Source organism: Octopus bimaculoides, chromosome 10 (assembly GCF_046866305.1).
Source record: "Octopus bimaculoides isolate indiv1 chromosome 10, ASM4686630v1, whole genome shotgun sequence".
Taxonomy (NCBI): domain Eukaryota; kingdom Metazoa; phylum Mollusca; class Cephalopoda; order Octopoda; family Octopodidae; genus Octopus; species Octopus bimaculoides.
This window is the reverse complement of record NC_142937.1, coordinates 26,125,547-26,197,635: the sequence shown is the minus strand read 5'-3', so window position 1 is coordinate 26,197,635 and position 72,089 is coordinate 26,125,547. Positions and strand designations below refer to the sequence as shown.

The 72,089-nt window shown below is 37.0% G+C and overlaps 2 protein-coding genes and 1 long non-coding RNA gene across 6 annotated transcripts in view; 1 reads left to right on the top strand and 2 right to left on the bottom strand.

Moving 5' to 3' along the window:
- The window catches only part of LOC106880774 (eukaryotic translation initiation factor 2 subunit 1), a 40,587-nt gene extending 23,139 nt beyond the window's left edge, over positions 1–17,448 (top strand). For all 3 annotated transcript variants that reach the window (XM_014930892.3, XM_014930881.3, XM_014930873.3), the window contains exons 2-8: positions 6,553–6,802; positions 9,973–10,052; positions 10,928–11,076; positions 13,007–13,113; positions 13,686–13,783; positions 14,548–14,691; positions 17,127–17,448. In XM_014930892.3, coding sequence (XP_014786378.1) covers positions 6,565–6,802; positions 9,973–10,052; positions 10,928–11,076; positions 13,007–13,113; positions 13,686–13,783; positions 14,548–14,691; positions 17,127–17,267 — 957 coding nt within the window. In that variant the 5' untranslated portion in view covers positions 6,553–6,564 and the 3' untranslated portion in view covers positions 17,268–17,448. The remainder of the gene's footprint in view (positions 1–6,552; positions 6,803–9,972; positions 10,053–10,927; positions 11,077–13,006; positions 13,114–13,685; positions 13,784–14,547; positions 14,692–17,126) is intronic.
- Positions 17,449–19,055: 1,607 nt separating this feature from the next.
- On the bottom strand, positions 19,056–60,993 carry LOC106880753 (G protein-coupled receptor-associated protein LMBRD2). 2 transcript variants are annotated; one of them, XM_089358470.1, is made up of 13 exons: positions 60,213–60,993; positions 44,109–44,346; positions 41,403–41,662; positions 39,130–39,297; positions 33,904–34,114; positions 33,045–33,119; positions 32,484–32,775; positions 29,523–29,704; positions 25,384–25,517; positions 24,710–24,818; positions 22,521–22,722; positions 21,633–21,737; positions 19,056–20,327 (listed from the first exon to the last, which is right to left on the bottom strand). In XM_089358470.1, the coding sequence occupies exons 2-13, from the start codon at positions 44,280–44,282 to the stop codon at positions 20,095–20,097; spliced, it is 2,145 nt and encodes a 714-aa protein (XP_089214596.1). In that variant the 5' UTR covers positions 44,283–44,346; positions 60,213–60,993; the 3' UTR covers positions 19,056–20,094. The 2 variants fall into 2 exon arrangements, with proteins under 2 accessions (XP_089214596.1, XP_089214597.1); XM_089358471.1 differs by lacking the exon at positions 60,213–60,993 and adding an exon at positions 58,022–58,132.
- An 11,095-nt stretch (positions 60,994–72,088) lies between these two features.
- The window catches only part of LOC149133494 (uncharacterized), a 1,862-nt gene continuing 1,861 nt past the window's right edge, over position 72,089 (bottom strand). The window contains exon 2 of the long non-coding RNA XR_016243287.1: position 72,089. This exon is cut by the window's right edge and continues 344 nt beyond it. This is a non-coding gene — a long non-coding RNA (uncharacterized LOC149133494).

The following is a 72,089-nucleotide window of genomic DNA, read 5'->3' as shown; positions in this document are numbered from 1 at the left end:
GCAGAAGAAGATCATTTGACAGGGGTATGGCTGCATGTGCATTTCTGCCTCTTTGGGCCTTGTCAGCAGCATGCACCCATTAGAAACTGCATACTAAAACAGGATCTGTTATCACTGATATAAGAAAACAGTGATTGAAAAATCACTGATGTTGCAGTTAGCTGGTCTACTGAATAAAAATTTATGTGCAACAGAAGTAGTATTATTTCTCTCTGAAAAGATACAAAAGATATGCGGCCCATATTACATCAGGACAGTTTTCAAGAGTAATACAACACTTCGCAAATATCTCCTTCGAGTAAAACCATCAATAGAAGAGAATATGACCAAAAAACGCCTGTACTCCATCCCATGCAGCTGTGGTAGGTTATACAAAGGCGAAACATGCCACCCCCTCAAAATAAGGGTAGAGGAACATCACAAAGCTGTGACACGAGGAGATGGAAAAATGGAGGCCACCTCCGCCTGTGGGAGGAAGTTAAAATAATAGACAGAGAACACCACTGGAAAATACGAAAACTAAAAGAAGCAGCACATATGCTAGGACACAACCTCCTAAGCAGATCAAGTGCAGATATGAATAGCATATGGGAACAGGTATTAAGGAAGGATAGGAAAATATTAGATTTATAAGTCCTAAAATTCACTCCATAATTGCCCACAGGCATATGGCTTATTGGTTAAGAGTGCGGGCTGCTAACCCCAAGATTCCAAGTTCGATTCCAGGCAGTGACCTGAATAATAATAATGACATCGAAAAATACCTTAGGAATGAGAACCCAGGTTCGAAATTTCCCAAGACACTTGATGAAGGCTGGAGAGTATATCAGCCAAAACATGTTAACAACAAAGATGACAAATATCCATCAAATGTAAATAATTCCTCATCTCTTAAATATAGAACTGTAGATGTAGTATTAGTTTAAAATAGCCATCTGTGTATTATACTTAATGCAGATTTATCTTGGAAAGCCTAATTAACTGTGTTATTCATCCAGGGATAATATCGCTTATCAATGTACAGTGTTAAATAACACAAAGCTATATGAACAGCATTGCTGGTAGTACTAGTCCTGGCATTTGGTCCTCAAACTAGGAACCTTGTGTAGAGTGTGGTCGTCTCAAAAAGAAATTGGGTTTCAACCATACAGGATCTCCTTGATGGTGTCGAGGAAGATGAAAACTTTTTGAAAACATTCAGAACAGGCGATGACTCATGGGTCCATGACTATGACTCTGAAACCAAGGCAAAATTCAAATCCCACTTGAAAGGAACAACATTTCAAGACTTTGAGGAAATCCAAGAGAATCCAATGAGGCTGTTGCTTGCTTTTCTCAAAAAGGAGTCCCAGGAATGCTTTCCTCAGTGGAAACAATGCTGGATAAAGTGTGTGGCTTCAGAAGGGGACTTCTTCAAAGGAGGTTAAATGCCAAATTGACATGTGTTGCAGTTTTATTTTTAAAGCACCACTCCCGGTACTTTTTAATCAGACCTCGTATAGAAGTGTCTGTCTATTAAATGTAGTTGAGAAGGTCATCACATGCATTTTCATTTTTTAATTGGTCTGTTTGATGCAGAGGTGGAGGAGGAGGAGAAGAGAACATTGCTCTCTTTGGTAGAAATACAGAAACAACTTGATGGGGTTAATGAGTGCAATTATATATTCAGTTTAAATTACTGCTGATGAATAACTGGAGAAAATGAGGTGGCAAGCTGACCGAATCGTCAGCATACTGGGCATAATACTTCACGGCATTTCATCCATCTCTGCATTCTGAGTTCAAATTCTGGCGAGGTTGACTTTGCCGTTCGTCCTTTCAGGCTTGATAAAATAAGTACCAGTTGAGTGCTGGGGTCGATGTAATCAACTTCTCTCCTCTTGAAATTGCTGGCCTTGTACCAAAATTTCAAACCAATAATTGGAGATAATGGACAATAAAGGAGTTTCAGAAAAACACAGTGAGCTGGGTTGGACAGTGTTTTAGGGTTTAGTGTAAATGATGAAATACAGGGGAGAGGGACAAAAGGAGGAGGCAGCAAGGGTACAGGGGGGGTGTTGTTTAGCTCCAGGTCATCTTTAACCCTTTTACACGTAGATTACTCGGTCAAATGTAATGCTTATTTATTCAAATTGTTTTGAATTAATCCTGCATTATCTCATAGCTTGAGGTTATTTTTAAATGGCATTGTAGGATAGGTGTGAGAGGCCGGATCTGGCCAGTTTGAACATGAAATGCATAGTAGAATATTTGGGTCGGATGTGCTGGTTTAAATGCAGAAGGGTTAACAGATCAGGTTTTTGATTAAAGGTGTTGTGTTTCGCTGGGAGAGGTAGAGAGTCAGCAAATTTAGAAAATGGAGGAGAAACTGCAGCGGTGGTGGCGGACAGAGGGAGTATGAAGATAAATGGTCAACTAGTGATTATAGTGTTGTTGACAATATATTAAGCTATCAGTATTGTGTGTGTGTGTGGTAGGTGCTTTGTTCTGGTTATGTGAACTATTAATTAAATACAATCGCTTCAAAATCTTATAGCTTCTGAGACAGAGATGTTTTTGACCATCATGTTGTTTACTATCTATTTTTGGTAATTTACATAAGTCTCTACTTATGTTGCTCTTGACAAACGTCCACATAAACTGGCAACTTTGTCGCTTGTTCTTCATTTCAAGCTGTCCTCTTGACACTTCTAAACGCTCTATCTTCTCTCCCTCTCTCTCTCTCTCTCCCCCTCCCCCCACACACATCCTCAAGTTCATGCTGTTTATTTGCTGCTAATATGTGTATAATAAAAATGAATAATTAGTGTGCTAAATGCTCTTGTCATAGATTGAAAAGCACAGGCATGGCTGTGCGGTTAAGAAGTTTGCTTACCACTCTTGTGGCCTCAGGTTCAATCCTACTGCATTCCACCTTAGGCAAATGTCTACTATAGACACAAACATGGCTGTGATTAAGAAGTTCACTTCCCATGTAGTTTCAGGTTGAATATCACCCTGTGGCACTTTGAGCATGTCTTCTTTAACCCTGTGTTGATGAAAGCCTTGAGTGGATCCATTAAAAACTGAAAGAAACCTACACACACATATGCATGCTTGTGTGTGTGTGCACATGCATATGAGTGACCATGTGTGAGTTAGTATTTTCCTCCTCTTCGCGTGTGTTTGCTGGTTTTAAACAATGGCCTCACAAGCAGACATTGTTTGCTTGCAGTCCAGGCTTGTTTCTAGTCTGTTTCGTTTGGAAACAAGCAGGAGGTTGGCATTAGGAAAGACATATGGCCATAGAAAAACAATCCTGACTTATTCTCGTTTGACTCAAGCAAGCATGGAAAAATAGTCATTAAGATGATGATGATTGATTAAATTGTACTTCTTTCACAATTAGAGATTTTTCTGCCAATTTGCTCTCAGTTGTATTCTTTACTTTTTTCCCCATTTTATATTAACTCTTGACCCTTTTTCTTGTAAAATAAATACATGAGTAACAATTTATTTTGAAAGTAATAAAGAATTTATTAAAGTAGCTTTTTTGTTCTGGTTGTTTTGGACCAGAACTTCACAGAAAGTTCCTATATAAAATAATGATGTAATATTGGTATTAAATTTTGGCACAAGGCCAGCAAGTTCAGGGGAGGGGCTAAGTAGGTTATATCCACCCCAGTGCTTAACTGGTACTTATCTTATTGACCCCTGAAAGGATGAAAGGCAAAATTGACCTTGGCAGAATTTGAACTCAGAGGCGAATTTGAACAAAGGTGGTGAGCTGGCAGAAGCGTTAGCATGCTGGGCGAAATGTTTAGCGGTATTTTGTCTGCCGTTATGTTCTGAGTTCAAATTCCGCCTAGGTCGACTTTGCCTTTCATCCTTTTGGGGTCGATTAAATAAGTACCAGTTGCGCACTGGGGTCAATATAATTGACTTAATCCCTTTGTCTGTCCTTGTTTGTCGCCTCTATGTTTAGCCCCTTGTGGGCAATAAAGAAATAAGAATTTGAACTCAGAATATGTAGTCTGACGAAATGCTGCTCAGCATTTCAGCCGGTGTGGTAATGATTCTGCTAGCTTGCTGCCTTGAAAATAATGAAGTTAAATTATGAATTCTTTAATCTTTTTTTGATCCTGACCCTTGTTCTATGATAGCAATTCTTTGTTTTAAAGTGTTTTAAATTAAAAACCTCTCACTAAAATTTCATGCTAATTTACTTTCCAAACACCAGCTTAATAATGACAAAATTATGTTACTAACCTCTTCATTATTTTCAAAATTAATTGAAACAAAGACAGTATATTCCAACAGAAATAGGGCAGTGAAAGGAATTAAAACGAGAGGTTTTGTAATTTAGACATAGCAGTGGCCTCAGGTGTGTTGGTACGAAAAGCATCGTTCAAATTACCTTTTCTTTGTTCCTTACTGGAATGTAAATTTCTGTGGCAAGACAAGTGATGTATGATAGCAGAGGTGAAGCTGGTAGCATGTTATTTGAGGGAAGATTACCAACCGTTGTGTTTACTGTTGGGTTGTTTCTTTGGGATAACACTGAGGATAGCTTAAACATTCTCCATATTATATTCTTTCTTCTCTTTGAATTTACAATAATGTTGTGTCTGCATAAAGAAATCAATATTTTAGTGAAAACAAGGCAGCGAGCTGACTGTAATGTTAGCATGCCAGGTGAAATGCTTAGTGGTATTTCGTCTGTCTCTACATTCTGAGTTCATATTCCACTGAGGTCGACTTTGCCTTTAATCCTTTCGGGGGTCGATAAATTAAATACCAGTTGTGTACTGGGATCAGTCTAATCAACTTGCCTGCCCCTCCCCCAAAATTTCAGACCTTGTTCCTAGAGTAGAAAAGAAGTGTTAGCATGTCAAGGCAGCGAGCTGGCAGAAATGTTAGCATGCCAGGCGAAATGCCTAGTATTTCGTCTGTCTTTACATCATCATCAAGATCTGTTTTCCATGCTGGCATGGGTTGGACAGTTTGACAGGACCTAGCAAGGCTGGAAGCTGCTCCAAGTTCCATTGTTTTGGTCGAGTTTCTACAGCTGGATGCCCCTCCTAATGCCAACCACTTTACAGAATGTATTGTTTTTTTTTTATGTGGCACCAGTACCAGACACACAAATGGCAATTCTAAACATCTCATGCTTTTTTCGCTTCCTCTCCAGATTTCCACAAAAACCTTGTAAATGTATAATTTTCTACTTTAAATCCATTTTTCCATGGTAACACAAAGTACTATTGATATTTAACTGCTAGTTCTCAGTGGCATACAGCATGGAAAGTGTCTTTGTCAAAGAGCAGGAGCTTCCATACACCATGCATCTTATGAACTGCAACATCATTTGGTAGATTCCCAATGGACCAATTCCCGCGTCACTGTGTTTTTTATAGTAAGAGTGACTAGGGAATGTTATTGCCACTTGGACAGATTAAATACCACAAGGTATTTTTTGCTCAACATACTGGTTTTCCCACTGATGTTTATAATCTTCAGCCAGTATGTCTAATATATATGTGCGCGCTTGTGTGTGTGTACACATTAAATGTATATATAAACATTTGTTTTATATATATATATATATATATATATATATATCACTATATTTTGGTCTTTAAAATAGATATACAAGGAACTAAAAAGAGTTAGTATCATGGAGGATATCTAAGCTGTAAAACATTTAAACATCACCCCCAACCCATTCCTGTCTAACCCATGCCAGCAAGGAAAAGTGATCATAAAAATGATACAAATGCACAAATGAGAGGCTTTCGCACAGTTTCCACTTGCCAAATTTCTTTGTTTGTGAATAGGTCAGCCTTAGACTTATACAACATCTGTTCAGTTTTATTATTTACATTTGACGGATATTTGTCCTCATTTTGTTTGTTTTTAACACAATGGTTCGGCTGATATACCCTCCAGCCTTCATCAGGTGGCTTGGGGAAATTTTGAACCTGGGTTCTCATTCCTAAGGTATTTTTCGATAAGACATTGAGCTGGCAGAATTATTACTGTGCTGGACAAAATACTTAGTGACATTTCATCCAGCTTTATGTCCTGAGTTCAAATTCCACCAAGGTCGACTTTGCCATTCATCCCTTCAGAGGTTGATGAAAATAAGTACCAGTTACACACTGGTGTCGATGTAATCGATTAGTCCCCTCCACCAAAATTCCAGGCTTTGTGCCTATAGTAGAAAGGATTATTATTATTAAAAGTGTTGAACTGATATCATTATGATATTCTTTATTATCCTTTTATGTTTTGAGTTTAGGTAACAAGAAATGTGTTTCTGCAACTACAATTCTCTGTAAAATACACATAAACTACACTCTATTGCTATTCAGCCGTTGTAGTATGAAAGATGTCTTTATATATAAAGACAATTCCTAGCACACACACATGCACCACATGAAGATTTTTTTCATTTTCAATCACCATATTCTTGAGATGCATAGTTTTCTTTCTTTTCTATATTCTCCGATTCACCATTGTTAATAATCCTTTTTTTTCTTTTTTTTTTTTCCTTTTACTTCTTGTTTCTAGTTAATTAGCAAAATGGGATTGCTGTGCCGGTATTATAAGCAAAAATATCCTGAAGTGGATGATGTGGTAATGGTGAACGTGCGTTCCATTGCTGAAATGGGGGCCTATGTACATCTATTAGAATATAATGACATTGAAGGAATGATCCTGCTCAGTGAATTATCCCGACGACGTATCCGATCAATTAATAAACTTATCCGTGTTGGCCGAAGTGAATGTGTTGTTGTTATTCGAGTTGACAAAAACAAAGGTAAGTAATATACACCTTCCGCCTCGTTTTTATATCCACTTTTCCCTGTTTACATTGGTTGGATGGAATTCGTTGAGGTAGATTTTTCTACAGCTGGATGCCTTTCCTGTCATCAACCCTGACCTGTTTTCAAGCGAGGTAATATTTTCCCATACTCAGATACATTTTCACCGAATGTTGGAAACAAATAGCTCTGCTTGCATGATGATAGCACATTATAACTATCACACAATGTCGAGACAGTAAGACATACACTCACTCACTCACTCACATATACATCAGCATTTTAAAGTCCTCTTTTCTATGCTTGCATGGATCAGACGGAATTTGTCAAGGCAGATTTTCTATGGCTGGATGCACAACTTGTTCAGACATGTCACAAAGCCCAGATCTGCTTTCCTAGTTGACTGCAGGCATACAACAGCACTTGTGTTTGATAGTGAAACAGCTGTGTGTTTGTTTACTATCAACAAACAAATGCCAAGGAGAAATATGAAATCTCTCACATAAACAAACACACACACACACACACACACACACACATCATTCATCATCATCATCATTTAACATCTGTTTTCCATGCTGGCATGGGTTGGATGGTTTGACAGGAACTGGCAAAGCTGGGGGGGCCACACCAGGTTCCATTGTCTATTTTGGCACAGTTTCTACAGCTGGATGCTCTTCCTGATGCAAACTACTTTACAGAGTGTACTGGGTGATTTTTTTTATGTGGCATTAGCCCCAGTGTTTTTTATGTGACACTAGCACCAATGCTTTTAAACATGACACAAACACCAATATTTTTTTACATGGCACTGTCACCAGAGGTTTTTTTGTGGCACCATCACCAGTGCTTTTTATGTGGCATCGTTACCAGGCTTTGAAATTAAGATTATGATCTATTGACCTTTGTCTATATTAAGCAAGAAACATTAATCCTTTAGCATTCAGATTACTCTGTCAAATGCAATGCTTATTTATTCACATTGTTTTGAATTAATCCTGCATTATCTTGTTGCTTTGAAATTTTGATGAAGGGATTGTTATTTTTAGAATGACATTGTAGAGTCGGTGTGATAGTTCAGATGTATCCAGTTTGTACAAAATATTTAGGTCAGATATGGCTGGTTTAAATGCCAAAGGCTTAAGCACTGCTTGTTCCAGTCTATTTAAATGCTCTTCCAGCTGTAGAGATGTTTTTGTTTTTAACAAGAAGTCAGAAATTGTAGCTAGTTGTTAGACAGGACTTAAGGTAGGTTTGTTGTGTTTATGAAGATTATATTGAAAGTAATGTAGAGGTAGGCATAAGTTTATCAAACACAGGTCATTCATGTTGTACAAAATACAGACATAAAAGTCAGTGGTTGGTATAGTAACAAATAAAAACCTGTAATCTTAGTGGAACAAGGAAGTAAAAAACAAATAAACTAATTGTACTGTCAACACAAAAATCTATTATTGTGTATCGTTTGTTGTGTTGGAATGTCTTTCATATTAACTGTATTTACCAGGCAAACTTTGAAAATAGACTATTTTCTTTCACAGTAATAAAACTCCTCCCAGTTTAAAGCAACGAGCTAAATTATTTAACCATTTCATAACCATATTTCCATTGAAATACACTTCCTCTGTTTCAAAAATAATGAAGAATTTATTAAAAGGACTTATTATTAAGCTGGTGATTGGAATTGAAATTAACATGGAATTTTGATGGGAGGGTTTAACTTAGATCATTCTAAAACAAGGAGGTTGTAATCATAGATCCAAGGGTGATTTCAGATTGATTGGTTTCGAAAGGGTTTATTTTCTCAAATTACCAGTAATTACATTATCAATAGCAAAGTTAAAAGCAACCCCTTTTTTTAATGAAATACAAAGAATTGAAACTGAAGTGAAAAGGAAGATACAAATGAAAACAAAAGGAAGTACCCAGTAGAAGTCAGATGTGGTTCTGAGGTTAGGAAGTTTGCTTTGGAACCATGTGGTTAGGGTTTCAATCCTACTGTGTGAACATTGTTGGTTGACATTCTATTCTATGACCATGACAGAAATTGAAGTAACCTGTCGTGTGTGTGTTTCTCTCCTTTCACATGTGTTCACTGACCGTAAATAGCATGCTGTCGACACAGGTAATGTCCTATGCTTTTTGCCAACTGTAAAAGCACATCCTGGATTCTTAACATAGCCTGACATGTATTGTGAAAGCTTTGTAGACAAAAGGCTCATTCAAACTGTGTTGTCTTGGATGTGTTCACAGTAGAAGACTTACTTAGTGTGATGATGATGATGATGATGATGACGACAATGTCTTATTGATTCCATAGTTCATGAACTTTTCTGCGCCTTGTACATCCATCTCAAAGGTTGTTATTTGAGTTTAATCTCGTTGCCTTGGTATTGGTTCATTTATAAATTACCAACTGCTTCATGTGACTGCTCAGTTGGTGTTGTCTTTATTCTCTTAACACTGAGCATTTGTGGCTTTCATCCATATTTACTTAGGTCAGTTATCTTATTTTCTAAGCATGTTTCCAATGATTCCACTGCCTGAGTGTTTCAACTCATTTCATTTCAAAAGTAGTCAAGAATTTGGATGGATTTCGTAAAATTACTTTTGTCTTGCTGCTGTTTGGAACATTCTTAAAAATTTCTTCCATGAAATTATGATGGAAGGTTTTAATTGAAATATCAATCACTTTTGTGGATGTGGTTGTGTGGTTAAAAAATTTGCTTCCTAATTATATAGTCTCAGGTTCAGGTCCACTGAGTGGCACCTTGGGTCAAGTGTCTTCTATAGTTCTGAAGTGATCAAATCCTTATGGATGGATTTGGTAGACAGAAACTGAAAGAATCCTATCATGTGTATGAATTTATTGTCTTGTCATGCACCACATGTTGCATAGTATTGCCCCCCCTCTCCACTCAATTTACCATGAAAATAGATACCAATCCATTTGGAAAGTTAACTTAGGAGTGCTAGCAGATAACTTAAGTTATTTGCTAACACTCCTAAGTAGTATTTACTCTATCAATCCTGAAAATATTGGAGGAATGTTTTGCTAAATTTACCCCTGCTGTGTGTTTTTTTGTTCTACAGGCAGGAATAGCAACATTTTAAGTAATTTGAAAACATTGACTTTTGCTACTAAATGTTTTTACTTTAATTTCAGGTTACATTGATTTGTCCAAAAGAAGAGTTTCCCCTGAAGAAGTAGAAAAATGTGAAGAGAAATATGCTAAAGCTAAGACTGTAAGCATCACAGACTCATTTTTTTCCATCATCATCATTTAGCATCCGTTTTCCATTCTAGCATGGGTGGTTCGACTGGAGCTGGTAAGCCAGAGAGCTGTACCAGGCCCCAGTCTGTCTTGGCCTGGTTTCTACGGCTGGTGCCCTTCCTAATGCCAAACACTCTACAGTGTATACTGGGTGCTTTTTACATGACTTTGGCATGACTGCTTTCCATGTGTCACCAGCACTGGCCATGATTACAATTTTACTGAGTTTGACGTATCTTCTCAAGCACAGCAAATTGCCAAAAGTGTTGGTCACTTGTCATCATCTCCATGATACTCAACAACCAAAGATTATATTTCACCATTTCGTCCCAAGTCTTCCTCGGTTTGTCTCTTCTACAGGTTCTCTCCACAGTTAGAGTTCAGTACTTCTTTACGCAGCTGTTCTCGTCCATATGCATCACATACTAGCACAGTCATCTCTCTTGCACACTACATCTGATGCCTCTTATGCCCAATGTTTTTCTTAGGACACTTGCACTCTGTCTTACATTCCCATTAACATTGCACATTCAGCAGAGCATCAGGTGTCTTGGGGAAATTTCGAACCTGGGTTCTCATTCCTAAGGTATTTTTTGATATTATTATTCAGGTCACAGCCTGGAATCGAACTCAGAATCTTGGAGTTAGTAGCCCACGCTCTTAACCGCTACGCCATATGCCCGTTCCTCCATCAGAGGAGAAGGAAGTGATATGCAATGAGATAGGACAAAGTTTCTTCAAAGTATTCTGGGTCATCTTTTAATTCTGATCTGTTTTGAATAACAACAGCTTATTAGAGCAGTTGATATCAATCTTTGTTTAAGCCTATTGTTGCTCTGATTGTAGGTTAACAGTATTTTGAGACATGTTGGAGAAATTTTAGGCTACACAAATGATGAACAGTTAGTTGACCTCTACCAAAAGACTGCTTGGTACTTTGATGAAAAACTAAACAAGCCCGGAGCCTCATACGATGTTTTTAAGCATGCTGTCACGTAAGTTATGTTTTAAGTTATTTTACATTTTTGTCAACATTTCTTATAAAAAGATCATGGGATCTTGTTTGATAAACCCTCTCACACATCTTAACATCAGTCAACTGTTCTGACATCAACCTGCCTAAGTCTGCCTCTGGCCCTATGATACAAGCTTCTTGTTTTAAAGTGATTTAACCCTTTGGCATTCAGATTCTTATGTCAAATACAATGCTTCTTTATTCACATTGTTTTGAATTTGCACTATCTTATATCTTGGAGATTTCTATGATGAGATTGTTTATTTTTAGAATGACATTGTAAGGTAGGTGTGAGAGGCTGGATCTGGCTGGTTTGAACATAAAACAGATGGAATATTTAAGCTGAATATGGCTGGCTTAAATGCTAATGGATTAAATTAAAACTTCCCATTAAAATTTCATATTGATTTTTGTTCCAGACACCAGCTTAATAATGACCAAGTTATTTTACTAAGTTCTTCATTATTTTAAAAATTAATTGAAACAAATTCAGTGTATTTTAACAGATTCCTAATAACAAAAGACTTAAAATATTAAGTTTATATCATAGAACCAAACCAGTGTCCGGCAGATTGGTATCAAAAGGGTTAATCTGCTCGGTCATTTTTCATTTCCAGTCTATGTTAGGTTTCCTCCAGCCATTCAATGATGTCATCCTCTACTGCCACCAAAGACTATGCATTCTATATACACTGGTTTCCTTAGTGGAGGTGCATGGTTTAGTGGTTGGGGTATTTGGTCCACCGTTCACGAGTTCAATTTCCGGTGCTGCGTTGTGTCCTTGAGCGAGTCACTTTATTTCACACTGCTCCAGTCCACTCAGCTGGCAAAAATGAGTTGTGCCTAGATTTGAAAGGGACCAGCTTTGTCACATTCTGTGTCATGCTGAATGTCTCTGAGAAATATGTTAAGGGTACACATGTCTGTGGAGTGCTCAGCCACTTGCACATTAGTTTCACATTCAGGTTGTTCTGTTGATCAAATCATCTGCTTCTCTCTTCATTGTTACCAACCGAGTGCCAGGTTCCTCACACATACACACTCTCTCTCTCTCTCTCTCACATACTCCCTTTCTCTTACACACAGACTCTCTCCCTCTCTTACACACACACTCTTTCTCTCTCACATACACACTCCCTTTCTCTTACATACACTCTCTCTCTGTCTCTCTCTCACGTGCATATTCTTCCACTGTTTTCTTCTCAATCGTGATTTCTAGAATCACTAACATTCTTCGAATATACTTTTTCATTTCTTTTCTCTGTTGACACAATCATCCTCATCTAATATCTTCTGTCTTCCATGCTGGCATAGTTTGTGGTCTGAGAGTTGCATCCTGCTCCAGTGTCTGCTGTGGCATGGTTTCTATGGCTGGATACCCTTCTTAATACCAACCACTTTACAGAGTGTAACTAGCATAGGAGCCAAACGATTTGCTAGACAAAATTTTACAAAACCTATCAATAAATAAATAAATAAACAGAATGAAAATTGAAAACCAGAATGAGGAGAAATCACTTGGTTACTATTTCTAGCAGTTGAAGCATTCATGTAGAGGCTTCTTCTTTGATACATGTTGGTGGTGTTTGTCTGAAAGAGTAATGGATGATCAAAGCTACTGCCATACCATCTTTTTCTCTGATAATAGTTTTCGGACCGCGGTATTATTGCTCCATTTTGCCTATTTTGTTTTAAAAACAAATTTGAGGAAACTTGGAGGAAATGGTAATTGATGGTTCCATTCCTTTAGAAATGTTGGTCAGATCTGAATTCTTCTGTTATTCTATTATTTTCAGGGGTCCTTTACCCCCCCCCCCCCGCCCCACTCCATAGTTCTTACAAAATGTCTTAGCTTTTTCTGTTTCGAAAAACAAGTAAAAAGAGTGTATTTGAAACTTTTGTTGTTACAGAACCCCTAGTATTTTGGATGAATGTGACATTGAAGACGAAACCAAAAGAGTCCTTATTGAAAATATCCAGCGCCGGTTGACACCCCAAGCTGTGAAAATACGAGCTGGTAGTGTTTTACTTTGTTTTTTACATTATTTACATTTGACAGATATTTGTCCTCATCTTGTTTGTTGTTAACACAATGTTTCAGCTGATATACCCTCCAGCTTTCATCAGGTGTCTTGGGGAAATTTCGAACCTGGGTTCTCATTCCTAAGGTAGTTTTTGATATTGTTGTTGTTCAGATCACTGCCTGGAATTGAACTCGGAATCTTGGGGTTAGTAGCCTGCGCTCTTAACCACTACACCATATGCCCGTGGGCAGTTATGGAGTGAAATTTCCCCAAGACACCTGATGAAGGCTGGAGGGTATATCCACCGAAATGTTGTGTTAACAACAAACAAGATGAGGATAAATATCCATCAAATGTAAATAATGTACATAATTCCTCATCTCTTAAATATAAAACTGTACTTTGTTTCTGTTTTGTTTTTACTACTACTAGTTATATCAACTCCTAGCATTAAATAAACTGACAAGGCTCAACATGTCCTTGACACATCTTAATGCTGTTGTTTCTCTAAATTTTGGATGTGGTCCAATTTCCTGATTTATTTCTCTTCCAATATTTTATTTAGATATTGAAGTTGCCTGCTACAAATACGAAGGAGTTGATGCTGTAAAAGCAGCCCTTAATAAAGGCCTGGAACTATCAACAGAAGAAATGCCAATCAAAGTAAGCTATTTTCTTTCCCCCAGCTTCTCCCTGGTGGAATTGAGTTGAGGAAAGGTTTCAAGTTCTAATTCTTGCGACCAAACAGTTAAAACCTTGTGAAAGGATTTGGTAGATGGAAACTGAAAGAGGTTCTTTGTGTGTGTGTGTGTGTGTGTGTGTGTGCATACCTGTATATGCATGTTCCTTGCTTTGATGTTGCATAATAATTATAAAAAGGCTCCAAAATGCAAGCAATATCTTTCGTTTCCAATCTTCAGTGAAGACATGTCTGTTCCTGGGGAAATGAGGCTGTTTGATGAGAGGAGGAGTGAGGACTTGATGGAGATGCTGGGGCTGGAGGAATCAGTGGAGCGGCTGGCAAGGGTGAATGGATTGTGGTGGTATGGGCATGTGTTGAGGCGGGATGAGGAGCATGTTCTGAAGAGGGTGTTAGAGTTTGAGGTAAATGGACAGCGAAAGTGAAATAGAGCGAGGAAAGTGTGGAGAGGACAGCTGGAGGAGGAGATTGGGAGGGTTAGCTTGAGAAGGGAGGACGCTCAAAACTGGGCGAGATGGTGTGAAGGTGGTTGCTATGGCACTGAGGTAGATCCGGCCACCTCTGTTAACGGGGACAAAATCCAGATTCAAAATGATGGATGGTGGTGATGATATAAAAATTCAATGAACTTCTTAAATTTGATTTGATTTTTCAATTTTTGCTTTTTATTTCAAAATTATTTTGGTATAAGAAATTAATTTGTTTTTCTGACTTTCTTTCTTTTTAGATCAACTTAATTGCTCCTCCCCTCTATGTAATGACCACCCAGACTCTAGAGAAGGCTGATGGCCTGCGTGCTCTCACAAATGCTACCAATGTTGTGCAACAGGCCATCGAAAGCATGGGAGGGATGTTTAACATGCAAATGGCTGTAAGTTTGAAGTTTATATTGATTTAGATTTGCATAGAATTGGTGAGGTGAAGGTATTGTGTTTCTCGATCAGAAGTTACAACTGTTGGATGCTGTTCTCCAAAACATTCTACATCAGACTACATGGCTCACTTTGCTTATCGGTTAATATTTGGTGCCACTTTCATGCTCTGCTGGGACTGAAGGCAAGGCGTTGGCTCTGGGCTTGTGCACCTGCTGTCTGGTTCTGTTTTTATGAGGTGGTAAAAAACAACAGACATGATATTCTCATTGTTTTCCATCTGTAAGAAATGTTTAATTTCGTAAAATGTCTAATGTAGATTAGTTAATATATCTAAGGACTAGAAATTTTAAAGATCTTTGTAATGAGTAAGCAACGTAACTGGAAAACAAACAAAAAAGAAAACTAAATACGTATATTCAATGTCTCTTCATTGCTCTTTGATGTAAAAGTCCAATCGTTTTTCTTGCCATGATTAATCTAGAAATGATTATCTCCCTTACAATAACTAACCACCACCAGGGGGACACAACAGAATGATAATGGGAAATTTAACCCTTTGAATCTGAGAATATATTTTAACAGGAATGATTTCATTTGACTTATACACCTGGGAGACACAAACAACGGGCAGCAACATGGTTTTGTGTTTATACCTCCTTATTTTCAACTGTAAACACAATCCTCTGACCATTCTCTTTTGTGTCTAACAAAACCCTGCCTGCTAAAGCATACTTGTGGGCTCAAAGGCTTAAAGTTGTTCTTCATATAAAACAGATCCATTAAAATTAATGAGTTCTCTCTCCATTTATACTCTTGCTCCTTCCACCCAGCCATTCTGGCATTTCTGCTGTAATCACTTTCTCTCCTGGGAAGAGAAAGTGTAGACTTGTGAAGTTCATATCTTGTTGACGATTTACCCCTCTCTCTACTGTTGGTGCCGCATAAAAAAACACCTGGCACACTGTAAAGTGGTTTTGGTGTCAGAACAAGCATCCAACTTCAGAAACCAAGTTAAACGACATGTATGAGCACCAGTGGCTGTCAGTGAGATATAACTTGGTAATGGCTACTCAGCTAATGCATGCTGGCATAGCAGGTGTACACAGGTATATGTATGTATATCATTTAATATACTGGTGCAGGCGTGGCTGTGTGGTAAGAAGCTTGCTTCCCAACCACATGGTTCCAAGTTCAGTCCCACTGCATGGAACACTTGAGCAAGTGTACTCTACTATAGCTTTGTGCCAATCAAAAACCTTGTGAGTGGATTTGGTAGACAGAAACTGAAAGAAGCCTGTGTGTGTATGTATCTGTATGTATGCATGTCTTTGTGTTTGTACCATAACTTAGCGGTCTGGCAAAAGTGACTGATAGAATACATACCAGGCTTAAAAAAACAAAAAAAAACGTCAGGATTGATTTGTTCAGCTTAATACCCTTCAAGAGGGTATCCCAGCTTGGCCACAGTCAAATAACTGACAAGTAAAAAATAAGACAATATTTAAATAAGAACCAATAGTTTCATGCCATGGAATTGCAGTGATTTGGCAAAAACTTTATATGACATTCCTTGTGACTTGAAACACTCCTTCAGACTCAAATGCAAATGGTTCTGACCCTGAAGGATTGCTTGGAGACATAAGGCATGTTATATAAGTCTGTAGAATTATTGTGTTTTCATTGCATGAAACTATTAGTAGCTCATATTTAAATATTGTGTATATTAAATGATATTTATCTCTCATTGGATGGAGTGTTTTTTTGCTGACCTTACCTCTAATGGAACAGTAAACTCTATTATATACATACAGAAATATTTAGGGAGGAGCATGGTCGATGCCAGTGCCACCTGACTGGTCCCATGCCAGTGGCATGTAAAAAGTACGATTCGAGTATGATCGTTGCCAGTGCCACCTGACTGGCTCCCGTGCCGGTGACATGTAAAAAGCACCCACTACACTCTCAGAGTGGCTGGCATTAGGAAGGGCATCCAGCTTTAGAAACATTGCCAGATCGGATTGGAGCCTGGTGCAGCCTTCTGGCTTGCCAACCCATGCCAGCATGGAAAGCAGACGTTAAACAACGACGATGATGATGCGATATATGTATGTATGTAATAAAAGCGTTCTGTTTCCATAAGGCTCTGGTCGACCTGGGATTATGGTAGAAGATACTTGCCCAAGGTGCTGCATAGTAAGACTGACTTGGAAACCACATTGTTGGGAAGCAGATTGCTTAACCAGCTATGTCTGTGCCTATATAAATAATTTCAGAATATTCTCAATAATTAACTGAATTATGAGCATTTTCTGACTTAGTCTTTTTAACGATATCATGGGCCCTTGTTAGGAAGTGCCAGGATTTGAACATGCCTGTTGATACATTAGCTTGTATCTGTCTCAACCCTTAAGAACTTCTTTATTAATTGCAGCCTAAAGTTGTGTCCGATACTGATGAACTTGAGTTGGCCAAACATTTGGAACGCTTGGAAGAACAGAACCAAGATGTGTCTGGAGATGAGGATTCTGATGAATGTGGTGATGGCAGTGGAGATGAGATTACAAAAGAATAAACAACAAAACAGAAGACATAATAAAATAATTCATTGGACAAATAATTTGACATTTTGTTTTGCAATCATGGACATAAACTGCCTTGTAATATGCTCCAAGTCAAATAAAAGAGAAGCTGGGAATTTTTTCAAAACCTTTCATGATAAAAATTTGCAAAAGTTCTTTTTTTCTCTTTCCCTCCTCTTGTCTGGTTTTGCTGAATGAAAATTTTTAGATCCATTTTCTTTTTTATGGTATTTCTGGTTCTGTGACGGCTTTCAGGTATTTATATTTTGTTTCATAGCACACGTTCATACTAATCCATGTATTGAGTTTTGTTGAGTTCCCTCCTATTATGGAGTTGAATATCATTAGAAATTTATGCATAGAAGCAAGTTTCAATTGATGACAAATTTAATTTCCAACGTATTTTGTCTACAAGTGGCCATGGTAGAAGATATGTGCACTGAGATTGTATATGGAACAGCGTAGTTGGGGAGCAAACTTCATAATATAGCCAGGCCTTACTTTTATTTCAGACAAACCTTGCAGTTGCAAATATTGTAATTCAAAGTCATATATATGAACAACTATAATATGCATCCAACTATATTCTTTATTGAACCAGTCACTGCTGCAGCTTCGTCTTTCGTGGACCACATGCCTTTAACTGAAAGTAAGTACAATTTTTTATTTGGCTTGTTATACATTCCGGTAGCATGTAAAAACCACCATTCAGACATGATCGATGCCAGGCTTGCGTGACTGATTCCTGTGCCGGTGGCACGTACAAAGAACCCACTACACTCTTGGATTGGTTGGCGTTACAAAGGGCATCCAGCTGTAGAAACAGATCGGATTGGAGCCTGGTGCAGCCTTCTGGCTTACCACCCCTCAGTCAAACCGTCCAACCCATGCCAGCATGGAAAATGGACGTTAAATGATGAAAAGATGGTGGGTGGGGGGGAAATGTAAAACTTATCGAAACCTTTTGTTGCTATATTTCTGTTGACTGCTTTTGTTTTAATTTTGAAAATATTGAATTTATAAAATAATTTTGTCATTATCCATCATAAATGGTGGAATTCTGCTTTAAGCAAACCCCCCCCCCCCCATAACATTTTTGTTTTGGGGAATTTTCAGAAAATGTTTGCAAATTTGTATTATACACTTTTGGCTTAAATCCCCACATTAAATGTGTTTATTGGGAGATATTGAAAAACATCAATATGCCAGAGTGACAAAAGAAGAAAAAAAAAGGTATCAGATGATTGAGATGTGCTAAAAATAACAGCTAAATACTCCTTAAATCACATTTCTTTGACGGGGTGGGAGCTAATTTTATGAATTCCTATATGTAGAACACAAATTCACAAAGATTTTCTGAAAATTGCAAAAAATATAAAAAGTTATGATGGGGTGCTTAAAGCAGAATTCTGCACATAAATTAACCTGAAATTTTAATGGCAAATTCCTATTTAGATCACTTTGACAGGGACAGTCTCGTATTGGTTGGTATCAAAAGGGTTAAAAACAATGTTTCTTTGAAATATGGTAAGTACTCTTATAAGCAATGAATTTTATTTACTCATTAGTAGTGAAATGTAAATTTCTTCAAAAATATTTCAAAGTTTTCAAATTTGAGATTAATTTTTAGATCCAAACTAAAGAGTAAATGTTTTGAAATTCACCTGAGGCTATCTTTTGCATAAATTCTTTGTTAGAACCAGCATTAGTGTTTCTTTTCACAGTTAAATAGAATTTCTTCAGGTTGGGTCAAAGGAAAAGTAAAAACACCAAGTTCTTCATTAACGAAAAAAAATTTTTTAAATTTTTATTTCTATTAAAATATTAAATTATTACTAAATGGGAGAAAATAAATGAATTTAACAGTTTTGATGTCCACAGTTGCAGTGAGATTGAGCAATGAAATACCCTCCCACCCCATGTTGATGTGCCCACTTATTAATTCTTCCATATTACAAGACCTGGTTACTAGAAAGACTAATAAATACCCCTCTTTTATTTTATCACCAACCTTATTTCTGTTGGTAAGACAACAGACACCTGGCATTTGAAACTAAATTTTGTTCCAACAGTTTCATCGTTTTTTTTTTTTTTTCTTTTCCCCTACTCAAAATTCAAAAAGTTTATTCTTCTGTGAAATGTCATTGAACAACATTGGATAAAGGTAAATTAAATATTGCAGGTGAGTATTTTCAGAATGTAATTTTTTAAAATTCTTAAATCCAATCAAATTTGAAAGTTGAGTGAAGAAAGAGAAAGACATAACTAAATACTTAATCTAACAAATTCTTGGAATGTTTTATTTTCAAAAACAAGGACAAAACGTCCGTTTTTTTTTTTCTTTTCCTTTTTACTGGAATGTTTTTTTTTTTATCTTCATACGAAAAATCTAACAATTTTTATAAATCAGAAAACCTGATTAAAAAGTGTTAGGGTTGGATGCTAACCTGTAAAAGACTGAAATGATATGTACAGTTGACTACAGAAACTAATGGGGGGGGGGGGGGGGGGGGTTAATTTCAAGAGGAAACAAAAAAAAGGAAATGCCAGACACTGCAAAGCTTCATTCTATATACAATTGGTTCTGAAATTATTATTAATGGCTTAGTTAAATATATAATTCAAAATATTAGACCCTTTTTTTTTTTCTCTCTTGTTCCCACTTGAAACAGCCATATCAAGTCGTTTCACCCATTTTCTTTGACCCCCAGACAATACATTGTCATAATATCTTCAAGGAAAGAGATAGATAGATATATACATACATATATAAATACGTAAATACGAAAGCACATTAAAAAAGTAAAAGTCTGTTAACTCCTATACATCATCAAAGATTCCTCGGGGCGGTTTGTGGCCCGTTCTTGTTACTGAGCTATATCTAGGTGGAGGTTGTGACTGCTGGTAACCTGTGGCAGCAGTTGTGTTGTGATGGCTAATGTTGATATAATCTTCTAAATTGTCAGTAGTTGTATCTCCCGTATAATCGACTGGATCAGCTTGGCGCAGAAGTTCAGTTCGATCATTTTCATCTGGACTCCGAGGGATTTTACCTAAACAAAAATTGAAGAGGAAAAAAAAATCTATTAGTAACGGCTGATGTATGTGTTGGCTCATTGATTTCTTCAGCCACACTTTATTAATCTTTTTATTTTAAGAGAGTTAAGAGGTGTATGAGGTCTTACAACTTTCAGAAAAATGCACTTTAATGGAAATTTTTTTAGAGATAGGTTTGCATTGAAGTAGATTGTGAGGAATTTTTCCTAGTTTTAGTCACTGGACTCTGGCCATGCTGGAGTACTGTTTTCAAGGCCTTGATTCAACAAACCAACCACAGTGCTTATTTTTAAAGTCTGGGATTTATTCTGTTGATGTCAATAATCCACTATTTTACAGGTACATACCTATATAGATTTATAAAAGATGATTTAAAAAGTGAGTATACATAAATTCATTCGTATATGGGAAAAAAAACATGTGATTGAGGTATAGGTATCTACATCACTTGTCTAGTGTAATACATATGTACAGACACACACATAAGGTGTATAAATATCCTCTTGTCTAGGGTGAATCTGACTAAAAGGTCAATTATCCCTACTTTACTCCTAACAATGTCTCCTTCCTTAATCCTTTCAACCTGTAGCCAAGCTTTAGCTGGTGCACTTTTCTTTCAATATTTCTGGAAGATGCAAAAGTAGGAAGTCACATGACTTTTTTGTGCATGTGCCTCACTAATTGGCAGAAACATCAATATTTTCAGCTGTAAATACAAAACTATGTGGCTGTCCACATTTATTTGTCTTTTATAGTCAAATGAAATCACATCCACTAAACAGAATGGTCATGGGCCCAAAGGATTCAGTTTTACTTGATCTCTAGTTGTTTAACCCTGGGTCAGACTTGATGGTGCAAACTGATGATTAAAAACACTGCGACCATCCCACCTGTTTAGGGGTATTTAAGACAAAACTAAACAGTGTATCTATAAATCCTGAAGATTCGGGGATGTAATTTGAGGGGATTTGGCTGCTGCTATTTCTAACAAATTGAAGGACTTTTTTGTTGGCTCATCTGTACAGGAGCACAGTAAGTAACAATAGGTGTTTTATTAATGAGGAGTATGGCATTCAAATCCACAAAGGTGTCTAGCTTTGAAAGAATTGACCTGTTTTTGAAGACAAACCCTACAGTGGTGACCCCCTTAAAACCAGGTTGTGGGACTCCCAATCAACAAACATATAAGAAAACATGCTAAGATGCCCCCCCCCCCCCCCCCCCCCACCGGAAATCTAATTATTGTATTGTTCATAATTTCTGTTTTTCGGACAATAAACTTGTTTGGAAGAAATCCTTACCTCTGCGAGGACTTTCTGAAGATGATGGTTTAATGCCACCAAACTGGTCATTCCACATTTTCCGACGCGCTTCTCCATCAGCTTTTCTTTCTCGACGTCTCTTTTCTAAAAATGTATGACAAAATAAAAACAGGAACTTCTCAGTTAAATACTGACAAAATAATCAGATAACACGTAGCAAAGATTATTTGCCAACATTACATGGCAGTCCTGGTTTAGGACGAATGTTGCTGTAATTAAGCCCCAGGAGACATCGTCTCCAGCTGGCTATACAACATGATCTGTGTCCTTATATTTTTCGAACAAGGACGCAGATCAGGTTGTACAGCCAGTTGGAGATGATATCTCCTGGGGCTAAATTACAGCAACATTCGTCCTAAACCAGGACTGCCATGTTATGTTGGCAAATAATCTTTACTACAAAGTACTGTTGCTGAATATCTCATCTTGTGAGATCTAAAAATAGTAATTTTCTAAATCAGTTAACATATTACTTTTTAAAAACCATTTTTCTGTCAAGTTTTTCAATATATTTTCATATTACTACAGGTAAGAAATTCTACAAATTGATAGTTTCATATGAATTATTGAGGTCATTAACTCTCTCAGACCCTCTAAGAGGATGAAAAGCAGTTACACACCGGGGTTGATGTAATCGACATACGCCTTCCCCTACAATCACTAGCCTTGTGCCAAAATTTGAAACAATAATTATTATTTTAAATAATTATTGCTGGATACATGGAATTAAAGATGATGCCAGCTGTGGTGAAAGCACGAAAATTTTTAGTAGGAGAGGAATAGCTTGCACAAAGATTATTCCCTTATATTTTTTTGTTGTAAATCTCCAGTATTATAAGGGATATTTTTGCTAATCAACGAACTCACCTCTTCTAACGAGTTCCTTGCCTTCGTCAATGAGTTCCTGGGTCATGTCATCATCACCGACAAACTGCTGAAAGCCAAGGAAGTGAAGAATCCTACTGCCTAAACTGAAGTATGTACATATACAGAGCAGAACAATAGCAATGGGAAAATATATATTGAAACCGTCAGACACTATAGCAATCACATCCATATGACCCATAATCTGAAAGAAACCAAACACAGAAATATAGAATTAGCAATAAAAATATTCATTTGTAATCAGTGGGAGCATTATTACTGAGTGAGAGAGCAGCACACACACCAACAAAATCCCATTAGGACTACCTGCCTGATAAGGGTACAACCATATGTGCGCAACATGGTGATCTTACATCAAGATAAGCAGCATATGACCTTGTAGGTGGGGCCTAGTTAGGTCTCTGAATAAGGTTTGTTTAAAGATGATGAATGAAACATCCATGTTTCCAGAGGTGAATTATTAAAACCCCACCAAAATTCCTTTCAACACATGGCTTCGATGCTCCCCAATTACTTCTGCTCGTGATCAGAGATGCACATATTGTCAGCCACCAAAGGACATGCTCAACTGGTTATGGTCAAACAACTGACTGGTATTGAACAGAATATTTGCTGTAGCCCATCTTTTATACCAAGACAAAACAATGTACATGATATCAGAAGCCATGAGAGCCAATACTTGGTGCTGCATCAGGGCATTTATTCTCATTATTATAAAGGTGGTGAGCTGGCAGAATCATTAGCGTGCCAGATGAAATACTTAGCAGTATTTCGCCCATCGTTACATTCTGAGTTCAAATTCCACCAAGGCTGACTTTGCCTTTCATCCTTTCAGGGTCAATAAATTAAGTACCAGTTGAACACTGGGGTTGATGTAATCGACTAGTTCCCTCCCCCAATTTTCAGGCCTTGTGCCTGTAGTAGAAAGGATTATTATTATTATTATAATGGTGATGAATTTTGTAGAATTATTAGTGTTGGAATAAATGTCTCCCAGCATATTTGTTTTGGTTCTTTAGTTCTGAGTTCAAATCCCATTGAAGTCAACTTTGTATTTCATCCCTTCGGGGCCAATATATATATAAAGTATGAGTTAAGTACTGGAGTTTTTGATGCTATAAACTAACCTTTCCCCATCCCCCCAAGATTGCTGACCTTGTGCCTATTAAATAGCTAACAGCCTGGACATGTCTTATGTAGGGAAATGGAAACAACGTCATTTAAAGAACCTTTTGTTTCCAAAGGTTGCACAAAATGTCAGGATATGCCTAGAAACCTGGATATCCTTTCATTGTGGCCAGCGAGACAATGGCACCATCATAAAATCAGAAAGCGTAAGGCAAATACACACACATCATCATCATATGTCCGTTTTCCATGCTGGCATGGGTTGGACAGTTCGACTGGGGACTGGCAAGCCAGGAGGCTGCACCAGGCTCCAATCTGATCTGGCAAAGTTTATACAGCTGCATGCCCTTCTTAATGCCAACCACTCAGAGTGGTGGGTGCTTTTTACGTGCCACCAGCACATATGATATGCATACATGTTCTGAGGAGGGTGATTGCATTTGAGGTAAATGGAGCGTGAAAGCAAGATAGACTGAGGAAAAGGTGGAGGAAGAGATTGGGCAAGCTGGTTTGAAACAGGAGCATGCGCAAAACCGGGCATGATGGTGTGAGGGTGGTTGCTATGGCATTGAGGTAGATCTGGCCACCCCCCGTTAATGGAGACAAAACCCGGATTTAAAACACTGGATGATACTGATGATAATAATGACAAACACACAGAATGGGCTTCAGTTTCGGTCAAGGAGATATCACAAGGCTTTGGTCAGCCCAAGGTTATAGTAGAAGATACTTGTTCAAGGTTTCATGACTGGAATTGAACCTGAAACTACGTGGTTCAGAAGTAAACGTCTCAACCACATAGCCATGCCTGCACCCAGCTACTTTTCTAACAAATAGAACAGAGATTGATAAAGTTGTTCTCTGTTGTATGTGTCAGATTGTAAGAGAGAGCAGCAGCAGGTGGTGAGACATCTGTCTAACTCATACCAGCATGAAAATGTGGAAGTAAAATTAATGATGTTAAGTTCACAAAACTCTTTCTGTTCTAACAGCATGTGTGAAATATTTAGAAAAAATTAAATAAATAAAGCAGTGTTTCTTACAGTTGTGTAAGCTGTTTCCTCAAGATTATTGACGTGAGTTACATGGCTGTCCAAATGGATCAACCCAAGGAAATTGAGGCACAATGGAGGTGTTAATCGACATAGCATCCTGAAAACAGTGAGAGCAACAGTCAATAAAAATAATAAACAAGCAATTATGAAAATACATTAAGTGTTATAGAAGTACAAGGTTCTTTATTCTTTTACTTGTTTCAGTCATTTGACTGTGGCCATGCTGGAGCACCGCCTTTAGTTGAGCAAATTGACCCCAGGACTTATTCTTTGTAAGCCTAGTACTTATTCTATTGGTCTTTTTTGCCGAACCGCTAAGTTATGGGGACGTAAACATACCAGCATCGGTTGTCAAGTGATGTTGGGGTTACAAACACAGACACACAAACATACACACACATATATATATATATATATATATGTGCATATACGATGGGCTTCTTTCAGTTTCTGTCTACCAAATCCACTCACAAGGCTTTGGTCGGTCCGATAACACAAGAATACAGCAGATATTCAGTTTGTAACTGAATCAATATTTCTAGTATTCTAGAATATGTTTTGTGCTTATAAAAGCATTCATTGCTGGAAGAGACTTGTGTATAAGAACGATCTTTAGACTTTGAGAGGAGTTTTGTTTTTGTTAAAAATTTGAGAAGACTTACATTCCAGTAAAGATCAAACTGTACTCATTGGTTTGATGATGAGGAGCAATGTAATAATAGTTGAGGATACGGATTTGAAACACAGTGTAGTAAGCACAGAAACACAGGAAGCCAATAGTCAAGATGGAGGTTAGCTGAAAATTAAGAAGATGAACATAAACAAACATTGCAGAGAGAGAGCTGTGCATAACACAGACATGATGACAACATATTAACTGAGAAATTCAGAATAATTGATTTGTAATTATTTTCAGTTTGAAATAATATGATTATAATAGTAGGTGATGAAATAAGGTGTTTCATGAGAAGTGAGGAGTTGTACAGTTCTATATTCAAGAGATGAGGAATTATTTACAATTGATGGATATTTATCCTCATCTTGTTTGTTGTTAACACGTTTCAGCTGATATACCCTCCAGCCTTCATCAGGTGTCTTGGGGAAATTTCAAACCTGGGTTCTCATTCCTAAGGTATTTTTCGATGTTATTATTATTATTATTATTCAGGTCACTGCCTGGAATCAAACTCGGAATCTTGGGGTTAGTAGCCCGCGCTCTTAACCACTACACCATATGCCCATGAGGAGTTGTAATTTGAAAACCTTGCAACAAACATTACCTTATTACATGAATCATGGTGAATTGTGAAAGATTGAAATGAATCACTTGGCAGTAAAATTACTTTTATTGCACGAGAAGTAGCAGCCAGAGCTTCCTTAAATCCCATTCATTCAACGCAGACAGGTGAGTCTTGACCAGAAAGTTATACAAATAAAATGCTGTTTGGTCAAACAGGAAATATATCCAGTTGTTTAACATTAAATGTTTGATAGGTTAATTAGTTATGACGGTATATTTTCACTGACATGATCATAGAATTACCCTAAGGAGGCACTTGTAGATTATTCATGCATTGGCTAAGTATCTATCTATCATCATCGTTTAACGTCCGCTTTCCATGCTAGCATGTGTTGGACGATTTGACTGAGGACTGGCAAGCTTGAAGGTTGCACCAGGCTCCAATCTGATCTGGCAGGAGCCAGTCCAGCAGCACTGGCAACAACCTCGCTCGAATGATTTTCTAACATGCCACCAGCACAAGTGCTAGAAGGCAATGCTAATAACGATTATGCTCAAATGGTGCTATTTACAGGCCACTAGCATGGAAAAACCATTTAATCCATATTAGTATGGCAAAAAACTAAAATTATAAGATGCTCAGTGTATACAATTGAAACATTATTAAATTAAAATAGCTATCTATGTATCATACCTAATGTGTATACACCACTGAAAGACATGATGTTGTGGTTTTTGTCCAAGAGAAAATCTCTTCATGGACATGTGTTAAATACACTATGTATTTAGAGCAAGACAAACATTTCCTCAGCAGTCATTCATGAGGATGCTAGATGTGTTTTGGCCTCCTTGAGCCTTATCAATGATATGTATTCAGTTGTCATGTGCATGTACAGTGAGCAGAGAATAATACATCTACTGGTATTGCAGAAAGCTTGCTGAGCTGAATAAAACTCAGTATACAAAATTGAAACAGCCTTCTGAGTACCACACCTAAAATATATACCATTGAAATGTATGCTGCTGTGGCTTTTGAATGAGAGAAAATCTCTTCATAGACATGTTAAAAACACAAATATCAGAGTGAGAACAAAAACAATAAGCTATTGAAAGTCAGATTTTTGCTGAATATCCAAGAGAGACAATGAGAAAAAAAGCAAACACATTAAAACAATGGAAAATAAGACAGAAAAATATATATTGTTTCACAAAAATGGAAGGTCAAATTATGTGAGCAATCAATATATTAAGTCTGTTTCCATGGAGACTGAATTAACAAGAATAAACACAGAGTTTGATTCTATACAATTCCTGATTGTTTATAAAGCAAAATTAAATTATCAAGAAACAGACCTTTATTAACAAATTACTAAACTAAACGACAATAAAATAATTTAACCTTCTTTCCACAGGGTTGCTTTAGTTTATTTTTCTTCTGTATTAATATTAATACAAATCTAGGTCAGCTGTCTTTATGAATGGAATAAGACTTTAGAAAGACAAGAATAGACGGTTTTGTTCAGAATACTATAAAGATAATAATGAGCTCAGGGTACGACAACTTGTTCTAAAAGTATAAAAGAGGGGACAGAAAGCAGAGGTATAAGTAGGGAAAAACAGTAATGAAAGCTGAAGTATGCAGAATGAAAGAGATAAAGAGGAAAGAGTGCACAGACATGACGGGAGTAATGTTGGTGAATTTTGGGAAGTTTTATGGAATCTTTGAAGGATGTAGTGTCCTGGAAATTAACACCTGACGTGGGTAGTTTATTTCATGCTTCAACAATTCTGAGCATGAAAACAGGAGTAAAACAACAATAGAACATCATTACTCTTTTACTTGTTTCAGTCATTTGACTGCAGCCATGCTGGAGCACTACCCTTAGTCGAGCAAATTGACCCCAGGACTTCTTCTTTGTAAGCCTAGTACTTATTCTATCAGTCTCTTTTGCCGAACCGCTAAGTTACATGGACGTAAACACACCAGCATCGGTTGTCAAGCGATGTTGGGGGGACAAACACACACACACATATATATATACATATATACGACGGGCTTCATTCAGTTTCCGTCTACCAAATCCACTCAGAAGGCTTTGGTCAACCTGAGGCTATAGTAGAAGACACTTGCCCAAATTTACACGCAGTGGGACTGAACCCGGAACCATGTGGTTGGTAAGCAAGCTACTTACCACACAGCCACTCTTGCGCCTTAGAAAATTGTTTTTTAAAATAATAATGAATTGATTGTATATAGTGATCAGGTATATTACAACTCATTGGGAAAAGGTAAAAGAGGGGACAGGAAGACAGTAATGATAGGAAAATACATAGCGCACAGAATGAAACATGAAAAGAGAGAAAAGTGAAAATTCATAAAGAAAAGGTGCGTAAGTATCAGGAGTCTTGTTGGTAAATTATGGGAAATACAGGGTCCTGACAACTAATTATTGACACAGGTAATTTATCCCATGCTTTGATAATTCTAAGAAAAAAAAAAAAATGAATAAATAAAATGATTAAGTCAACACAAGAAATAATTAAGTTGAAGGCTTGTATTTTGTAAACAAGGAGGAGAATCATAAATTGAAACAGGTTAAACTTTCTGTTGTATATTTATTTAACAGCAGAAGAAAGAAGATAGGTAATGTAGACTTAGGGCTTTGACTTACAGCCAGAACAGGTTCCAATGAGCAATTAACCTGGCTTCCAAAGGTCAGTATGGATCTCTTGATTTTAATTCTTTGAAATATTAAGATAACTAATTGCCAAGTGTCATTAACTCTATTGATACCAACAGTCCAACGACTAACTCTAGTTCTATGATACAAATTTCCTCTTTTAAATTGATCTAAATTAAGACCTTTCATCACAATTTGGTGTCATTTTAAGTTACAGACACCAGCTTAATAATGACAAAGTTATTTCACTAAATTCTTCATTATCTTAAAAATTCTTTGAGACAAAGAAGGTGTATTTCAGTGAAATATGGTAACAAAGTAACAAAAGGGTTAAGCAGATCTTATGTTCAAAGACATCCCAGCCATAGCCATCCATTTTTTTTTTTATTTAATCCCAGTAAATCCCAGATTACATCATCCAATGATGGCAGTGTGTAATTTAACCCTTTTGATATCAGTCCACCTGACACCACCCCTGGTTCCATGATATAAAATTCCTGTTTTATTGTAATCTAAATTTAAAATTTTCCATCAAAATTTCACATTCATTTATGTTCTAAATACCAGCTTAATAATAACAAAATTAGTTTATTAAATTCTTCATTAACTTCACAATTAATTGCAAATATTTCAACAGAAATATGGTAACAAAAGGGTTAAGATTGAAATAAAATTTGATTGAGTCCAAAAATAATTAAGAATTAATAAAGCATCCTCACCTCAAAAGACAAAAACAAAGAACTTTAGAATTTTTACAAAGGGAAAGTAGGAAGAATTACTGAGTGAAAATTAATGCTAGTCATTTGAAAAGAAAATCAAGGGGGAGAGGAATGGCAAAGGAGACCCCCCCCCCAAAAAAAAACAATCAAAATGTACTGACCTCAATGTAGACATAATCATGATTTTGGTTGGCAAGATTTATGGAAACGGCAAACAACGACAAGACAGGTTTCTTTATAAAGAACAAACATTCTGACCAAACAACCATGAAAGACATTACTGCAAGACAGATGGCCACTATTTTCATCACCCACGGCTGGAACAGACATTTCCAGTACCATTCTAGAAGAGAAGAAATAACAAAAGACAAATTAATACTGTAATTAAAAAATGATACAACAAAATACTGCATATATATATATAGATACATATATATATATATAAACGTAAGATCCAGGGATCAAGGTGTAGGAAGAAAGTTAGCTTCAAGCAATCCATAGCAAATATAAAAAAAACGACTTTCTGGTACAAGAGTGGTTTATTGAGACGGAATATTGTGGATTGTTTTCATATCGAAGAATGATAAGCTGAAAAAAGTTCTTTTTATATTCCATGATAGGTTGCCAGGTGTGTGGATAAGAATACAAGAGTTCTGTAATCCTTGTGTGTATGTATACATATATATATATGTGTGTGTGTGTGTGTGTGTGTGTGTGTGTGTGTGTGTGTGTGTATATATATATATATATATATATATATATATATATATATATATATATATATATATATATATATATATATATATATATATATATATATATATATATATATATATATATATATATATATATATATATATATATATATATAGAATACAAATCCAGCCTGAAGATGTTGTTCAGATAAGGAATCTTGTCTTTTTTCAACTCAGTACATCACTTCTAATTCAGCACAGATTGCAATCCCCTCTTAGTTCTGTAAACATAGTTTTCGTCTTCCGTCTTAAAAACAAACTTAACTTCACACGAATACCCTTATCGTCACTCATTCATTCATCTGTTTACTTTTCTCACATCGTCAATTAGACATTTCTCTAATTTTGTCACAGATTGGCTGACCGAACATTCTAAGATTTTTAAATTCTATCCACTATTAATTTGCTATTCCTAACACTGGTATAGCTGTTTCGCAGTGTGAAAGCGGACAGTGAAGCATGGCATTCCTTCTGGGTCATTGGTTACTGTCTGACCATCCAACACATGCCAGCATGGAAAATGGACATTAATCAATGAACGATTTCATGTCTGTGTGTGTCCAGCTTTCCATGATGCTAGCAATTGCTATTTGGTTAGATGAATATATTATTAAGGGCTTGTTTTACTGCCAGATGTTCTTTCTGTTTTTCAGGTAAGGGACCCTTTATTTCAATGTTGAAGGTCCAAAGTGAGTGGATAATTTATTGAAAGAAGTGACAATAGCAAAGACAACAATATTTGTAGTGACCTTCTTAAACAGAAGATGTAAAGAAATACTCACACCTACAGACACAAACACCTATATATATATATATATATATATATATATATATATATACATACATGTGTGTGTGTATAGATATATTTTTATACACACATGCACTTAGTATACACTTAGAAATGTTTGTGTGAGTATATATGTGTGCACACAAACACATATATATGTATATAAAATACACATACATACATTATATATATATATAAAACGCACACACACATATATATATATAATTATATATATATATAATGTATCATCATCATCATCGTCGTTTAACGTCTGCTTTCCATGCTAGCATATATACATACACACACACACACACACACACACACGTGTCTATATCTCTTTATGTTTATGTATGTGTGTGGAGAGAGAGAGAGAGAGAGACAGAGAGAGAGAGAGAGAGAGAGAGAGAGAGAGAGTGAGAGTTGTAGTTGTTTGGCAAGTGACATGACATGAGAAAGTGTGTTGAAAGTGAAACAATTGAAATTGTGTTGGAACCATGGTAACCAGAATATTGCCAGTGAGCAGGGTTGGTGATGTAGCCGTGAAAGACTTTGATATTTAATACAACATTATGCAGTAATAAATTAAAACAAAATGAATATAATGGCCAATGTGTGTGTGTGTGTGTGTGATGCTTATAATAGCTATTGATACACACATATACATATGTATGTCTGAGTTCAATTAAAAATGCTTACCATTAAGTATGTTTATGTATGCGTATGTGTGTACACACATGTGGTTGTGCGCACACACACACACACACAAATGAAAGAAGAAATTAGAAGCACTCAGCACATTTAGAATGGTATTTAATAGCAGTCAACTGGTTGGCTGTGTGGTTGAGAAGTCTGCTTCCTAACCATGTGGTTTTGAGTTCAGTCTTACAGCAAAGCACATTCTGGGCAAGTGCTTTCTACCATAGCCCTGGGCCAACCAAAGCCCTGTGGATGGATGTGTGTGTGTGTGTGTGTGTGTGTGTGTGTGTGTGTGTGTGTGTGTGTGTGTGTGTGTGTGTGTGTGTGTGTGTGTGTGTGTGTGTGTGTGTGTGTGTGTGTGTGTGTGTGTGTGTGTGTGTGTGTGTGTGCGCATATATTTGTGTCTCCTTGTCATGACATTGCACAAGAGTTGTAAACCAGTGTCACTATCATCATACAAGCAAAGTTGCTCACTTCCAAACTTCTATGGAAAACATGTCTGGCCATGGGGAAATATTACTTTGCTTGGAAAAAGATGAGGGTTGGTGACAAGAAAAGTATCCAGTCATAGAAATGTGCCTCAAATTCCTTCTGACTGATGTGAGCAAGGAAAAGTGGATGCTAAAAATGAGTCAGTGTGTGTGTGTGTGTATGTGTGTGTGTGTGTGTGTGTGTATTGGTGATGATGCCATGTAAAAAGTGGTGATGGTACCACATAAAAAGCATCCAGTACACTCTGTAAAATGGTTGGCATTAGGGAGGGCATCCAGCTGTAGAAACAGGCTATTGGAACCTGGTGCAACCCATGCTAGCATGCAAAGCATACACACACATACACATATGCATACACACACTACACTTAAGTCAAAAACATTTTCACTCACCGACTTTAGGGTTATAGAAGTGTTTTGAGAGACCAGTTACAGAAACACTGGAGGAATAATGCTTGAAAATGCGTTCTGGGTTCGACTCATTATTTGCAACATCTTCCAAGGCAAAGACCTTCTCCATTAACATGTTCCATTGACACTGAGTTCGCTGATAGATTTGGGAAGCTCGGATGACCCTCTTGTGCAGCCGAACCAGAGTACGTTCCGTCGGAGAGTCCATAGGGCTGTCGTAGTCTTCATAATCATCAACATTGCGCTGGATGGATTTTCGGAAGTTTTCTGGACACTGGAAAGAGTTAGAAACATCATGGGCTGTGTTATTGGTGTTTTGGTAACTTTGTAGGGGATAATTGGGGGAACAGCAAAGGTGGGAAGAGGAAGTGGCGATGGTGAAGTGGGAGGCATAAAGGGGGAAAGAAGATAATAGACAGAAGGAAATAAAGGGATGGTGATTAGTGATGGAGGAGGGGATAAGAGGTGGGTTAAAGGGAGAGTGTCAATATGAGAGAGAGGGGCAAAAAATTAGTAGCATCCCTTAGTAAGAAATAAAATTACCTTCAAAAGAATTGTATCCACATGTCTTCTGAGATAATGGTTGTAACGTATCGACTCTGAAGCACGTTTGATTTCCTGCAAATTGAAACCAGAGAGATATTTACGACAAACACAACATTGTGATAACACAGTCATTTATATATATTTACAAGATATATATTTATGCATACACACACATCTTGATGATAGAGGATAGAGAATAGTTACGCCCACCCAGTCTTATATAATAAGGCTAGCCTTGTATTTCTACATAACCAGGCAGATTTTTTTTTATGGAAAACAGGAAATGAACATCATGCTCATTTACATCATGACATCATGTGATGTCAAGACAAGGGTCTCACACACACACACACACACACACACACACACACACACACACACAATGAGTTTCAGTCCACCAAATCCATTCATAAGGCCTTGGTTGGCCTGGGGCTATAGTGGAAGACACTTGACCAAGGTGCACACAGTGGGAAGTAAGTTTCAGTTAATAAATGAATAAACTAAGAGTTAATAATTGACAAAACAAACAATTTTGCAAAAACTGCTCAAAGCGGGCTCACACATAAAAAGTGATTATTCATTATATATTAAGGAATAACTTAAAATATTAGTTTCAAATTTTCACACAACACATCAACCCCAGAATTCAACTGGTACTGATTTCATCAACCCTGAAAGGACGAAAAGTGATATTTGAACTCAGAATGTAAAGATGGACACACCGCTGCTTAGCATTTTGCTTGGCATACATCACAATACCTACTTCTTCTGCTTTAAAAATTCATAGAAGTCAGGCATGTCTAGGGAAGGTGTACGTCCTTTCTGAGACAAAACAGAAAGATTTTGGTTGACTTACTTCCAAAACATCTTCAAGAGCTTCTTCGGCTTCGGACTTTTCTGTGCTCAACTTTGCAATTTTGAATTGCGTGCGTGATAACATGTGTCCTCTTTTAGAACTGTTCCAAACAGTGCGTGGTACTTCTACCAGCCCATAGCCTAACAGCAACACGAGAAGAAATAAACCCCAAGTGTTGCTGGCAGTTACACCAATGACTTTGATTTTGTCCCTGAAATGTAAAAAAAATGTAACAAAATGAAACCGAGTTTATTAGAAAACAAAATTAAGAAAGAAAACCTCACAAGTCTGTGTTTTCAGTGTTTGTTTCTTAGTTTTTGTACCTTTATTTGTTTTATTCATCATTGTCTACCCTGACACCCCATCATCACTGTTTTTACCTCTTGCCTGCTCCACCCCGGTCACAGCTACCACCTCCTCTTCTATAATGGAAGTAACCATGTACATTCTCTACTACAAGAAGCCTGTTCTGTTCTGGCTCCTTCTCTCATACCTTAACCTTTTGTCTCCCAACACACAGCCACCTCCCTCTCTACTGTAGTCACATTCAGTCAAAGGGGTGCACAGTCATGCAAGCTGCATGGCAACCTCACTAGTGCTGGTGTCATGAAGAAAAGCACCAGCCAGGACACACTGTAAAATGGTTGCTGTTAGGAAGAGCATCTAGTTGTAGAAACTATGCCAAAATGGACATTAAAGCATAATGCAGTCCTCAGATCCTGTCGAACCCTCCACCCCATGCCAGGCAGTTAACCAACAAGAACATTAGACTACTGCCAGACCAAAGTAAATGACCAGAACATTTGATAGATTAATGACAATGACCTACAACAGCTGTTTGTTTTGTCAGGACAGTGTATTGTTCAAACATTCCATTCTGCCTAAGATCCACCAACACTATTCTGACATGTCTCTGCACCTTTTCCTTTTTATAGCTTCTTTTACTGTTCACTTCTGGTTATCATTACTGTCTTTTTGAAGAGTCTTAATACACCAGAACACTGCATACAACAAGTATATTATTATTATTATTACTATATTAATCCAACATCTTAGTTCATTTGAGCATAATCTTCCAATTCTAAATACTTTAGGTCTTTCACCATTATGACATCAAACACTGGTACTTTCGTGTAGGACATGTCTTTCCTTTGTTAGAAATGCTTGTAATTATCACTAAAATCCTCTTCTCATGTATAAAAGATATATTCTCTGTGTGTGTGTAACAACTTGCAAAGGAGATTGAGCATGTACAGAATATAGAAACATTTGACCCTTTTGATACCAACCTGCCTGAAACTGCCTCTGGTTCTGTAGTACAAATGACTTGTTTTCATAAGTTTTGAATTATGATTTTCCACTAAACCTTACTCACAATTTATGTTCCTAACACTAACTTAATGATAACTAAGTTATTTTACTAAATTCTTTGTTATATTTAAAGTAATTGAAAGAAACACAGAACATCTCAATATGTATATGGTAACAGAAGGGTTAAATATGTGGGAGTTTACAATGTGTGTGTGTGTGTGTGTGTGTGTGTGTGTGTGTGTGTGTGTGTGTGTGTATATAACACCAGGGGGTGGGGTAGTAACACACATACATATCTGAAATATGTGTGTAAAGGTTTGAATGTGAATTTATTAGCCTTGTATTGAAAACAAATGAATGAACAGAAATATCACAAGTTGGTGCAAAGGTGAAAATATCATAATTAAACAACTAATTTGATCAGATTAATCAATCTAATTAATGCAACAGAATACAAACAATAATAGAAACACATTCAGGTCTTTGAAACCAGCTGCCACCATATTTATTTATAGCCTTCTAATGGTATCGCCTTTGGTAAGAGGTGTTATTATTTCGAGTTAGAATAAATGGTAAAGAGCTCATCAACAAAGACAATAAAACATTTGTTTCATCCCTTCTTTTTTTTATTCTTTGTTTTTTTTTTTTTTTATCGTTTTATCCTTCTCCCCAACATTTTTAATAATTGCTTTTGTTTTCAACAATAACATTTTAACAGACAAAATATTAAACAATGAATTTAGAATTTTTTGCAAATAATAGAAATATATGTATCATCACTGTCCATTATCCTAAATAGTAACAGAGGATTTAGGAGTCAGTAAACACTATTGTGTGTGTGTGTGTGTAGTAATGTACCCAGAAAATGGAAGTATGAATAAATACTCATTAAATTATATAAGACAAAGGAAATAGCTTGATTGCGATGTCTGACTAGACAGAGTAAAAAAAAACCTATTTAACAACATTTAACTACAGACTTAAACTGCCAGATTAACATAGACACAGGCCAAAGAGTGAGCCTCTTAGCTTTTACAATGAGGGAGGGACAAAATACAAGTAATTAAGAACCTGTAGGTTAAGCACGTTGGTAAAGAGAAAATTAAGAAGCCTTTAATTTTATGATATACACAGGCCAAAGTGTGAGCCCTTATGTCAGGGATGGATGACAGGCAAAGTCAACCTCAGCGGAATTTGAACTCAAAATGTAAAGACAGACAAAATACCACTATGCATTTCACCTGGCATGCTAATATTTCTTCCAGCTCGCCACCTTAATAGCATGTAAAAATTGGCTTGAAAATTTCTTTTGAGCAGAAAAAGTCAAAGGCTGCCTCTGTGTGTGTGTGCATGTGTGTGTGTACATATATATGTATATATCTTTGTGAGTGTGTGTACATATTTACATATATGTGACAATCCTAAGCCCTCCGTAATATTAAACTTCCAGAGTCGTCTCATATGCTGTAGTTTATTATGAGAAGTGCACGGCAACAGTTTGACATGTTTTTGTCTGTTGTCCCATCTGTGAACAGAATAACAGCTGTTTCTCTTTCAGCAGTTGTTTATGAAGGTATGCATCTCTGCACATTGTTTGGCACTAATTAGCAAATTGACACTGCTGCCAAATGGGAGGAATAATGTTCTTAGACATGTTGTTGTACTATTGCATCTGGGGAGAGGGTTTCTTTATACATAATAGGGTATTGAGGGTGATTTAACACACAACCAAGGGACTGGTTTCTTTCAGCAAATAACCATGACTCTCACATATTCCAGGTTGTCTCAATTTTGTTCCATTGTCTAAACTGGTCTGCACGTGTAATCTGTGTGCAGCTGGTAATTGTACGTGTGACAGGGTATTTGTGATGTGTGTGCAGCTTGCAATTATGCAGACTGCATGGCTTTGAGTTCTATGCAATGTAATGCAGAGATGGGGACAAGTGCAATGCCTGACAGATCTGATGTATTGTTTCAAGACAAATAATGTTGTTCCTTGGTTGTTAATTATGGAATCCAAATTTTTTCCCTTACTCGCAGGCTCTGAGCAAACTTGGCAATTTTGTTAAATTAATAAATTTCATTGTCATTTAAATAAATTGTGAAATTAACTGCTTTAATTGTGAATTTTATTATGTTATCTGTCGCTGCAATTTTGAATAATGGTAATGGAAAGGAGGAGGTACTGGAGAGGGTTTCATGGAACCAGGTGTGGTGTGGTGTGTGTGTGTGCATGTGTGTGTAAATAGGGAAAAGTTTCGGGGAATTTGATATATTTTCCACTCCAAGAGAATCCTAAAGTTTGGTAGAATATTTTTGTTAAGGTTATCTTATACAATAGAATATTTGCTACATTATTCTGTATCACACCTGAACATTAACATAACATTTTTAACACAATATTAAAGTAAACTTTGGTAACGAATGCTGCGACAAACACACACACACACACACACTAAACAGAAAACAAGAAAGGAAATTTTATACACTTAATAGTTATTTAAAGATTTAAATATCAGAAATGGGCAAAGAATTTGATAAAATTTCAAAGAAACTCTAGTTCACTCCAATTGAAACATGTACGTTTATTTTTTGGCACAGCACGAATCTGTTAAAGCATTTGTTTTCTAAGAATACATAAATGAAATACATGATAAGGTATCTCAAACTATACAACATCAAAAACTATTTTTATCTACAGAGTTTTTATCTGTGCTGATGTTGGCGATGGGGAAGGTGGTTGTGCCGGTGGGGAAGGCGGTTGTGGTGAGGGAGAAGGCGGTTGTGGCGATGGGGATGGATCTCTGATGTTCAATTGTCCAATCAAATGAATTACCTGCTCTTGAATTAATGTGTAAGTGGCTGAGTATTCCACAGACACACACAACCTTAATGCAATTCTCAGATAGAATCAACACATCACAGTGCCATACAAGGCTGTACTGATGCAATACTGGTATAATCCATCTGATGGACTTCTATATACTTTCTGTCAACCCACTTTCATTTACGAGGGACTGGTTGACCCAAGGTGGCAGAAAATGACATTTACCCAAAATGCAATGTAGTGGGATTGAACCTGGGACCTACTGGTTGCAGAGTGAACTTCTTAACCATTTGGCCATACTACACTTATGGCAGAATATCTATGGAGGTGAAATATAATTATGTATCACTATTGGTTAAGTTTCTCATTAGTGTGGTAGACAACCATGGCAAACCAAAAAGGCCATACAGTTATCACAAGCTGGAAACACAAACAGCATATCCAGTAGAGGCTTCGGTCCAATATAACTATGATTACACAAACCATCTATGATAGACTGGCACCCTTTCCAAGAGGAAATCAAGATGTGTCTCATCTGCTTCATGCCTTAAAAACTAGAGACATGTTATGAATCAGTGGGCCATAAAAGGAATAAACAGAAGAAACGTGGATTCCAGAAGCCACATGAAGGCAATTTATTTTGCACGGTAGTAGTTCTGAATAAAAACTAAAACAGTTTAGCGGTAACACTTAGTCTTGTTGCATAATCATTCTTCTCTAATGTCAGAAGTGTGTTAAAAATGTACAAAGCCAATGCTGTAAAGTGGTTGGTGTTAGAAAAGGCATACAATCACAAATCCCATCCTGACCACCACAATAATAAAGTGTTTTTTTTGTTGTTATGCACTTCACATGATAAAGGGCGAGACAATATGAGACACATCCAATTCATGCTAGATTTTTTAAAGAAAACTGCAACTTACTACCGGTGAAACATATACACACACAAAAGACAAGGTAAAATTAATAAAATAACTCAGTCTTCACAACACAAGAATAATGGTAATCCAGGTTACAAGCTTTAGAAATGTAAAATCACAAAGAAGTTAAAATGATGGGAAGATGAGATAATGAAAATAGGTACTCACCCATCGATGTGTAAGTTGGGGCGTGCAGCAACATAGATGAGGCAAACTCCAAATATGAGCAAGTAGGTGCCATAGTAGATGGCATTCTCTATTAAAGCTGATTTACATTTTCCTGCCACACTGAAGTCACCAGCATTGGAATAAGATTGCATCAATGGCAGGATCAACCTGGAATTTACACCGCAGATTTTAAGGTCTTGAAAGCAAAGTATTTTACATGCAAACAGATGTTAATAGTCTAAACATTTTCAACTATCATTTCCTCTCTATTAGTAATATTTCTTCAGTAACCCCTCCTGCTCGGATTCAACAAAATTAAATGTACACACACACACACACACACACACACATGCAAGTCAGAGCGTTACCTAACCCTGTAGGTGTGGTGACTGCCTTTATTGTATGTAAGGAAATGCCCACAAAATCTTGACAATGTCTTCTATATTATAGTTTATTGTTTATATTTTGCATATATAAGTGGTATATATTCGGTTTATTTACTGATTCGCATTTTTTTTATTTGTTGTTATTAAAATGATTTTGGCTAACAAATAGTTCATAATAATTTTACATTTAAAATTTCTAAAACAAATATCTAAATAAGAGATATCTATCACTCCTCCCCTATACCCACCAACCACCCTTTTATAACACACTAACATTTCAAACTTATCCCTGTTCCCCCCTCCACTATACACTATGAAACCATCAAGCATTTAAAGGTATAACTCCCTCCTATGCTTTGTTGAAATTAAAATCTAAAAGAAAAAGCTTAAAGCTGCAACACAATATCTGCAGGGAAAATATATGGAGGACAAGTGGTGCTACAATCAATCTTTACTCTCCATTTACATAATTAGAAAAAAAATTCCTGACTCAATATTAACCAAATATTAATATTTCCATTGTTTTCAGTTGTTAACTAAAGATCGACAAATAAAAACAAAGGAATTTTTTCTCCAATTGATGTGATCAATATTTGAATGTATTTTACATTACAAATATCTCAAAGAATTGTGTTGCTGTGTACATATTATGTGAGTGAATGTATTTCTTTACAAATGTCACCAATACTTTAATGTTTTTAGCTCTATTAATTATTCTAATTACTAGTGCATAGGTCGTTGCCAGTGTTGCCTGACTGGCTCCCCAGGCTGGTGGCATGTAAAAAGTACCATCCGAACATGGTCAATGCCAGCTTCGCAGCTCCGACTGGCTCCTGTACCGGTGGCACATAAAAAGTACCACCTGAACGTGGCCAATGCCAGTGTGCCTGACTGGCTCCCCTGCCGGTGACATGTAAAAAGTACCATCCAAACGTGGCTGATGCCAGTGCTGCCTGACTAGCTCTTGTGCTGGTGGCACGTAAAAAGCACCATCCAAACAGGATTGATGCCAGTACCCACTGACTGGCTCCTGTGCTGGTGACATGTAAAAAGCACCCACTACACTCCCAGAGTGGTTGGCATTAGGAAGGGCATCCAGCCATAGAAACATTGCCAGATCAGATTGGAGCCTGGTGAGGCCTCCTGGCTTGCCAGTCCTCAGTCAAACCATCCAACCCATGCCAGCATGGAAAGCAGATGTTAAACGATGATGATGATGATGATGACTTGTGTATGAGTCGTATTATTTTACAGCTGATTTTGAATGAAAAAACTGGTGTGCAAAACTTATACACAAAGTACGGCTAAAACTATCAAGAAAAAAATGTACTAAAGTTTAACATTAACCCTTTAACATTTAAACCAGCCATATCCTGCCTCTCACACATACCATACCAAGTCAGTATAAAAATAAACAATCACCACACTGAAATCTTGAAGCTACAAGATAATACATGATTAATTCAAAACTGTGTGAATAAGCATTACATTTGACAAAGTTAAATTAGGGATGTTATATGTATGAGTGCAACTTATGAGTTGAAATAGGATGTTGTTATGTACCTATATGGCTGTGGAGATATTTCTATTGCACTTCAGTGCTTTTTTTGTTCTTGTGTGTGTGTGTGTGTGTGTAATTAATTCTTTTGTACGTAATCCACAGGTTATCAGGCATGTGACATGTTAAACAGAGCAGAACCATGAACAGATTACTAAATAATTTGCTAAAATAACAATTTTTGACTAAGTTTCCACGGTTTCTAAGATAGTGCAAAAGACACATGAAGCAAAGAAATAAAGCTGTGGTAACTAACTTTTAATAAATGGATATGTTGTGCTTAGGATTAGTGGTGGTGCATAATAAGAAAGAGAGAAAATAATTGTTACCAAGTGAGAGCTTGGGATGTCCAATAGACAACATGCCAGAGAGCAGGTAGCACATAGTCAGGTACATGACTGAGTGGTGGCTCACATCCGACGACGGCTTCAGGACTAACTCTCCTTGTAGCAGTTGTTAGTTTCTCAGTCCCTGATTGTAGTGATGTGGATGAGATGTTGCCAGCTGCTGTTGTCACAGAAACATTTTGGTAAGCAGCAGTGGTAGTACTGATTAATTTTTGATTTTGTAAACATTGGCGATAAAATGTCTAAAAGAAAATAGAAACAGCATTGAGTGTGAGAACTGAAATAACACAATACAAGTATAGATATTTATAGAGAGAAGGGGGAAAAAAAAAACTGTAGAAACTATTATAGACATATATAATGCAGAATATCCAACTCAGTAATAAGGGTTTTGATTTTAATGCATTGATTTCTATAAACAGAAACCTCGAGAGCATCCTCCAATGGGGCCATATCAACTTTGTGAGAAAAAAAACAAAAAACTTTCAAGCTGTACTCATATCAAGAAAAAAAACACCATACCCCACCCCTATAAACATGAGCGGTCACCCAACTAGAGCCTTTACGGTTGTTCAAAATGCTGGATTTGGCTATAACAGAGAAAGTCTTGTGGTGATAGCACATCCTTTAGCATAGCTAGGACTGAATTCCAAATACTAGTTCTTCTCATTAGGGCCAAGAAATATTTCATTGAACAAGGCTCAAGTGAAGCCCACAAGGGACTACTGCTCCCACATTTGGAATGGTGCAATGGCTATTACAGACTGACATGCTGGACCCTGTTGAAAATAGGGATGTTCAAACTTCTTGAAATCTCATCACTAATAGGCACATGCCAGCCTCTGGCCCACACACATATTTTCTCCTCTCTCTCTGTCTTTACTATCACTATTATAATGGCTTCTGCTGCTCATTTATATTTAAAATTAGTTGAAAGAAACACAGAGCATCTCAAAATAAATACAGTAACAAAAGGGTTAACCCATTTATCACTATTGGTGCATCCAACCCCACCTTTCTCCTTTTTCCCACACCAACTACATTACCCAATCCTTCCTCCTCCAAAACATCATCCCCCAGGAATCTCTTCCCTGCTCATGTCTTTCTTACAGGTGTTAACCTGCAACTGTTTAAACAGAAATATTCTAACATTTATAATGGTGGTCATCAAATATTTCTAGTTTGTATGGGATCTTAAGATTTAGGACCTAAAATATCTGGTCTGCATGTTAATCCTTTTTATTACTTTACAAATTTCCCAAATAAAAGTGATTGAAACTAAAAGCTTACATCAAAGTTTCATGTTCATTTATGTCCCAAACATCAGCTTTAATGGTGACAAAGTTATTTTATTAAATTCTTCATCATTTCTAAATTTATTTGAAACAAAAGCAGTGTGTTTCAATAGATATATGGTAACACAAAAACAATAAAAAAGGTTAAATTTAGAAATTTTGCTACTACTTTGAGCAAGATGGAACAAATATATACAAAATCTTTGTTGGCAAATTAAATAACATGGTAAACCTTGGCAGGAGGCCACATCTTATATACATAAACATTGCTATTCTTTATTTTAATGCCACAATGGGTGGTACAAGGGGTGCTGAAAAGTTGTTGGCTTTAGGTAAAAGAAAATACAGAAGGATCAGTTAATTATGATTTTATTCAACATATTCCCCTCTCAGATTTGCATGTTTATTGCACTAGTCTTTCAGTTTTTCTAAGCCCTGTAAAAGAACTTGGAAGATTGGGACTCCAGCCAGGCCTTTCGCGATACCCTTAAAACCAGGAACTTTTCAGTAGCCCCTCATAAATTTAATCAGTCGTGTAGTTCAACACCCTCGTCTGGCAGCTTGTGTGCTTTTTGCAGTATTAAGGCCAAGTTTCTAGTTTTATGCCTTCTTTCTCTCCCACTACTCACAGAAATCTTGTAACACTTCATGGTTAACCGTTTTCCCACCTGTCTAAAAGGAGAGAACATTTTTTTAAATAAGTGGCATAACCAATAACTCACAAAACATTTACTGTGAGTCACTGGAAATGCTTTGTATGCCAAGTTAAATTTCAGCAGTATTCAGTATTCCTTAAGAATGTTCTGAGTCTGTTTGTCTACTTTTGTATTTTACCATTTATTTATTTAACACAAGGAGGGACGAAGAATGCTTTCTGAAATGAACTTCCATTATGCAGCTGAGGAGTACATTTTCATTGCACATCTTATGTGGTGTCCTCACTACATAAATAAATGAAGCTTGTATGAAACGTACGTACTGCTATAGCCTAATACATTTTTGTTGCTTTTCTTCAAATATATATAGGCCCAATATATATATATAGATAGATATATAGACCCTATATATATATATATATATATATATATATATATATATATATAGGCCCAATATATATATATATATATACACACACACACTCACTCACAATGGACTTCTTTCAGTTTCTGTCTTCCAAATGCATTGACAAGGTATTGGCTAGCCCAGGGCTATAGAAGACACTTGCCAAAAGTGCCATGTAGTGGGACTGAACCCAGAGCCATGTGGTCAGGAAGCAAACATCATACTACACATTCATGCCTGCGCCTACATAATTACAATTTAATGTCAAGTTCGTTAACAATAAAGACAACAACAAGGAGAGGTAATATGAAATAAAAGGCTGCCGACTCACCGATGAAACATCCAGTGGGATGATGAAGATTATCATCAAAGAGAAATACCAGGCAACGAATGTAGCCAAGGTAACCAGAACATGCTGCTTCCTCCAATCACCATAGCGATGAATAAGCAGCAAGGCAAGAATACAGGTACAGATGATCTCTACAGTGAGTGGTCCGGCACTCATGTTTCATGCACTGCATGATCCACAAAAACTACACAATAAAAATAAAGAGCTGCTCACAGCAAACCTGCAACGAAAAGAGAAAATGATTAATAGCAAGTTATTTAAATGCATAACCAGCCCCAACCCATTCAAAAGTACCTTGGATTGTAAGGTGACATGCTGTGCTTGAGGAGACCTATTGAGTCAAGCACATCAAAATCAAATGGAAATTGTAGTTGTGATCCCCGTGCCAGTGACACGTAAAAAGCACCGTCTGAACATGGCCGATGCTAGTGCCACCTCGACAGGCTTCCGTGCTGGTGGCACATAAAAATCACCAACCGATCGTGGTTGTTGTCAGCCTCCTCTGGCCCCTGTGCTGGTGGCATGTAAAAAAAAAAGCACCCACTACATTATTGGAGTGGTTGGTGTTAGGAAGGGCATCCAGCTGTAGAAACACTGCCAGATCAGACTGGAGCCTGGTGCAGACTCCTGGCTTCCCAAACACCAGTCGAACCATCCAACCCATGGAAAACGGATGTTAAATAATGATGATGATGATAATGATTTCTGAACACACTCTTGTGTATTGTGGGTAAGAAACGAGAGTAATGTGATGATCCCAATGTGATCCACTTGAATATGGTTTCATAAAATAAATATCACAGGTTTATAGCATTTTCCTCTTATTTGTTTAAGTCGTTTGACTGCGGCCATGCTGGAGCACTGCCTTTAGTCGAACAAATCGACCCCCAGAACTTATTCTTTGTAAGTCTAGTACTTATTCTATCGGTCTCTTTTGCCGAACTGCTAAGTTACGGGGACACGTAAACACACCAACATCGGTTGTCAAGCGATGGTGGGGGGACAAACACACACACACACACACATATATATATATGCATGTGTCTATATGTCAAGGTTGCATGGCCTAGTGGTTAGGGTGTTGCACTCATGATCAGAAGATTGTGGTTTCAATTCTTGGACCGGGTGGTGCATTGTGTTTTTGAGCAAAACACTTCATCTCGTGTTGCTTTGCAATCACTTCGACACCTGATGTGTGGTACACTGTATACCTGTTCAGGAAACAGCGATTTGATGGTGGGAGTATGCTTATGTACAGCGCATACATTTGATCCCTATAAACAAATCATTTGTGCAGGTTTGTTCAGCAAAAAACTGCAGACTATGAAAGATTGCCATCATATATACATATATAAACAAATATAATCAAGGGCAAAAGAAAAATTTCTATGCCAATATGCTGAGAAATAGACTTTAGATTGTCAATCACCACATACAATATACATCCCTATGAACACACGTTCTACTGAAATCGAGGAAAGCAAGCTAACGCATTATAAAAAATTCCGTTAGCTTGCTTTCTTCGATTTCAGTAGAACGTGTGTTCATAGCGATGTATATTGTATGTGGTGATTGACGATTTAAAGTCTATTTCTCAGCATATTGGCAAAGAAATTTTTCTTTTGCCCTTATTTATAATTTTCACCTTTAAAGGTATTTTAATATGCTGGCCACTTGAGATTTTTTGAAAAAATCTTATCCTATATTAGAAGTATATATATATATATATTTATTTATTTATGGAGCATAGGCGCGGTGTTTGGGTATGAGCAGAATTCAGGTTAGTTGAAATATGTGACAAATATATTTCAACTGACAGCCGCATGACTGAGTTGAAGGCAGAAGGTACACAGCACGTGTACTACAGCAGTACTATGCGTAGTTTTAATACTGAAATTGAAAGGCAGGGGTGAATTATACCTACCTAATCTACAAAAAAAAAAAAAAGATATTTTGCATTTTATGCAGAGTAATCAGAGCAACCTTCATGATTTTATTAAATTAGATGCATATTTTGCCATAAAAGGAAACTGTTGTTATCGATCTATTTTATTCAGGTTAGGTACTGCCTACCTTGCCTACCCAAGCGCGGCATGTCTCTGATTATATAATGGTCTACTTTCAGTTTCTGCCAACCAAATGCACTCACAAGGCTTTAGTCAGCCTAGAACAGGACTGGCCAACCTGAGGCCTGCGGGCCACACGCAGCCCACAGACTTTTATCTTGCAGCCCGCTTGATACTTTTTGGAAATGGGTTTATTTAAGCAGACATTTTAAAAATTGTATCAAAAATTAAAGATTGTAATGAAAAGTAAAAGAGAAAGATACTATTGTTTTTTGAAATGATAATATTTCATGTTGAATCAACGATCATTCATTCATTATATCTATTATGTGGACATGTATGTTTTCAGGGAGTGGGAGTAGAGATGTGTGTATCTCTGGGTATAAGCATCTGTTTTCATGTTCAACAGTAAAAAGATTATTGTTTTAATGTCCACTTCCTTGAAGCAGATCTTCTGTCTGGATGCTCTTCCTCTTGACAACTATTATCTGTTTCCAGGCAACGTAATATTTCTCCTTGGCCAAACATGTTTTCATGGAAGACTGGAAACAAATGACACTGCTTATATAACAGTGATGCTCGTTTACAACTATTACATAATGCCAAGGTAAGGAAACACACATACATATGTATGTGTGTTATAGATCATATATGTAGGTGAATGAGAAAGCAAAATGCTTTCAATTCTGTCAGTATACAAGCGGCCCTTAAAAAACTTTCTGTGATTAAAGTGGCCCACAATGTGATTCAAGCTGGCCAGGCCTGGCCTAGAGTTTTAGTAGAAGGCATTTGCCTAAGGGGCTGCAGAAAGGGGATGAACCCGAGGAGGACATGTAGTTGGGAAGTGAAATTCTTAACCACACAATTATGCTTATATGTTTATAAATGACGTGGAACATGTGAAATACATATGAAATGGTTAATTAATCAGTTATTTATAAACAAAAATCTAATTAAAAATACAGCAATCAAACAGTATTCCCTGGACAGGTAACATGCTGATATTCAACTACTTGTCAAAATGTGGTGGTGGTGGTGGCAGTGGTAATATTAGTTCAGGTGTGGGTAGTTACGAATTTCTGCAATTGTTAACAGAGATTGAATTTTAGTCATTTATTTACTAATCGGCTCCAATCAGGCAGACTAAAGGTTCAAAATATTCCTGTCATGACCATCTCAAACACAGTATCTAGGACAACATTGTATAATACGCCCTGCCCTGTTTAAGACAGTAGGTTGTAATTTGAAAGAGATTGGGCTGCTATTTCTAGCAGGTCGAGTGACCACTATAGGCTCCCTTATTGGCTTGTGTTAAGACGTCAAAACATTAGTCACTAAACGACTTTACATTACAAATAGTTTGTCTTCCTAAAATTGCTGTTTCATAAATGTTTGTATGTGCTACACTGAAACACCCTTTGAAATAATTGTGGTGGCAAAGTTTGCCTTGGAAAATATCCGAGTAAAATCATACAAAATATTTAGCAACTGACTGCAATAATACGATTAATAAATCAATGGGGTGTATTTATGTATGAAAACCTATTATGTGGACGTGTATTTTCAGGGAGTGGGAGTAGAGATGTGTGTGTCTCTGGGTGTAAGCATCTGTTTTTATGTTCAACAGTAAAAAGATTATTGTTTTAATGTCCACTTCCTTGAAGCAGATTTTCTGTCTGGATGCTCCTCCTCTTGCCAACTATTATCTGTTTCCAGGTGAGGTAATATTTCTCCTTGGCCAAACATGTTTTCATGGAAGAATGGAAACAAATGACACTGCTTATATAACAGTGATGCTCATTTACAACTATCACACAATGCCAAGGAAAGGAAACACAAAGACATGTACATATGTGTGTTATAGATCGTGTGTGTGTGTGTGTGTGTGTGTTTCGGGATCTCCTAGTTTTGACATCACGTGATAGTTATAAACAAATGTCACTGTCATGCAAGCAGTGTCCCTTTCCTCCAGTCTGCCATGAAAACATGTCCAGCCATGGGGAAATATTACTTTACTTGGAAACCAGTGAGGGTTGGTGACAGGAAGGGCATCCAGCTGTATAGAATCTACGTTAATGAGTTCTGCACAATACATGCAAGCGTGGGAAAATGGAGACAAAGACAATGACTGTTACAAAACAAAGGGAAAATAATGGTACTTGTGTTTTAAACGGTACTCAAGAAGACCTGCCCACCACAACAGAATTGATATTCTAAAACCAAGGTGCCATGTAAAAAGCACCCAGTACACTCTGTAAAGTGGTCATCCAGAAAAGCATCCAGTTGTAGAAACCAAGCCAAAATAGACTATGAAACATGGTGTGACCCCTGGCCATGTCAGTTCCTGTCAAGCTATCCAACCCATGCCAGCATGAGAAATGGACATTAAATGATGATGGTTATGATGATGATTCTACCATAATGAAATTGTTTCAATTCAATCTGGTTGTAACAAACTGAATTAATTCCAATATTGGCCTGATATCCATTTTACTAATGCTGCAAAGACGAAAAGGAAATTTGCTCAAATAAGCACTGAGCGAATTATCATGAAATGTTCTATTCAGTTTAGCATGTTCCTTGAGACGTAATAAATGCATGTTGCTAACAGCTGATGGCAGGACTCCTGACTAAGATGCTTTAACGCAATCGGTGCCTCCCTCTCCTGAGTTCCAGTATACTAGGGTTGATTGAATCAGCAACTGAATTAGATTTAATCAATTTTGCATCACTCCACCACCTGCAAAAATTGGCTGGGAGCCCAGTCCAAAGAAATCAATAACTAGAACATCACTCTTTTAATATTGATCCATATCTATGATACCCTGATCTACAATATTGAAATATAGCAATGATTATAATTTGTTAAGGCAGATTTCCAGTAGTCGGGTGCCTTTCCTGTTGCTAACCCTCGCCTGTTTCCAAGCAAGGCAATACTTCCCCATAGCTGGACAGGTTATTCACAGAAGACTGGAAATTAGGCACAGCACTTGCATGTTGAGAACATTCATTTACACCTACCATGTGATTTTAATCTTGACAGGCACTAGCATACCTGTGTGGGTAAGAAACTTGCTTCCCAGTCATGTGGTCACTGCTTGGAATCGAACTCAGAATCTTGGGGTTAGTAACCCACACTCTTAACCACTACGCCATACACCCATGGGCATATAATAATAATAACATTTTAAAAAATACCTTAGGAATGAGAACCCAGGTTCAAAATTTCCCCAAGACACCTGATGAAGGCTGGAGGGTATATCAGCTGAAACGTATTAACAACAAATAAGATGAGGACAAATATCCGTCAAATGTAAATAATGTAAATAATGTACATAATTCCTCGTCTCTTAAATATAGAATGGGGGTCAATGTTGTCAACCTACCCTCTTTCCAGAAAATACTGGCCTTGTGCCAAAATTTGAAACCAATATCAATCAAAATATTGTACATGTTAATATCATAGATATGGACAATAGTGAAAGTACAATGTCAAGATATAATAATGATATTAAGATATATGATATCGATATAGCAATGATTTGCCAGAAAGGTATTACCACAAAACAGACATCATCCCCCTGCTGCAAATATAAGACAAAAAGTTCTTCAATAAGAAATAATTTTTATGTTTATGAACAGTCTTACAGGAACTAAGATGAGGTCACAAATGCAGAATTTATTAATCAATACAACCTCCACTATGAAGTATAAATGAAATATCAACCAATGAAATTACTAAGAAATATACTATCAACCAATGAAATTGCTATCACAAGTGTAATATTGGCCAATAAAATTGTAAGTATGAAATGTAATACTGGCCAATAAACTGCTAAACAGGAAATGTAATAGGCCAATGAAATTACCGGATTGTTATTAAGTCAATAAATTTGGGAGTTACACATCTTCAGATCTCTTATCACAGTTAATTATATTTTCATAAAGGAGAGCATTGTAGCTTGTGTAAAGCATTGTGATATAAGAAAGAATAAAATAATGTAAAGCAGAGAGTTTCTTACAAAGTGAAAATAATTTATTAATCCCTTATATTTCAGGTGACTCACTCATCATCATTAGATGACAGACAAAAAATATGATATAAAGTTTATGGCATATATGAAGCCTGCATTACAACACACATATACACACAGGTATGCACGAGGTAACCTCTATATATTCACTCTACCTGCTAGAAAGAGCAACCAAATTTCCCTCATATCATGCTCTTACTAACTTCATTAAACAATTTTGTTTTGTTGCAAATGAACTAGGGACATCTCAGACCTTTAAGAAATTGAGCTAATGAAGAGAGCCCATAAACAGTTGTACAACATGGTGGAAACACCAGTTGAATTTTCCTTTCTTAGTCTTAAAAAAAAAATCAACACATTAGACAAAGTAATTCTACCTGCACCCACAAAAAGAAAAAAAAACAGGTCTAGGTTTGAATGCCTTTTATCATAGGTGTGTACTCAATCAGAGCTGACCTGGAACTCAATTACTCAAAAGGTAAGGAAGCAAATATAATACACGATTATCTGAAGGAAATAAGACACATTAGTATCAGCCACTGTTATCAGGCTCTAAACCTAAACAGGATTTCAATCGAAGCTGGATTTGGATTTCAGAAGTAAAACATACGAATCATACTGGACAAAGCATAACTTAAGAAATCTTTGGTTATATTTGCCTAGAACAGTCCAGGAACTCTTAGCTTATGTCATCACATGATACCTACTCATCCAGTTTTTATTCACGTGACTGTCTGCTTTATTATTATTATTATTATTATTATTACTATTATTATTATTATTATTATTATTTGTAATTTATTATGGCTAAATATAGTACGGTATCTATTGAAACACATACACATATTGATTTCTTACAAAGAATACAGTGATTTTTGCAAGGTGGGGCTGCAGTCAATTTAAACAGGTCTACTTTTATGAGAACTTATATTTTATCAGCAAGAGTAGGGTAAGATCTAAAACCAAAAACCAGTAGGATTTGAAATCAGAAAAACATTTATCCTTCCCAGAAGAGAGAGATTAACTCTCTTCAACCTTTGTTATTAAAAGCAACAAATGATACAGGAAATTTCAACTCTAAATATCATTATCATCTTTTAATGGCTATCTTCTATGCTGACATGAGTTGGACAGATTGATAGGATCTGATAGGTCTCAGGGATGCATTCTGCTCCCATATCTGCACTAAAAGTGTGTCTGAATGCCCTTCTTAAAAGCTAACCACTGTACTAAGTGCACTGGGTGCTGTTTTCACGGCACCAACACAAGTGAGGGTGCCATACAACCCACAATATTAAGTTGGACTTTGAGTGGGGCTACAGTATACGGGGAGAAAGAGTTAGGTGAGAGGTTAAAGTATGAATGACAGGTTAACAGGAATATCTGGACATTGACAAGGAGAGATGATCACAATAGTTTAGACATAACTGAGAAAAAAATGGTATTTGAGATATATATATACTCTTTACTCTTACTTGTTTCAGTCATTTGACTGAGGCCATGCTGGAGCACCGCCTTTAGTCGAGCAAATCGACCCCAGGACTTATTCTTTATAAACCTAGTACTTATTCTATCGGTCTCTTTTGCCGAACCACTAAGTTATGGGGACGTAAACACACCAGCATCGGTTGTCAAGCGATGTTGGGGGGACAAACACAGACACACAAACATATACACACACACACACACATATATATATACATATATACGATGGGCTTCTTTCAGTTTCCGTCTACCAAATCCACTCACAAGGCTTTGGTCGGCCCGAGGCTATAGTAGAAGACACTTGCCCAAGATACCACGCAGTGGGACTGAACCCAGAACCATGTGATTGGTAAGCAAGCTACTTACCACACAGCCACTCCTGTGTCTATATATATAAAATCAACACAAAAAATGGAACAAGAATGTAGCAGGCAACAAAACATTTGGACAGTTAGACAATACAAAAAAGGACAGGAAAAAACAAGAACAGGTCATTTGGGGCTTTCAATCTTCAGTCGAGCACCAGATTGTCTCAGCAGTTATAGATAGATAGATGGATGGATGGATGGATGGATATCAAACACAGGTATTTATTCTTTGACAATTCCCTAGTAAAGGCACTGTTGAAATATTCCAATAAATCTTTCTATCCTTGAAGATTTCAATGCTTGAGGTTTTATTGTTCTTCAAGCCATTCACAGCAAAGTGGACTTTTTTAAATGTCAAGTAGGTTCTGCCATGCACATCTTCGGTAAGTCTAGATGAGATGTGTTGTAAAATAGCATCTTCACCAACATTAGGATAGCAAACTTGGAGCTGCTCAAACTGTTCCTTCCTGCAGTGACTGATTTTCCTCAGTTTTTAAGAGGTTGTAAAGTTTCTGTTTTTAATTGGTGTCCTGCTATTCATTTAGAAGTTGCAGATGGCCTTTGTGGCATTGAAGAAACTGCTGACATCATTGATGACCATGAGGTGTAGGTTTTCTTATATTTTTTTTTAGCTCTCTCTCCCTTTTCATCATCAGTCTTTTAGAATATGACTAATCTACTGTGTCAGAATTTTGCTTTTCTGATAAGCTTTACTCTTTTTGTTGGATATGAGGGTCTGTGGGCTGTCTACTTCTCTTCATTGAGGTGTTAGGGATCCTTTGTCATTAAACCAGTCTTGTTGTTTCTGTGTCTGTATATCAATGCTTTGTTCATGTGTTGAAGGGGTGGCCCTTTTCAACATACCCAACAATGGTTCTTCAATTATTAATAGGTATTGTTCAACTCTTTGCTGGAATTTTATCCTTTTTGTAATGTTTTTCACAGATGCTACAGTAAATTTTGGGAGTGTTAACTTCCTTAATGTTCTTTGTCTAGGTTTAATTCCAATTCAGCAGCAATTTTGGTTCAAGAGGCAGTATAAACAGTTATCAGTTCATGTGACAGCCTTAATATAGAGTACATCTTTACAGCTACAAGACCTGACACTAATGTACACAATAAAGTACCAGCGTTTAAACCGGAACTTCTACCTGGATGTAGTGGAGAGGCTTTTTTGTTCTGGTGATGCTATCAGGAGCCTCATGCTCTTAACAGGGCAGCAAGGTTGAAATGTGACCTATTGCCCCAAGTTCTTAATGGTAGATAAGGCAGATAATATGAAATTAACTCACACAGTGGTTAGGAAGGTGCGAGAGGGCTGTAGTTATTCTATTCTTGAATTATCTTGCCATTATTGACAACTGAAGGTTTAGCAAAGACTGCATATCTAATTATGTGGTACACCATTCACATGTGAAACCAACTCAGTCTGCATTCTTATGTGTGTTGCAAGAACTGACAATCAGCTGTGGGGGCAGGATTGTTAATGAAGAAGCTCCTAGTTGATATACAGTACACAGGGTGTAAGTTTAGTTTAGCTGATGAATTCTTGCACACAGAAGCAGGAGAGTTTTTTGACATCTATGAATGGGTAAGCTTTTTTTTTATTTTATTTTTTTTTAGGAGCCACTCTACAATGAGAGGGAGCTAGGAAAGGTACCTGAAACAGCTTGCTTCACCTTATTTCCTCTTAATAACTGCACCCAGAGGGACTATAAAACCTTGCAGTTGGAATACTAACATGAAATTCGAAGGTACAAACTTGGATGGATATAGTTAACTACAATGGAGCAGAAATGAGAAGAGCTTTGTTCAGAAACTTGGAGAATTCAACCACCGTATCATTGCTCTCAGCAAGACCAGACATGTAGGACAAGGGTCGGCTAAAGGCAGAGAAAGGAGGTTGCATTTTCTTCGGGTTAGCACACCTCCTTTAGGAATCATGAATCCACAGATGTAACGTTTCTCATAAAGGATATCCTTCTATCCAGGACCTATGAGCTTCCTGTTGGTGACAATGAACAATTCCAGCTCTCTCTCTCTCTCTCTTTCCCACTCTCTTCAGCTCTCTCTCTCTCTCTCTGTCTCACTTCCTTCAGCCATCTCATCCTAGATTTGTTGATGCTTAAAGACAAGAGCATTGAAGTGGTGCCTTTGTCTCCTCACATTTACACTGGCACTTAAAAACCATTAGCAAATGGATGTCAGTATTACACACACAAACCCCTCCATCACATGTGTATGTGTGATGGTTGTCCACTTGTTGGACAATTGTGACCATCAGTGACAAATACAGTTTATTTTTCAAAGAGTATATTTATCTTGAAGTGATTATTGGGTCTTAACATTTTGTAGTTTTCACTGCAAACCTGACACATTCTATTTGCCTTGGGTCTATTTTACATCATCATCATTATCATTTAACACCCACTTTTCCATGCTTGATGGAATTTGTCATGGCAATTTTCTAGGGTTTGACACCCTTTTGTCAACTCACACTTGTTTTCATAGCTAGACATGTTCTCACAGAATATTGGTAACATTGTTCATATGATGGTGACAGTTATTTATAACTATCCCGTGAAAATGAAACAAAGAGGCACTAACGCACCTACCAACTCACACGACAGGCTTCTTCCAGTCTCCATCTACCAAATCTACACATGAGGCTTTGGTCAGTCCAGTGATATAGTAAAAAACATTTGTTCAAGGTGTCATGCAGTGAAACTGAACCTGAAACCATGAGGTTGGGAAGCAAACTTCTTAACCACACAGCCACACCTGTTCTGAACTTCAGAATGACAAGTGAGAACTGATTACACTCTCACATCATCATCATTTAACATCAGTTTTCCATGCTGGCATGGGTTGGATGGTTTGACAGGAGCTGGCAAACCAAAGAGCTGCATTAGGTTCCAATTGTCTGTTTTAGTATGGCTTCTGTGGCTGGAAATCTTTCCCTAGCACCAACCACTTTACTATGTACTGGGTGCTTTTTATGTAGCACCAGTACCAGTATTTTTTTTCACATGACACCATCACCAGTGGTCACCACATTCTATTAGAAAGACTTAACTGATGTACATTGATCATTATGAAACTCTACACTTGGACTCGTGGCATGGCATCTTTTTCGCTGAAAACAAATGCTGTGAACGCAGACATCCATTAAATCACACTCATTTCTTTGTAACATCTGATCTTCTACAGTCTTTTATACATGTCTCACTACCATTTAGCAAAACAAATTTTATATATGCTTTATACAGATGATATACTGAGAAAAAAATACAGAAAAACTCTTGGTTTCCAAATGTAAAAACAACCCCTTTAAATTTCCACCCTTGTCTTATACAAGTAACTAAGCCTTCATTAAAACCATTCATAACATAAATTAGATCTTGTTGGTGACAGAAACTATTGACTATGTTTTAGTAAGTTATCTGAGAAGTTCATCTACTTAATTTAATGGGTGCCCTTTACAGTTAACTATTCCCATCTAGAGCATCTGAAGACCTCCTTACACACAGTCTGACATCTGACATTGCCACGTGTGTGTGGTATGTGTATGAAGAGAGAGAGAGAGAAAGCGAACAGACTGAAAGTTTGTAAAAAAAAAATGTAATGACTGCCTGTCTATGCCACATTTTCAGTATTTAGATAACAATGCCATAAATGAAACAAAATCTATGACACAGATTAAACCAGAAAGAACAACTTATTTTGTGATTATTTTAAACAAAAAACCAGCTATAGGGTAAACATAGCTTAGTTTAATTATCCCTATATCAAGGACAGTCAGAGCCACTGTTATGTCGTATTATCTCTTTTAGTCATCTGCCTCTACAACGAATTCTATCCTCCTTGAGCTGATTCTCTTGTAGGTGACCATCTATTATTTCTTGAAAGTATTCCATGTTGGCACTGCAGCCACCAAATTCAAGTTTGGTGACTGCAGGCCCCAGCATAGAATACCCTCAAAAGGTATTAAATAAGCATCTGATTCTACTCCGTACCAACCAAATCTACAGAGCTGACACTGTTGAAACCTATTCCAAAGACCTGCCTCTCCTCCAAAATACTCCAGTTTTAATTCCATTACCCAGATGCATGCCTTTGTCGTTAGGGTGTTCAGCTCATAATTATAATGTTATGAGTTCAATTCCCAGACCAGATGAAGCATTGTGTCTTTCAACAAGACACTTCATTTTATGTAGCTTCATTCTATTCAGCTCCAAAATGAGTAATGAATACCATTTGAGTGCTGGTGCATTTCTCTCTCTCTCTCTCTCTCTCTCTCTCCAGGTGTCACATCCTGAATATACTTCTGGGTCAAAGGGAGAGAGAAAGAGAGAGTTAAGAAGGTGTCTGTGTCTATTCACACCTACAGAGACACCTAAAAACAATGAGTGAAAACATGGTACAGGTTATACCAAACCATATTCATTCACAGATGATGACTTTTTAAAAAAACAAAAACAAATAAAAAACTCCAAACCTTCTACTAAATACTTTCATATGATTTCTATCTCAGAACACACACACACACACACACTCTCTCTCTCGCTCTCTCTGGTTATTCCCTGCAGCCAACTACGACTTTTCTGCGATTCAAACCAAATTTTCACACTCATGCGCCCTTAATTCCAATCATTTGGCATGAAAAGAAAATGCCAAAACGCCCTTAAAATGTTACTCAGTTTTCACATTTTCAAATTAAAATGTCATGTAGGGCCCTTAAAATGCTAGCAGGCTTTCAACCAGCCAACTAACCAGGTTCACTGTGGCTGGAGATTGTTGATATGAAGAGTTAGGTGAAATAACACGACGGCGAATAAAAGCGGTACCGTAGACTGGGGACAGTCGGCAGCTTACTTCAACTGTAAATGCATTCATTTGCTCGTCTTCTATTAGAGAACGCCTTAAACACTATGGACTTGTGAACTAACCAACAAGCCTTCTTCCCCAGACAGATTAGTAATCATTCAGACTGCTCTTTTATCATTACACAACAATAATAACAGAACGGAGTGTGAGAGGTCAATTTGCCATTTCAGACGATCTCCTTCCATACACAGGTTTAATACGTAATAATGTGTCGATGGAGTCGATGACCAGGGCCGGTAGCAATAAAATACAAACACTGTAGAAATCGATGTCTCTTCAATGTGAATAACCACTTGCTACGATGTATGTAGGGGTGGTAGGGTGTCGTTAAAGCATATAATGCAGGTTATGTGATTGTTATTTAAACCCAGGTCGAAGTAGATCAAGCAGACCCATGATTAAAAGTAATCTAGCCGTGAGCAAACCGTCTTTTTCTTGTGCGCGGGGAACCCAAGATATTATCCAACACGTCATTATTTTTATAATGGTAGGATGTGATTTGAAGGGAGATTTTAACAGCTATTTCATGAAGGTTGAGCCATCATGAAGACACTCCTTCCCTTAACCCGTGCAAGGTAACCTAGGTGGATTTAGTATATATAATTACATGCATGAAACGCAGAAAGATGTTGGGTACACATTTGTTGTTTCATCCCATTTTGCAGTATTTTAAACGCTACACTCTCTCTCTCTCATATATATATATATATATATATATATATATATATACACACACACACACACACACACACACTGATTTACACAGTTTATTCGGTAAATGTATATACATATATATAATTCAATATACGTATGTTTCAGAACGAAATGTTAGACGTGTATAGAGTGGTAATTAGAAAAAAGAGGTGACAAAGGAATAAATGGTGATCATATTGCCCAGTATAGAGCTGGCAAAACAATAATTCGAATGGGACTCGATATGCGTATTACGTAGTATATATTAAAAAAATGTTTCTTTTAAGAAAGTAGTATACATGTTTATTAGAGGTAAAAGCTCCTTTTTTCACACACACACACAACATAGTAGATATACTCACTGAGTGAATACTCAACGGTTCGCATCTCGTCCCCGTGCAGTGATGTTCTTAGCAAAGAGACACCCAGCGCCGTGACATAACCACCCAGGTACCGCTTAAAAGTACATCTTACTGACGATAACAACAAACACAACAGTTATAAGTAACTAATGCCGGGGTCCATCTTCTTAATCATCAAAATCTGGGGAAGGAGAGCGACATAATGATGGTTTATTTGAACTTAAATGACAGATTCACCAGTATTATGACACGTATTTTGGCATAACTACAGATTGGTGCCCCACCGACTTTTCTCGTAACTTTTTTTAAAAAAGTGTATATTTTTCAATGAAATTTTACCGAGATACGTCTTCGAAGGTGTAGATTACAATTACACTGGTGAAATTTTAGGACCCCCACCCCCAAATACGAACTTTTGGGAGGAATTTTAGATCGTTCTTCATCCTTCCGTCTAGATTATGTTATCACCAATTTCCGTAATTTCAGTATTTTACATTCTTTTTTCAGAAATTTAGGTTTGATACATCAACATTACATAATCTAGATTCTCGTAAACGTATTTCTACAGAATGTCATTTAAAATAGGCATTTTCAAGGGAGTTATGAAAGAAACAAAGGTTGGGCGAGGTGAGAATGATTCGAAACTCATAAAAAAATTTTTCTTTCTTTAATGTTATCAATATAACCATAATCTACACGCTCAGAAAAATCTCTCTCCAAAATTTTAGTTTAAACGTATGTATTTTTCACAAAATCTTGGGGCACTAATGTGTAAATATGCACTTATATTTTTCTATAATTAATTTGAAGATTTTTAGGGAAAAATTATGTAAATTTAAACTAATGATCTTTCATTTTATTTATTTATTTTAGATTTTTTTTTTTTCACGTTGATAATCTTTTTTTGACAATAAAATTCATATTTTATGAATACAATTCTTTTCCTTCTCAGTAAATCTGGGGATTTTTTTCTTTTGAAATATGTAATATCATATTTTAACAATAAACCTTATTTGATACATTTTAAAGATTATTTTAAAAAGACAACCTATGTTAATATTTTTTTTATTATAGAATATCATAAAATTAAAAGCTTTTATTAATATTAAATTCGCAAATTTAACCCTAATGAACTACTCTAAATTTTAAATGCTTTTAAAGTAAACAATATTTCAAAATTATTTTAATTCATTTTCTTTTTATATAGGTCTGATAATTAAAAATTGTTTCATTAAGCATTAGAAGTTATTTTATTGAGAATTTCGATAAGAAATCGTAAAGTTGTGTTCATTTCGACAGAAGAATAATATTGATAATGTGGCCAGATTTATTACACTATCTTCGTAAAAGTATTACATACTCGAGATATATATATATACACACACACACACACACTGTGTATACATAGGTTATATAGATATACATATATGCATACACACACATACAACTATATAGATTATATATATTCATACATATTAACAAAAATATGTCCACACACACACACACACCACACATATATAAAGCATATATAAATATGTCTACACACACAATGTATATATATATAAACATAATATATAAAGCATATATAAATGTGTGTATATATATATATACACACACACACAAATACACACATAAACACACAATATATACATATATATATATACATAAACACACAATATATATATATATACATAAACACACACACTATATATATATATATACATAAACACACACTATATATATATATATACATAAACACACACTATATATATATATATATACATAAACACACAATATATATATATATATATATACATAAACACACACACACAATATATATATATACATAAACACACACACAATATATATATATACATAAACACACACACAATATATATATATATATACATAAACACTATATATATATACACATAAACAATATATAAAGCATATATAAATATGTATGTATATATATATATATATATATACATAAACACACAATATATATATATATATATATATATATATATACACATAAACACACACACAATATATATATATATCCACATACACACAATATATGTGGTGTGCAAGTGTGTAGAGCAACAGTTGTAAAGATGAACGTCAATGAAATCACAAGATTAAAACATGAGGAATGCAATATAAGTGAAAATAATATTTTAATACTTACAAATGTGTGTAAACCCCAAACACAAATGGGGAAAAAAACTTCTGAATCCAGACAAGATTTCTTTTGGTGTCCAAATGTCGTGTGAGGACAGCAAAGATGTAATATATACTCCTAGTTGTATAGGGTCCACAACAAAAAGGGCGATTTTTGCTATTTAAAGAAATAATCAGGGAAGAGAAAAGGAGCAGAGGGAAGAAATGATGATTCGTCCATAACAAGTACACTATCGAAATCCAGTGACAACTGCGTCTGTAATAAAGTAGGGACAATAATATAGATGAGTATCTCTGTAATAATATTGACAGGTAGGGCTGGTTGTTAGAGATGTGGGGCTGAGAGAGAGAGAGATGAAGAGACAAGGTGCTCCTTGCCAACCCCGTTAACAACTGCTACTGTTGCTGAGGGGAGAGAGAGAGAGGAAAAGAGTGTGTGTTAGCAGCATTAGACAGAAGTAGGGGGTGATGACAGCTGGTTGATTATAAAAGAGTTTGATGGTAGGTGACGTTAGATTAAATACAATATATATTATCCATGGGAAATTGGTAAGATTATACCATAGTGAGCTTGAGCGCTTAACTGTGTGTGTGTATGTGTACGTATCTATGTATGTATCTATACACACACATATAAATATATATATAGTGGGGGTGGGTGAGAGCTCGGTGGTGTAGAAATTCCAGCTGGAAAGCCGAAATGAAGCCCGTTTGAGAAGCGGTGATGATGTTGGTGACGGCGTCCAGCTAAAGCAGTGCTACTAACTTAGCAGACATCATCCATCGACGTCAGCACAAGGTCACTGCGCATGCGTACCACTTACTTACTCACGCCGCCGACTGACGACGGTTGCAGTCGTAGTAGTGGAGGTGGCCGTCAGTTCGTTTTTACATCTATTCTGTTATTCTTATATTCTTTTGACTTGTTTCAAGTTATTGGACTGCGGCCATGCTGGGGCCACGTTTTAAAGAGGTGGGGGAATAACGATAGTTTTGAAGGTGAAGAAAGGAGTTTAGCGGGTGAAACAATGGACATTATAAGAAGATGAAAAAGAGATAGAAAAGTGTGTAGAGAAAAGACAAACAAAAACAAATTGTCGTTTCCGATGATGAATTTTCCAAATCTCTCATCAAATTTCAGTCTAAGTGGTTAAGTATATCACAGACACGTGTATCCCTTATGCAGAGGTTTTCAATTTTTTTAATATATATATTTATTCGTGGTCCATTGGCAATCAAATGAAATATTACTGATGTACTTGATATGAAAAGATTTATAAAACACCAACAAACTAGTTTTAAAGTTTAAAATTTTACAAAAAAGCGTCGTCATTACCATCATTTAATGTCTGTTTTCCATGCTGGCATGGGTTGGATGGTTTGACAGGAACTGGCATGCTGGAGGGCTGCACCAGACTCCAGTTAACTGTTTTGACATGGTTTCTTTGACTGGATGCCCTTTTTAATGCCAACCACTTAATAGTGTACTGGGTGCTCTTTATGTGGCACCAGCACTGATGATTTTTGCATGGTGCCAGCCCCTTTTGTTACCATATTTCTGATGACATACACTGCCCTTGTTTCACTTATTTTTGGAAATAAAGAAGAATTTAATAAAAGAATATTGTATTATTTAGTTGGATGTTTGGAATAAAAAATTTTTTAAAATTTTTATGGATTTTAGATTTAAATCAAAAAGTTTGTATTAGAAGTAACAGCAATCTCGGGCAGGTTGATATCATAAAAGGATTGTGCATAACAATAAGTATGTAGTGAAACTACCTATCGTCTCTTCTACCTATCGCCATTAGATACAAAACTGCTATCGCCATTCTTCTCATTTGAATATAAACAAACGCGAGCGTAGCAGAGAACCCATTCCTTGTCATCACGTGACTGATCATTATTCGAATCGGCAACTTCTTCGAACCGTTCCCGCCAGAACGCAAATTGACCAATCACAGCCCTTAATAAGGTCACGTGATAGTGTTTTTCTACTACCGTCTTGGAGCCCTCTTAACGCTTTAAATAGAGCAACTCATACCCAACAAATTTGTCTCGGTCCAGTTTCTCTATAGAGACTGCCATGTACCACACGACAGCAGCAGCAACAATCAGCCAGCGACCACTTCAACAGCTTCGTCCAGCCAACGATGACCACCGCCATCGCCACATCAGCAACACGAGTCTACGACTACTGACCAGCATCATCGTCATGACCAACACGATTACTACTAACCAGCATCAATCCCCACCAGCGTCTACACGACTTTCTATGTACACCAATCCAAACCACTGCGGCACATCTCTCTCTTCGATTCTGTTAGGTGACTCACCTTCACCACGATAAATAAACAGACTAGAATTTCAGCCAGCGACGAACATCTGTATAACAAGAATCACGGCCAGGCATCGATGCCACGACATCACAACTAGTGATCAGCTCTGCCACACTCACAGCCTCAACTCACTTCACATACAGACTCATACTATTGTATACTAAAGAACTGGTATAATTGCTCACGTGTTATTGACTCTCTTTCCATCTGTTGTAATAACTCACATACACATACATGTATCATTCACATACATACTTTTCTTTGTACGACGGCCTGTCTTTGATTATGTTATTATATGTCGCGTTCACACTCACTCACAGACATACATCTTTAACGCTACAATAAATATCTCTGTTATTCATCTCATACGGTTGTGGTCTTTCATTACTGGTCATCTATGGTATCGTAGTATAACATATCATGTATATCATCATTGATATATTATTTGTGTGTTCGACCGTGTGACCCATTTAAATAAAAGGAGTCCTCTGTTTTTCCATCCGTCACCATTTCTCCTTTTTTGAGTTCGCACGGTCGTTCCCTACAAGTAGTTGCATGCTAGGTTCTCTTCTTTACTTAATTATATTTTGCAACACAAAGATCTGCCACTCGGAAAACCTGTCTGCTTCTCTCTTAGCAAAACATCAATCTCCTTTAATCTACTCAGCAGGACACTGCAAAGAACTTTGCCAGGCATGGATAACAGCATAATACATGTATGCACACACACACACACACATACATTCATATACACATGCACACATATATATCATTATCATCATCCTTTAACGTCTGTTTTCGAAGCTGGTATGTGTTGGACTGTTTGACCAGAGCTGCACCAGGTTCCATTGTGATTTAGTTTGGTTTCTATGGCTGGATGCCCTTCCTAATGCCAGCCACTTTACAGGGTGTGCAGGGTGCTTTTAATGTGGCACCAGCACAAGCGCCTTTACGTGGCACCAACATGAGTGCTTTTTATGTGGCACTGGCACATGACTCTTGTAGACCAATCCCCTTCACCAGGGGATGCAGCCTTAATTCTGCTGTGGAGGGCGGGTCATCTTGAGTACAGCAAGGCATCAGGTATCTCAGTCCTTTGTCATCTCGTCTGAAAGGCTCAGCATACTGAGGTCATCTTTCAATCCTTCAGTACCTCATCCCATGTGTTTCTGGGTCTCCCTCTTCCACATGTTCCATCCACTTTGAGAGATGGGCACTTCTTTATAGAGCTGTTGGCATACATAAGAACAAAACTGCACTTCAAAGCAAATCTCATACCTCATAAAATCAAGCATTCGCAACACCTATATTTTCCCAATAGTTTTGTATTGGCTAAAGTGGAAGTCTTTCAGAATTATGTCAGGGGTAAACACTTAAATTCACAAACAAGAGAAGAGAGCACCCCAATACGTTATGCAAAAATCAACCTGTTGTTGTTTGTTCCTTCTTGAGCCATGCCTGGCTCATTAGGACCAGTTTCTTGGTTTCATTGGCATATAGGTTCCCCACCTGGATGGGATGCTGGTCCGTTGCAGGTGAGCTGCTAGATGCAGGAGGAAAGAGTGAGAGGAAGTTGTGGTGAAAGAGTCAACAGAAGTTTGCCATGTGGAGCTGAGGTGTTTCGTTCATAAACACACACATCGCTGGGCTGAGATTTGAACCCACTATCCCTCAACCATGAGTCCATTGCTCTTACCACTAGGCCATGTGCCTCCACGATCAACTTGTTAACATTCATAATTATTCTGTCAAATATAATATTTATTTATTTGCATTGTTTTGAGTTAATCCTGGATTATCTCATAGCTTTGAGATTTCAATGATGTGACTGTTTATTTTTAGAATGACAGTGTAGGGTAGGTGTGAGAGACTGGATCTGGTCAGTTTGAACATAAAACTGGTAGAATATTTGGGCCAGATATGGTCCATATAAATTCTAAAGATTAAATATATTTCTCATTATTTGAAGTCCAAAAGCACTTTGTAAGTCTTTGGTTAGTGAGTTCAAGTCTTGCTGAGGTCAACTTTACCTCTCATCTCTCTGGGGTCAATAACAGAAAATACCAGTTAAAGTGGTGGGGTCAATGATATCAATCAAGCCCTTCTCTAAGATTGCTGGTTTTATACCGAAATCAGAAATCCTAATAAGACAATGAGTTGACAGAATCATTAGAGCATTGGACAAAATGCTTTGTGATATTTGCTTACAGCCTGTTACATTCCTATTAAAGGGAATATTTGCTGTTTTGCTGTGATAAGCTTTTGGCCTAGACAGAAATTTATTAAAGTTTTGTTTTCTATCATTTATTTTACTTTGCATGGATTTTCCTAGACAGTATATATTATCAAATGAGAATATGAAATGTTGTGAGATTCATGCCTTTCTTAAAGAGTACAAGTAATTTTATTGGAAAGAACTATCTTTAATTGTTCTTAGCAACTGATATATCTGTCTTTGACTGACAAAAATACATTTTTGTTTTCTCACTTTTTTTCTTTCTTATTTGTAACAGGTGAGTCCTGTTGACATTGACTCTCCCTCTCTCCTATTCTCCTTTGCTAACTTCCTTTCCCTTATCTCCTCATTTTTCTAACTCTCCCTCTCTCTCATATATATATATATATATATATATATATATATATATATATATATATATATATGTATGTGTATACACACACACACACACATGACATGGTTGTGAACCAAACTTCTTCACCATATATTCATGTGTATATATCTGTATATCTTTATCTACCCATCCCTTTTCTCTCTATGTATATATCTATCTATCTCTTATGTATGTACACATATACACACATACGCATGCACGCACGCACGCACACACACAGAGTCAGACTTTAAATACCTTAGATCATTTTTTGGGTCATTCGTAATCCCATACCCTCCTCAGAGACAGGTTTAATTTCACGAATGAATGTCAAATTCACAATAGACCTCCATTCCCCATTTAAGTAAAGAGACATAACATTGGTCTATGACTGCTTTGTCAGGCAGTTTTAGTGAATTAATGAATCTTAGTGTAAAACCACAACCAGACCTACCTTTTAATTCATTGGTATCTTGTGTTTTTGGGAGCAGAAGTTGAATAAAATAAAATTTGTTGTCATGGTTATATGGTTAAAATGTTTGCTTCCCAATCACATGTTTCTGGGTTCTGTCCCACTGTGTGACACCTTAGACAAATGTCTTCCACTATAGCCTTAAGCTGAGCAAAACCTTGTGAGTGGATTTCATCGACACAAACTCAAAGAAACCCATCATAAATGTTCACACACACACAATCACACACACACACACACACGTACAAATATATATATATATAAATATGTCTATATGAGTTAGAGGTTAAGCAACCCAGGACTTATTCTTCGTACGCCTAGTACTTAATCTATCAGTATCTTTTGCTGAACCGCTAAGTTACGAGGACGTAAACACACAAGCATTGGTTGTCAAGCAATGTTGGGGGGGGGGACAAACACAGACACGCAAACATATACACACACATATATATATATACATATATACGACGGGCTTCTTTTAGTTTCCGTCTATGAAATCCACTCACAAGGCTTTGGTTGACCCGAGGCTATAGTAGAAGAAACTTGCCCAAGGTGCCACGCAGTGGGACTAAACCCAGAACCATGTGGTTCGTGAGCAAGCTACTTACCACACAGCCACTCCAATATAAATTTGACATGGGCGATTCTTTCTTGTTTTGGGATTCAGGGTCAAATGGCTTGGTGGAATTGCGCGAAAAATTACACAGATGTGTAGAATGATCCAGTGGTGATGCTGGGCTTTGTATTTTTTTCATAGTTCCCATGGTTACCGAAATAATCTGCTATAACAATACTCTTGTGTTTAGGAACGAGAAAGGAAGGGGTGATAGATGAACAAGGAAGGAAGGGGTGATGTCATACTTGGTAGTGGGATGATGAAAATTGTACGCTGAAAAAATAAATCGAACAGGGTTTCAACTGTGTGTGAATATATGTGTGTGTATGTAAAAGGCGGGGTATGTGAATGTGTGTGCATGTGTGTGTGTGTGTGTGTGCATGCATGTGTGCACGCAATGGAAGTGTAAGTTACAGGGATGCAAATACACGAACATCGGTTGTCAAGTGATGGTGGGGAGGGGGGAGACAAACACAGACGCACAAACATACACACATACACACTCACACACATACGATGGGATTCTTTCAGTTTCCATCTACCGAATGCACTCACAAGGTTTTGGGAGGCCCGAGGCTACAGTAGAAGACACTTGCCCAAGGTGCCACGCAGTGGGATAAGAACTCGGAAACCATGTGGTTGGGAAGCAAACTTCTTACCACACAGCCACATATATACATCTAGATACATATTCACACACACACACATTTGTGTGAGTGTTTCTGTGTGCATTTGCGTGTGTCTCCTTCTTTTCATATCACATGATAGTTGTAAATGAGCATCACCAACACACAAGCAGTGTTGTTCATTTCCTTTCAACAGTGAAAAACATGTTTGATCATAGGGAAATATTACCTTACTTAGAAACAGGTGAAGGTTGGTCATGAGAAGAGTACCTGGCCACAGAAACTCTGCCTCAAGGAATTCTGCCTGACCCATATGAGCATGGAAAAGGGGACGTTAAAACAATGATGACGACAACGACGATGTTGATGATAATGATTATGATGATGATGATGCTATTTTTAGTTCCAGGTCAAATATTAATAAATCACGATGTTGTTACTGACCTTAGGGAAGCCTGACAAAGATGCTAAGCACAGCACCTACTCCATAGACCAATACTTTGATGGGTTTATACATGGGTGGTAGTGCAGTTTTGGGAGAGTTATGAGCTCACATGGAGACAGCTAATGTAATGACCCAGTCTGAGTGTATGAGGCAGGGTAGGGCACTGGAGTAAACGCAGAGAGGTCGTGACTAGTCTTTGAAATATAATATTTAAACCAGATAAAATACTCACGTTTTAAACAAACGTCAAAAAAAAAAAGAAAGAAAAAGAAAAGATCTTTGTCAGGATTAAAATACTGGTTCCAAATTTTGGCGCAAGCCTAGCAATTTGGGGGATGGGTGGTTAAGTCGATTACATTGATTCCCAGTGCTCAACAGGTGCTTATTTTACTGATCCCAAAAGAATGAAAGGTCAAGTTGACCCCAGCAGAATTTGAACTCATAAAGTAAAGCTGGATGAAACAAGTTCTCCCAAACTGTGACAGCTTTTGGGTTGTGTCTCTAGTGAAGGTGACATCATGCCAACCCACATCTGTGAACAGGGCCTTAGGCTCAATTCAGACAGTTATGTGAAGCTGCTGGAAGACCATATGTGTGGCAGCAGGATTTAACTCCTTGCCATACTGCCAGAAAGAGTCAGAAGTGGTTGTTGGAGAATTCCTATGACTTCACCATCCCCCAACTTCTGGCCACTTAATTTCCCCGATTATAATCCCATGGATTATTATGTGTGTGGTGCAGTTGAGAAAGATACCAACCACTCTGCCAGCAACACCAAGGCCAATTTGGTGGCCAAGATCAAAGAGTTGTTTGAAGATCTTCCCAGGGACACAGTGAGGAATGCATGCACCAGGTTTTGGAGCCGTCTTGGCCATGGTCCAAGCTGAGGGAGGCTATTTTGAACAAACTGTGTGTGTAGTTTACTTTTCTGTTATTGGTAGGACCAGCAAAAAAGTATTCCATCCAGTGAAAGATAAATATCATTTAATATACAGAAACTCAGTAATTCAGCAGACTTATATAACATGGTCTGTGTCTCAAAGCAATTGTTCAGTCTCAAATAGACTGGCCATGTGTATTTGAGCCTAAAGGACTGCTTGGAGACACAAGGCCTGTTACATGAATCTGCTGAATTATTGTGTTTCCATGGCAATGACATTATCTGCGGCTCATATGTAAACACTGTGTATATTAAATGATATATATATAAACACACACATGCACACATATATATGTGCGTGTGATAGTACCATAATGGGAACAGGGGGAAGGGGTCCCATAGTTCAAATAAGTACTTGACATGTGCTGGGTAGAGAGGAACATATATATATATATATATATATATATAGTTTAAATTTACAGAAAACAAAAGATGAAGACAGGTGAAGGAATGACAAGTGTATTAGTTTAATGCTATGACACCGCTGGATTGAATGGTACGGTCCAGGTATCGAGACCATAACAATAGCCATGGGGCAGCTGATGATGGAGGTATGGTGGATTATTGGTATGACTGTTTTTGTATATAACACATCCTTTTGATATGCATATATATATATTTATATATATAAAATACAAAAATGGGACAAGAATGCAAAACATCCAGATAGGTGATACAAAAAGGGAAAACAAAACATCCAGATAGATGATACAAAGAAAACAAGGACGGGTCATTCGAAGTTTTCTTTCCTCAGTCGAGTTCCAGATTATCTTTGCAATTTTGGCCGGTTATACTCGAGATTGCTCCAATCTGGCCAGCCCCAAGGAAAAACTAAGCTGAGAGCACTAGATTCCTTAGAAGAAAGCAGCGAATGTATACGAAAACAAGGACGGAAAAAAATGGAGAAATAGTACACAAATACAAATAACAGGACATTAACAACGGGTGTCTTTCGACCAAGGATGAATTAAATTAAGCTGGTGTGTGTGGAAGTAATGCCTTATGGCAGGGACATAAGAGATGACAGGCACTCCTCCACCAAAATTTGTATGTGATCGGAAAATCAAAAAAAGTAGACAAATAGGTATTACACGATTTGAATGAAAATCAGAAAATGTACAGATAGTCGTTTCTTCTCCGTAACCAGACCAATCCATTTCTCGACCGTATTGTAACTTACGATAAAAAGTGGATTCTGTGCAATAATAAAAAAATGTTCTTTGCAGTGGTTGGACCAAAATGAAGCACTGAAAACCTTCCCTAAATCCGAGCTCTTCAAAATGAAAGTTGTGGTGACTGTTTGGTGGTGTACTCCTCGACTCATCCACTATAATTTCTTAAAATCCGGAAAAACCATTACTGCAGAAACATATTGCCATGAAATTGCCAAAATGATCGAAAAGCTGCTACTTCTCCGCCCCAGACCGGTCAACAGAAGAAGACCAATCATTCTTCATGACAATGCTCGACCACACGTTTCACTAACGACGCTCGAGAAGTTGAGGGAACTTGACTACGAAGCTCTTCCTCACCCAGCTTATTCCCCAGACTTTTCTCCTACAGACTACCACTTTTTCAAGCACCTTGATGGTTTCCTGCGAGAGAATGAGTTCAAAAATCAAACCGATACTGAAAGTGTGTTCAAAGAGTTCATCAGCTCCAGAACTCCAGATTTTTATGTTACCGAAATAAACTTGTAACTCGCTGGCAAAAATGTGTTCATTGTAATGGTTCTTTGATGAATAAAATTTCTGCATTGTTAAAATATATTGCTATGAATTTCATGTTTCAAAACGTTGCTTACTTTTTACTCAAATATGCTCTGACGGATGTGCGTTGTTAGTGTGCATGTATGACAAAGTACCAATGGGCTGAGAGAAAAATTGTGTATGTTTACATTTGTGTTTTTCTGAAACTCACTGAATTACAAGTAGTAGTGTTAGTTGTATGCTGTCAACTTAGTGTGACAGTCCGCTGAAGGAAATAATACTACTGTTGGTTAGACCTAGGAAGCTGCACTGCTTCCTGTCGGCCTTGACACGTTTCCTGTGTCCTTATGTTTACAAGGGAGAGACAAGCACCTCCACCCAGCTAAGCCTGCATCCAAAGACATGTTTCTGAGTCTTTGCTCGTCATCAGTCTGGAGTAGCATGACCTACTAGTCAAAGATGCCTGTCAAGCTCTTGTAAACATAATAATTCTAGTGAAATACATTCACTGATTTCAAATTTAGAAATAATACATTTCTAAATCTCTCAGAGGGATTTATGCAGTAGTGATACAATGAAGTAGTTGTATGCTGTCAACTCAATGTGTCTCCCCCTTGTAAACATAAGGACACAGGAAATGTGTCATGGCCGACAGGAAGCGATGCAGCTTCCTAGATCTAACCAACAGTAGTATTATTCCCTTATTGGGACTGTCACATTAAGTTGACAGCATACAAATACTTCATTGTATCACTACTGCATAAATCTCTCTGAGAGATTTAGAAATGTATTATTTCTAAGTAGTCGTGTTATTGTGATTTCTCCTTAGTACAAACCCACTGGTGGGTTTGTACTTTTAAAGGGGTTAAGGATCATTGACAAGAAGAGCATCTATCAGTAAAATAATGCTTCACTAATCTATTCATCTAACCCATGCTAGCATAACCCCCCCCCCCCAAAAAAAAAACGAGTGTAATAACAAACGAACCAAATGAATTTCTAAAGAGGCAAAATATTATTACAGATTGTTCTTGTCTCTAAAATATGTGCAAAAGCTGCAGCCAACAACTGAAAGTGGGTCATGAAAGATGAATATTAAAATTATGTACCATTATTGAAGTTTGGGTAGTACTAGTTACAGTGTTGTATTACTTATCTAAAGGTCACCAGTTCAATTCTTGTTACAAACAATGTTAAATAACCTTAGACAATGTAAGTTTTTCTAATGGCTTCGTACAACTTAGATATGTAAAGTAGATGCTGGATTTATGTGGTGTAAGGCGGGAGCTGACATCTGAAAGGAAACACATACACACAAAATAAACATTTAGTAGGAAAAAAACTTATTCTTCGACTCTTTATCTGATGTCAGTCATTGGACTGTGGCCATACTGGGGCACTGTTTTGATGCATTTAGTCATCCAAAATGACCCAGATACTTATTTTGAAAATTGGCTATATATTCTGTTTAATTTTTTTTGCTGAACTGCTCAGTTACAATGACTATAAACAAACCAACACTGGTTATCAAGAAGTGAGTGGCAAATATGTACACACTTGTGTGTAAATGCATATTCCCTTATATCAGTTTGCCAATTGTACATCACATCAACAAAGACACAACTTTCACCACCACCACCTGTCGTAGTATGTGGGTACATAGTATGTGAGGGTCTCAATATATGTAGTATGATATCTTTCTATACCAGACACTTGAGGTGACACAACCTGCACTGACTGATGCACCACAACTAGATGCCCAATATCCTACCTGCAAGGGACAGCTGCAAGATGCGTTGAAACGATCGTCGTGTTGAATAAAGACTCGTACCAAGTCCATTTTCCGTTTCCTTCATCAATTACACACACACACACACATATATATATGAGTGAGTGGACAAACTAAAGAAGGGCACTCAACTAATTTATTGGGAGTTACATGTATGAATCAAAACAGTTTGATCCATGTGTGTGTGTGTCTACATATATGCATGCATGTACACATACATACATACGTACATACATACGTACGTACATACGTACGTATATACATACATATGTACGTAGGTATATACATGCATACGTACGTATGCACGTAAATGATTATGGCAGAAGCATGGGTACAGTG

Coding starts and splice junctions, on each gene's coding strand:
- LOC106880753 (XM_089358470.1), bottom strand. CDS start 44,282: ATGAGTGCCGGACCACTCACTGTAGAGATCATCTGTACCTGTATTCTT. Junction 41,663..44,108: donor TCCCACTGGATGTTTCATCG/GTGAGTCGGCAG, acceptor ATTTTCTTTTAG/ACATTTTATCGCCAATGTTT. Junction 25,518..29,522: donor ATGATTATGTCTACATTGAG/GTCAGTACATTT, acceptor CTTAATTTTCAG/CTAACCTCCATCTTGACTAT.